The following is a 72,089-nucleotide window of genomic DNA, read 5'->3' as shown; positions in this document are numbered from 1 at the left end:
GGGGAGACAGACAGCAGAACAAAACAGAGCAAAACAAAACAAGACAACATCATCAGGATAGAGTCAAGGGGATGTACACCTCATCAACAAAATAAATAGGGTAATAAATAATATATACAAATGAGCACAGTGCTGAGGGAAGGGGAAGGGGGAAGAGAAGAGGGTGGGAGGAGGGGAGGGGGAGCAAAGGGAAAGGGGAGCTCAGTCTGGGAAGGCCTCCTGGAGGAGGTGAGCTATCAGTAGGGCTCTGAAGATGTGCCAAGTACTGTTCTAAGTGCTAGGGTAGATATAAGGTAATCAGTTTGAAATGTGTCCAGGATGGGTAACTCTTGGAGATTTTTAAAGAGGAAGGTGATGTGTCCTGACGTTTCTGAAGATAGATGATCCGGGCAGCGGAGTGAAGTCAGAACTGGAGTTGGGAGAGAAAGGAGGTTGGGAGGTCAGAATGTAGCAGACCATATTTTGAGAATTTGTTTGGAATAGCATTACAAAAGAGAAATCCAGTGATTAAATTACTATATTGTCCTGTTTGATCCAAAAATGCTTAAGAAATGACCTCTCTGCCCTAATATCACCGTTTCTATCATGTTTCCATGAGGAGCAGCATGGGCACAGTAGAAAGAGAATAGGCCTGGGTGTCAGATGACCTGGAGCCTAATCCTGGCTCTGCCAGTTGCCTGCTGTGTGACCTTGGGTAAGTCACTTAAATTCTCTGGGCCTCAGTTTCCACATCTCTAACTTGTTGACTTAATAACTGTTCTTCTTCCTACTAAGACTGTGAGCCCCTGTGGGATGGGCACTGTGTACACCCTGATTAACTTATATCTACCCCAGTGCTTAGAACAGTGCTCGACACATAGTAAGCATTTAATATGACAGTAAGAATAATAATAATAATGATAATTTCTGTAAAAGCACTAGAAACCCAAGTCATCACTGACTCCTTGAATTTTATTCAGCCAGGCCTAGTGCTAACGTTTACTTTATGTCTTCTCCTGGAGTAAATGTTATTACTTGAATAATTATTAATACTTTAATAGCAATCGTTGGTCATTACCACGATTTCAACATCATCATCAAATGCATTTTAAATATCAATTTGAATGTGTCACAGGATTAACTGTCATACAACAAAATTTAAATAGATGTGTTCCTTGCCTCCTGGGAGCTTACATTATTAATTAGCAAGGCAAAGTAGTCACAAACCTACGGCCATATTTATGTCTAGTTTTAAATTCCTCCTCCTGCAATTTAAACTCATTTCCTCCTCTACATTTTTAAATAGAGTTGGAGACAAAATGATCACTATCATGCACATGATTTCTTTTTCTTTAAATTGCAACTCCTAATCATGGGGTTTGCAGCCCTCCATTAAGGGACTGTCTTCTCTCTTTCTACTTACTACACCCCAGTTACACTATGTTCCAGAAACATTCTCCCCAGATTGCCACCTCTTCTCTCTTCCTTCATTCAAATAGCTTCCTAGATCTGTCTTTCTCCTTCACCTTCTCTACCTCCTCCACCTTCTTCACCTCTTTTTCCTCTTCCTTCTCCTCCTTCTCTTCCTCCTCCTTCTTCTTCTCCTCACAGATTTGCAGTCGGTAAAAGCTTTTGGCATTGATAGTGGTGTCCCCAGACCCTACCCCCTGCTCCAGTCAGACAAACCTATTTATCATTCCCTGTTCACAGTTGCTCGTGGGTCTTCATTCATTCATTCATCCATTCAATCATATTTATTGACTAAAGTACAGCTGGGGTTTGGAGTCAGTGAACCACAGTGTCGAAAGAAACGGTTGTGCACCCAGGCGTGAGCTGACACACTTAACATCAGAAACCCTGATGAAGCAGCATGGCTCATGGAAAGAGCACGGGCTGGGGAGTCAGAGATCATGGGTTCAAATATTAGTTCTGCCGCTTGTCAGCTGTGTGACTTCGGGCAAGTCACTTAACTTCTCTGGGCCTCAGTTATTTCATCTGTAAAATGGGGATTAAGGCTATGAGCCCCACATGGGACAACATGATCAGCTTCTATCCTCCCCAGCACTTAGAACAGTGCTTTGCACATAATAAGCGCTTAACAAATGCCAACATCATCATTATTATTATTATTATTAATAAAGCATGGGTTTTTGCAAAAACACATTATAGGAACACTGGGGCTTCTGGCATTTGTTGAGGGAAACTGCAAACCATTTTTTTCTACAGCCTTCCTTCCCAGAGCCACGAGTATGCTTTTCACTTTGGACATTAAAGTGTGACTGAGGACATCATCTCTATTAGCAAACACAGCCCAAGGCTACTATTCTTCAAGCATCATCTTAGCTACCATTCCGCTACTCATTTTATAGGCCTTGTTCACATATTTGAGTTTGAGATTGTCTCTGTTACATCTTGTACCCTCTCCTGTTCCTCCCCAATATAGTTTAACTGTTGGAGTTCCTCAAGGGTCAGTTCTTGGCCCTCTTCTGTTCTCCATTTACACTCACTCCCTCGGTGAACTCATCCGCTCTCACGGCTTTGACTACCATCTCTACGCAGATGACACGCAGATCTACATCTCCGCCCCTGTCCTCTCCCCCTCCCTTCAGGCTCGCATCTCCTCCTGCCTCCGGGACGTCTCCACCTGGATGTCGGCCCGCCACCTAAAACTCAACATGAGCAAGACTGAGCTTCTCATCTTCCCTCCCAAGCCCGGTCCACTCCCAGACTTCTCCATCACCGTGGATGGCACGACCATCCTTCCCGTCCCGCAGGCCCGCAATCTCGGTGTCATCCTTGACTCGTCCCTCTCGTTCACCCCACACATCCTATCCGTTACCGAGACCGGCCGGTTTCACCTCTACAATATCGCCAAGATCCGCCCTTTCCTCTCCACCCAAACGGCTACCTTACTATTACGGGCTCTCGTTATATCCCGGCTAGACTACTGTGTCAGCCTTCTCTCTGACCTCCCTTCCTCCTCTCTCGCCCCGCTCCGGTCTATTCTTCACTCCGCTGCCCGGCTCATCTTCCTGCAGAAACGATCTGGGCATGTCACTCCCCTTCTTAAACAACTCCAGTGGTTGCCTATCGACCTCCGCTCCAAACAAAAACTCCTCACTCTAGGCTTCGAGGCTCTCCATCACCTTGCCCCTTCCTACCTCTCCTCCCTTCTCTCTTTCTACCGCCCACCCCGCACGCTCCGCTCCTCTGCCGCCCACCTCCTCGCCGTCCCTCGGTCTCGCCTATCCCGCCGTCGACCCCTGGGTCACGTCCTCCCGCGGTCCTGGAACGCCCTCCCTCCTCACCTCCGCCAAACTGATTCTCTTTCCCTCTTCAAAACCTTACTTAAAAATCACCTCCTCCAAGAGGCCTTCCCAGACTGAGCTCCTCTTCCCCCTCTACTCCCTCTGCCATCCCCCCTTTACCTCTCCGCAGCTAAAGCCTCATTTTCCCCTTTTCCCTCTGCTCCTCCACCTCTTCCTTCCCATCCCCACAGCACTGTACCCGTCCGCTCAACTGTATATATTTTCGTTACCCTATTTATTTTGTTAATGAATTGTACATCGCCTTGATTCTATTTAGTTGCCATTGTTTTTATGAGATGTTCTTCCCCTTGACGCTGTTTAGTGCCATTGTTCTTGTCTGTCCGTCTCCCCCGATTAGACTGTAAGCCCGTCAAACGGCAGGGACTGTCTCTATCTGTTGCCGACTTGTTCATCCCAAGCGCTTAGTACAGTGCTCTGCACATAGTAAGCGCTCAATAAATACTATTGAATGAATAGTCTATGTCCATTGCTCTTCCACAAGGCTCTTGGAAAGATACGATTGCAGCTGTGCACCCAGAGATGCTATTTAAAACCCAGTATGCCCATGTCCCCAGCCACCATCATCCTTCCCCTTCCACCACACCCCCACACACACACACTCCTGGGTTGCCACATTCCCTCAAGGACATGGTACATTCCAGATGCAGCCCATAAAACTATTCTCTCCTTCAGCACAGAGGAAACACTTTTAAATCCTCTCCTGCCACCCTCAGTCTTCCCAGAGTGTTCAAACAGTTCTTTCCCTCCATTAGAACTGTTAATAAACATCCAAAGAGCTAAAAATCTAATATGGCAGTCTGATTCCAATTTTCCTTCTTTCAAATTGTTTTAACACTATTTTCCTGTCTTGTTTCCTCATAGACATTAATATGAATCCAAATGAAAAGCATATTACATGGAAAAAGTATCAAGAGTTGGATTATACCTCAATTTAGTAATGATGTTTAGTGTATTTCTGGTGAGCCCCAGATAGTGTGTTTTATTAAGTTGTATTCACAGTAGAGGATACTCCACCTGGAAAAATCTTTGGATACACATCTAATGACGTTCAGCTTCAATTTGCTTGAATACATGGCCTCCCTTGATCAACACGTTACACTAATTTAGGGAGTAAAAATTCATCATCAACATCATCTTCACTAAGGATTTGTTGAGAATAGTGCTAGGGATACCCTTTACAAAATTAATATAACCCCTCAAGAATGGTGGCTGTTTAAACTTGGGTGGCAAGATGGACAAACAATAGCGGTATAAATACTGCATATATGTGCAGTAAATACATACATATATGCAGTAAATTCTAAGCCTCTTGAGGGAACGATTGTGTCTACCAACCCTATTGTTCTCATCCAAGTGCTTTCTATGGTGCTCTCCCCATAGTAAGTGTTCAATAAATGCTATTGATTTATTGGTTGTTTGATTGGGGCTGTGCTTTATATTTCTGTTGTACTCTCCCAAGGGTTCAGTAGGGTGCTCTGAAAATAGTAACTGCTCAATAAATAATACTGATTGGTTATTTACTGGTTATCATATAACTGTGGATTGCGAGAAGCCATGTTTTTAATTTCTGTTATATGCTCCTAAGAATTCAGTCAATAGTAGATGCTCAATAAATACTACTAATTAATTGTGTTGGGGGAGGAGGGATTCCCAGACTGCTCTGTCCAGTTGGAGAATGAGTGGGGTTAATTAGGGTAAGTGTCCCAGGTAAGGTGGGCTTTGAGCTGCAATTAAAGGAGAGATTATAATGATAGTAGGAGTAGTAACTGTGGTATTTATTAAGCACTTACTATGTGCCAATCACTGTACTTACTGCTGGGGTGGATACAAGCAAATTGGGTTGGACACAGTCCCTCTCCCTCCCTCTCCCATGTGGGGCTTACAATCTCAATCCCCATTTTACCAGTGAGATAACTGAGGCACAGAGAAGTGAAGTGACTGGCCCAAAGTCACACAGCAGACAAATGGTGGATGCGGGATTAGAACCCGTGATCTTCTGACTATCCACTACACCAGCGGCATGGCAAGGAGGAACACGAAGGCTGTTCTTTGTCAACTGTGTTATAGCGTACTCTCCTAAGCACTTGGTACAGTGCTCTTCCCACAGTAAGTGCTCAATAAATACCATTGATTGAATGATTGATCGATTGAATAACTTGGGCCAAGGCTCAGAGGCAGGGCTGGGTACAGGAGCTGTAAAAAGAAAGGTCAACTGGAACAAAACCTTTAGTCTTGGAGATGACAGAGGAGAGCAGATAGCACACTGATCATAAAGTAGAACTCTAAAGTTCATAATGGGGACTCTGGATTTGGTCCAGAGGTTCAAACTCCGGCAAAACTTGATGCACCGAACAAGTTTTGGGAATGTCATTTGAATAATCACTATGTGATTAGCATGCCCAGGAAGTAAAAACCTTGCAGACTGGGGGAAAAATGTTAACGCTGAAATGTTTTTAAACCTATTTGCAAAACTGGTTTGAAGTTCAAGCAAGAGAGTCAGGGAGGGGGAGGGGAGAGAGAAAGAGAGAATGAAAGAGAGAGAGAGACTAGTACCCCTATAGAAAAAAGGCAAATAGTCAATCACACCCACCTCTTGTGTAAAAATGCAGGACAAGCAGCAGAGTTGAGGATAAAACAGCGCAACTATTTGCTGATTTAATTAATAATCACATATTGTGCCTACCTCTAAGTGAAATTTTCAGGGCAGACCTACTGTAGGTTTTATAAACTGAGGGTGTATATTGTCCCATCTTATTGTGGTGCATGTTTTCCTTTAGATTTAATGTAATTACTTTCCTGCTTTTGACATGGCAACTGAACCCTATACTGTAGACTGAATAATGATGATGGTTTTTCTTAAGCACTTAATTTGTGCCAGGCACAGTACTAAGCTCTGGAGTAGTTACAAGCAAATCGCATTGGATTTAGTCCCCGTCCCATGTGGGGTTCACAGTCTCAATCCCCATTTTAGAAATGAGGTGACTGAGGCCAGAGAAGTGAAGTGACTTGCCCAAGGTCACACAGCAGTCAAGTGGTGGAGACGGGATTGAAACCTATGACCTTCTGACTCTGAGGCCCGGTCTCTTTCTACTTTGTCATGCTGTGATTTCTTCATCCCAGTCTCCCCTGGTCTTCCCAGCTTCTCTCAGCCTGATAGCAGGGGGGTGGGTGCCTCTCCCAGAGATCAGATTCCTGAATCCTACCAAACCCTGTTGTCCCAGCTGACTCTCTGCTCTCTTTCTTCCCCAGTAACCAGGCTCCAGAGTCTCTGCTGCCATCCCCTCCTCCATCAGGGCTCGGCCCCTGTTTGATCACTGGGTCCCCAGGACCTCCAATCTCCAGGCCCAGCTGGTGACTTCCCTGCTTCCTTCCGTCTTTCCCTGCTGCCTCTCCTCACTTTCCCCAGATGAGCCACAGGCTCCCTCTATTCCCTGTGTGTTGAGCTGGGACAATATCAGAACACCTGGAGTGCACTGATTTAAAAAAAAAAATGGGAGGTTGGCAGGAAAAAAGTGAGAGAGTCTGGAGAGAGAGGAAAACTGCTCAGAACAGACCAGCGGGAGAGAAGGAGGAGAAGGGAAATGATATCCCAGCAGAGATTGGACATAATATTGGATAGGGCTTTTAGTTCCAAGATTCCTTCAGCAATTAATATTTCTCCGGGTTTTATGTAGTGTGGTTGTTCAGAAGTGGGGATACCCCTCAGCTATGTCTCATTTTAGCCAAGTGGCAGGTAGAGCAAGACTCATACTCAATATCTACCAGAGACTATGAGGGAGTTATAAAGCGGCAGAAGCCTCTCACAGTCCATAACTTTCATCTCACAACTCTTACTGTATCACAGACAGATTTACATAACATAGCAAAGAGGATCCTAATGACTGCTGAATAACCAAACCATTCCCCATCTTGTTTTTAATTCAGTGGAAACAGGGAATAGATTAAGTTAAACCTTGACACTGCACAGCTAGGTCACTAGAGCGAAAGTTAAAGTTACAGAATGGAAAAGATGTTTTGGTTGCTTTTTTAATGGTATTTGTTAAAAGCTTACTATGTGCCAGGCAGATAGTAGGCATACTGGGGTAGACACAAACCAATCAGGTTGGACATAGTCTATATATGTCCCTCATGGGACTCTTAATCTTAATCCCCATTTTTCACATGAAGTAACTGAGGCATAGAGAAGTTAAATGACCTGCCTAAATTCACACAGCCAACAAGTGGTGAAACCGGGATTAAAACTCAGGTCCTTCTGATTCTGTGCCAATGCTCTATCCACTAGGCTAAGATGCTTCGGAGTCATACCCTGAAATATTTTGGATTAATATCAAGGACAGCCACCTCATGATTCTTCCAAGCATTTTATTGGTACTGTTGAAGACAGAACACTAGGCTGACAGAGACAATAGTCTAGTTCACTGATGGCCCTGCTTATGTTCTTATGATCTTCAGACTGGTATTACTCACCATTATTCCCCATTATTGTGTGCTCCCCAATTCTATCTTCCCATCATAAACAAATGGATATAATTATCAACTTTTCAGGATAAACTTTCTGCTTGCAGTAGACTGAAACTAATATTTGAAATGGCTATTTCCTCATTCTTAGGAGAAGTTTACAAGAAACTAGACTTCATTTGAAATTACAGAACTTTACACAAAAGGTCAAGAAACTTGAGAGTAATGACCTGAAAATGCTGTATGTTGTTGCCTCCACACCTCCTAGGGTTAGTGAAGTGGTTAGGGAACATTTTTTTCCAGGAGTTCAAAGGGTTCCACCCAATCTCAGAAAAGAAAACAATCTTTCATTATAGGCTTGGAGAAGGGGAGGTTGGGAGAGGAGGGGGTGTCAGCTTGTCTTGGCCTTGTTATTTGTTAAAAGGCAGGTCTTTAAATCTTCTTGTAGATAAATTGAAAACAAACTCAAAAACCCTGATTTTTACTTTCATTTCTTGATTAATCAGTGGTACTTACTGAGCACTTAACTGTGGGCAAATAATAATAATGTTGGTATTTGTTAAGCGCTTACTATGTGAGAAGCACTGTTCTAAGCACTGGGATAGATACAAGGTAATGAGGTTGTCCCACGTGGGGCTCACAGTCTTCATCCCCATTTTACAGATGAGGTAACTGAGGCCCAGAGAAGTGAAGTGAATTGCCCAAGGTCACATAGCAGACAAGTGGCGGAGCCGGGATTAGAACCCACAACCTCTGACTCCCAAATCTGGGCTTTTTCCACTAAGCCATGTTGCTTCTCTATGAGAAGCAGCATGGCTCAGTGGAAAGAGCCCGGGCTTGGGAGTCAGAGGTCATGAGTTCGAATCCTGACTCTGCCACTTGCCAGCTGTGTGACTGTGGGCAAGTCACTTCACTTCTCTGTGCCTCCGTTCCCTCATCTGTAAAATGGGGATTAAAACTGTGAGCCCCACGTGGGACAACCTGATCACCTTGTATCCCTCAGAGCTTAGAACAGTGCTTTGCACATAGTAAGCGCTTAACAAATACCACCATTTATTCTCAAGCGCTGTACTAAATGTCTGGGAGAGTAGATTGCAACAGAGTTGGTACACACATTCCCTGCCAACCAGGATCTTACATTCCAGAGGGGGAGACAGACATTAAAATGAAGTAGGGATATGTACATAAATGCTACGGAACTTAAGGTGGGGTGAATATCAATTACTTAAAGGGTTGAAAAGCAGTGTGGCTTAGTGGAAGGAGCATGGGGTTGAGAGTCAGAGATAGTGGGTTCTAATCCCGGCTCTGGCATTTATCAGCTGTGTGACTTTGGGTAAGTCACTTAACTTCTCTGTGCCTCAGTTACCTCATCGGCAAAATGGGGATTAAGAATGTGAGTCCCACATGGGACAATTTGATTACCTTGTATCTACCCCAGTGCTTAGAACAGTGCTTGGCACATAGTAACTGCTTAACAAATACCATCATTATTATTATTATCCAAGTGCATAGGTGACGCAGAAGGGAGAGGGAGTAGGGGAGGTGAGGGCTTAGGAAGGCCTCATAAAAGAAATGTGATTTTAGGATAAATTTGAAGGTGGGGAGGGTGGTGGCCTGTCCAATATGAAGGGGGAGAGGGTTAATTATACTGTAAGCATCAATTTATGGGGTACGGCTAAGGAGGAAGAGCTGGAATTTTTCATCTCTCATTCCGAAAACAATTTTGATTCAACTGGGACATGTTCCAGACACATGCCATCTGGATCATTCACACTCCCAAAACATTCTTTGGGGCTAAATTATCTGGATATTTTAGGTATGTGGGGTTTTTGTCCGCAAATATACAGATAATTCAGGTCAAAGTGTATATTGGACTGCTGATTTGGGTCTTTCTAGATCATTTTTGTTCTAATGAATTGAATAAGGATGTCATAGAATCTATTTGCTAAAAAGAATGTACAGAAATTATTTACATAAAATTTCTCCCCAACGAGTGGTCACCTAAACATTATTTCACTGATTCTCTTCCTCCTGGTCTAGATTCCATGTTTTACCACAGTGCCTATCCCTGAAGTAATGACAATCAGTAATTTTTAGAGAGTGCTTACTCTGTGCTAAGCACTGTATGAAGCTCTTAGGAGAGTAAAGTTCTTATTAAAATGATAATAAACAATTATAATACTAGTTATATGCTGTACTAAGAGCTGGGATATTACCAAGATTATCAAATTGGACACAGTCCCTGTCCCACATGGGGTTCACAGTCTAAATAGTAGGAAGTAGGATTTAATCCCCATTTAACAGTTAAGAAAACTGAGGCACAGAAAAATTAAGTGACTGATCCAAGGCCACACAGCAGACAGATGACAGACCTGGGATCGGAACTCAGGTCCTCTGACTCCCAGGCCCATGCTATTTCCATTAGGCCACACTGCTTATCTGCTACTAAGCATGATCCCTGTCCTCAAGGAGTTCACATTCTAACTTAAGGTATATAAAATGGGGACATTTTTAAATTAACAGAGGCTTTCTGCAACACATTAATCAGCTCAGAAAAAAATTCAAAATATTGGTGGTTACAGTGATATTGCCATCCAAAAGACTTTTCAGAAGCACACAAAGACTTTATCCTAAAATATCAATAGCTGATGATTAGACATACTATGCTCTTCTTACAAACTCCTTAAGTAAAGAAAAAATTGAGATCTTAAAAGAGCTGGACAGTATTGTAATAGCTTCAATTAAGGATCAGTTTAAAATGGAGAGGGAATTTCATCTCCGTATATGGGATAATAGCAGGCATTAGAAATGACTGTCACCTTCTGGAAAATGCGTTGTGACACCCTTTTAAAAACTTGATACAAAGCCCTACCAGTAGTTCCAAAAGTGATCTGCATAATGACTTCCTCCAGGGTTTCCAAATCTTTGGACCTGTTAGAGTATACTCCTTTCCCTAAGGAAATACTAGAGAGAGAGGACAAAGAAGCCTTCTGAATTTGAAGTGCAAACATTTCTTCCTTCTTGCTGACATCATGAATAATGGTCATTAGTCTCTAACAAGTCATAAATGGCTGAGTGATATGTCCAGGAACCCCAGCTTTTACAGCTCACTGTGGGCAGGGAAGGTGTCTACAAACTCTGTTATATAGTACTCTCCCAAGTGCTTAGTACAGTGCTCTGCACACAGCAAGCACTCAGTAAATATGTTTTTTTTAAACGGTTCATTTGTTAAGCACTTATTACGTGCCAGGCACAGTACTAAGCGCTGGGCTAGACACAAGCTACTAAGTTAGACACGGTCTATGTTCCACAAGAGGCTCACAGTCTTAATCCCCATTTTAAAGATGAGGTGACTGAGGCACAGAGAGGTGAAATGACTTGCCCAAGATCACACATCAGACAATAGGAGAAACCAGGATCAGAACCCAGTTCCTTCTGTCTCCCAGGCTCATGCTCTTTCCATTAAGCCCTGCTGTTTCACAAATGACTGACTGATTGATTTAATACATTTCCCATTTAAAATATGAGGACACCGGAACTTTGTCACAACATTACAAACCATCTGCTGTGGCACATCATCAGGATGTGGAAGTGGATGGGAAACTACTGGAGATCTTTGAGGAGTTGGGAGATGTGGACTGAATTTTTTTTGGAAAAATGACCTAGGCAACAGAGTGAAGTAAGAACTGGAGTGGGGAAATACAGGAGACAGGGAGGTCAGCAAGAAGGCTGATGCGGTGGTCAAGGCAGGAAATGAGGAGTGCTTGGATCAGCATGGTAGCATTTTGGATGGAGAGAAAAGGGCAGACTTTAGAGATGGTATCAAGGTAGAACCATCAGGATTTGGTGACAGAGTGAATACGTGGGTTGAATGAGTGGTTACAGACACGTGAGAAAGACGAGGTGGTAGTGTCATCTACAGAAATGAAAAAAGACATGGGAAAGAGAGGGTTTGGATAGGAAAATGAGGAGTTCTCTTTCGGACCTGTCATGTTTGAGGTGTTGGTGGGACATTCAAGTAGAGATGTCCTGAAAGCAGAGGGAAATACAAGACTGTAGAGAAGGAGAGAGGTCAGGGATGGAGAGGTAGATTTGATAATCATCCACATAGAGATGATAGTTGAAGTTGTGGGAGAGAATGAGTTTTCCAAGGAAGTGGGTGTAGATGGAGAATAAAAGGGTTCTCAGAACCAAGCCTTGAGGAAACTGCGAAAGAGACTGAGAAAGGAGCCAGCCAGAGAGTAGGAGACAAGATAGCCTCAGTGAAAGGTTAGGTAACATTTCAAGAAGTGGGTGGTCACAGGGTCGAAGGCAGCTGAGAGGTTCCTACACCTACCAAGATCAGGCTGCATTTTCACGTCAGTATTCTCAAGCTCCTCGGCCTTTGGTGTTCAGTTCTGTAATTCCAATTGGATGAAATCTGCTTTCCCATAAATTTCCCCGATGAATGAGGAAACAGGCATTTCAAATATTAGTGTTGGTCTACTGCACCCAGAGGGTTTATAGTGAAAAGTCTTCATTTCTAAGAACCCATGTGAAGGATTTCAGGTGGATTATCAGAGTAGTGTGATATTCATTCAGTCATACTTACTGAGTGCTTACTGTATGCAGAGCGGTATACGAAGAGCTTGGAAGAGTACAATACAACAATACATCTAGGGCAGGGGAGAAAGACATTAATATAAATAAATTACAGATATGTACATGAGTGCTGTGGGGTTGGGAGAGGGGAAGAACAAAGGGAACAAGTCAGGGTGATGCAGAAGGGAATGGGAGAAGAGGAAGAGGGGTGCTAAGTCAGGGAAGGCCTCTTGGAGGAGATGTGCCTTCAATAAGGTCTTGAAGGTGGGGGAGAGTAATTGTCAGATTTGAGGAGAGAGGGAGTTCCGGGACAGAGGCAGGATGTGGTCGAGGGGTTGGTGGTGAGATAGGCGGGATCGAGGCACAGTGAGAAGGTTAGCATGAGGGGAGCGAAGTGTGAGGGTTGGATTGTAGTAGGAAAGAAGTGAGGTGAAATAGGAGAGGGCAAGGTGATTGAGTGCTTTAAAGCCAATGGTGAGGAGTTTTTGTTTGATGCAGAGATAGATGGGCAACCACTTAAAACACTATACTGAACTTCACCTTCCAGATGAGCCAACTATTTTAATAATAATAATAACTGTGTCCTTTGTAAGCTCTTTCTATGTGCCAGTCCTTGTACCACTCAGGGCTCACAGCCTAAGAAGGTAGAGCAGATATTAACTCCCCAATTTACAGATGAAGAAACTGAAGCACATCAGGAAACATGTCTGCTAATTTGGTTGTATTGGACTCTCTCACGTGCTTAGTATAATGCTTTGTACATTAGTAAGTGCTCAATAAGTACCACTGAGTGATTAATTGATTGATGTGTCCAAGATCACACAACAGGCAAGTGGTAGGGTCGGGATTAGAAACCAGGCCTGTGCTCTTTCCACTAGGCTATGCTGCTTTGCAATTTTCAGAATTTTTGCTGCAGCTATCCCACAAGGTACCCAAGGTGATGAGAAATCTATCCCACAGCTACCTCTACTGCAGCAAATAATCCCCTTCTTGTAGGTTTTTCACCCACCCTTCCACCCTGACACCAAATGGGGTGTGGGTCAGATTTTAGGTCTGTGACAGAGATTTGCTAATTTTCCATTAAATGGAAATTGCAGCAATATTGAAAGCTGCCAGGTAGGTCGGGCTGTCCTTTGGGAGGCTGGCAGGTGGAGTGTGACATCACGGCGACAGAGAAGCAGCATAGCTCAGTGGAAAGAGCGCGGGCTTGGGAGTCAGAGGTCATGGGTTCGAATTCCGGCTCTGCCACTTGTCAGCTGTGTGACTGTGGGCAAGTCACTTCACTTCTCTATGCCTCAGTTACCTCATCTGTAAAATGGGGATTAAGGCTGTGAGCCTCAAGTGGGACAACCTGATTACCCTGTATCTACCCCAGTGCTTAGAACAGTGCTCTGCACATAGAAAGTACTTAAGAAATACCAATATTATCATTATTATTAAGTTCCAGGGCAATGTCCACCACTACTGAGTGACAGCCAAATCCAAACTTCCATCTGGCCATTGAACATTTTTCTGTCTCTGCACATAGTAAGCACTTAAGAAATACCAACATTATCATTATTATTAAGTTCCAGGGCAATGTCCACCACTACTGAGTGACAGCCAAATCCAAACTTTCATCTAGCCATTGAACGTTTTTCTGTTTGCCACTGGAATTTGAAAAGAGATCTGTTTGATGATGCTAGTGAAACTACTCTGGAAGTCAGATTGGAATTCTGCAATCCATTTGTTTCATTTACTGCATGTCAAGGACAGTTCTAAGCACTGGGGTAGATACGAGTTTATCAGTTTGGATATAGTCCCTGTCTGACACGAGACTCACAATCTAAATTGGAGGAAGACGGGGTTAATCTTCATTTTACTGGTGAGGTGACCGAGGCACAGAGAAGCCAAGGCCACACAGCAAGCAATTTGCAGAGCTGGGATTAGAACCCAGGTCCTGCTATTTCTACTAGTCCACTCAGCTTCTCTTTAGCCCAAGTGCACATAAAAAAGCTCCTATCATGATCCTACTGTGGCTGTATAATTGTATTCTCTATGCCTCAATTGAAAAAAACACCATACCATTGGTCAGGCTGGACAGATCAGCTGCTCTTGTTTCCCAGCACTCCGCTGCTATGCTCCATTCTGCCTCACTTTCTCCCCAACACCATCTGTGGAAGATAGAAGCAGTGGGAGTCTGTAAAATGCCAAACCTACTGATTAAATACCAATAGAATCACAACGATTCTTGATGATGTCTCTCCCGAGAAGAAAATACCTAAATAGCGATACAGATTGAATAACCCCGGCTCTGCCACCTGTCTTCTGTGTGACTTTGGGCAAGACACTTCACTTCTCTGGGCCTCAGTTACCTCATCTGTAAAAAGGGGGTTAAGACTGTGAGCCCCATGTAGGACAGGGACTTAGTCCAACCCGATTTGCCTTTAGTACAGTGCCTGACACACAGTAAATGCTTAACAAATACCACAATTATTATTATTACTACTACTACTAATAATAATAAATCTGCTTTGGTGGGGTAAGGGAACAGCAGGACAGGAATTTTGCAGTTCTATTCTCTTTCACACTGTTGTCTCTCCACACCTCCCTTCCTCACCTATTTAAAGGCAAACTCTTTCTGTTTGTTTTAGATCTGCAGGTTCTTTTCTTCCCCAAAACCCACTTTACTTTACGTGTCTTCCTGCAAGTCTGTCCTCCCTTCCCTAACCTCATACTAACATCTCTTCCCCAACAGGACAGAACCAGGAAAGGCATTTAAGTCTGAAGACTAATGGGTTACTCCATTTAACAAGTCTGTCTACTAGGGAAATGGGGGCTTGTTATGATGGTACCCACCATTCCAGCTTCCCAAATGGAAAAAGAGGCAAGGAGAACAATAAGGAGAGAGATTCCTCTTCTTTTCTCCCTTACCCTGTCCTTTTCCCTCTATCCCTTTGATTATTATTTCATAATTATATCTCCTCAAGGAAGTAAGCTGTCTTAAAATTACTTTAATGTGTGTCAAATTGCCATGATTTTTTAAATGGTACTGGTTAAGCACTACTATGTGCCAGGCACTATACTAAGCACTGGAGTAGCTACAAGATTATTAGATTGGACATAGACCCACATGGGGCTCACAGTCGAAGTTAGAGGGAAGAGAACTTAACCCCCACTTTACCAGAAATTTCTTGTGGGCAGGGAAAGTGTCTACCAACTCTTTTATATTGTACTCTCCCAATCACTCAGTACAGTGTTCTACATACAGCAAGTACTAAATAAATACCATCGATGATGATATTGATGATGATTTTACAGATGAGGAAATCGAGGCACAGAGAATCTAGTGACTTTCCCGGAGTCACATGGCCGGCAAGTGGCAGAATCTGGATTAGAACCCAGGTCCTTTGACTCCAGGCTCATCCTTTTTTTTTAATAGTATTTGTTAAGTGCTTACAATGTGTCAGTCACAGTACTACATGCTGGGATAAAAAAAAAAGCTAATCAAGTTGGACTCTGTCCATATTCCACATGGGGCTCACAGTCTTAATCCCCATTTTAAGATGAAGTAACTAAGGCATAGAGAAGTTAAATGACTTGTCCAGGGTCACATAGCAAGCAGTTGTCTTAGCTGGGATTAGAACCCAGGTCCTCTGATTTCTGGGACCATGCTCTATACATTAGGCAACTGTTGCACACACTGCTGAATGCTAACAAGTTTTTGGGGTTTTTTTGGTTCTTCCACACAAAGATGTTGCAGAAAGCATATTCTCAGCATATTGAGTTCAGAGAATTTTCCAGACTATCAGAATCATACTCAGACAGCACCTTCCAGTTGTCTTGCTGTATCCTCAACAATGGACACATGGACTAGGGTGAACAAAACTAAATCTACTTTCGATCAATTATTGGGGGAAAAAAATCAAGAGCACCCCTAATTCTCAGCAGGGCACATCCACAGCATGGAGTAGTGGATAGAGTATGGGCCTGGAAGTCAGAAGGTCATGGATTCTAATCCCAGCTTCACCACTTGTCTGCTGGGTGACCTTGGGCAAGTCACTTCAGTTCTCTGGGCCTCAGTTACCCCATCTGTAAAGTGGGGATTAAGACTATGAGCCCCACGTGGGACAGAGACTCGGTCCAATACGATTGGCTTGTACACACCCCGGCACTTAGTACAGTGCCTTGCACATAGTAAGCACTTAACAAATACCATAATTATTATCATTATTATTCCTGGGGTGAAATCTTTAAGATCTTAATCCATTTCTTGGGGTAATGAAATTTCTGATTGGCCGACTGACTGATTCTTAATAGGTACCGGGTCGTCTGCTGGAATCAATCAATCAGTGGTTTTTAGTGAGTGTTTACTATATGCAGAGCACTGTACTAAGCACTTGATAGAGTACAAGAGTTAGCAGACATGTTCCCTGCCCAAAACACACATACAGTCTAAAGGATATAAGTAGAAGTGTTGCTGTTGTCATCAGCATTCACCCCAGTGAGTGTGTAAGCTCTCTGTGGGTATGGACCATGTGCTTCTTTATTCTGTACTTCCCAGGTGTCCAGTACAGTGTACTGCATTAAGTGGGGACTCATTAAATATCTTACTGCTAGTCTATTACTACTAATGCTAACCCTGCTACTTCTAGAACTCTAGCTGATGTGTAGCAAAAATCCATGGCCAATGGGCTCTTCTATGATTAAGCCACACTGCACTTCAGAGAGAGTGTGGTTATCCATGTTCATTTTGGGGAGGATCGAGCCAACAGGAGAGGATTGAAATCCTCCAATTATTTGGGGATAATCAGCTCTTCCCCCTCCAGACCTACTCGAAGATGAAGATAATGTCGTCCTATTTGAAGTCCTTTGGTTTCTCAGTGTCCCATGTCTCGAGCAAGAGTCTGAAGATGTACTGACTTTTAATTTGTGGTTTGAGGGTGAATTAGGGCTGGATTATCCAAGGGAATGGGGCTCCCAGAATGGGAAGAAGAACTGGGAAGAAATGAGAAACCCATAGAAGCAACATGGCCCAGTGGAAAGAGCATGGGCTTGGGAATCAGAGGAACTAGATTCTAATCCTAGCTCTGCTACTTGTCTGCTGTGTGACCTTGGGCAAGTGACTTCACTTCTCTGTGCCTCAGTTCCCTCTTTTGCAAAATGGAGTGAAAGACTGTGAGCCCCATGAGAGCCAGGGACTGTTCCCAACCTGATTAACTGGGATCTATTTCAGTGCTCAATGTAGTGCCTGGCACATAGTAAGCACTAAAAAATACCACAATTATTATTATTACTAACCAATATCATTTTTAAAAATAAATAGAATAAGACAAGGGTTGTGCCAGTAGGGGTTTACAGGCAGTTGTTGAAAACCAGACAGAATCATGAACTTGCAAATGAGTACGGTTCAAGAACATATTGAGTAAAAATCATATCCAGTTTAACGAAGGAGTTCAGGTGCTGAGAAAGCCGCTGTGGATGGGGTCCTGAACAGATAAGATGGGGAAGGTTTCATGTAGGAGATGGTGTTTTAGTAGGATTTTGTAATTTTACAAGGTCTCCAATTTACCAATTCCTGCCACAATTCAGGAAGAGGCAACAGGAAGTCAAGCCGTCAGGGGCAGTCATAAAGATGGGGATATTTTTAACCTTTGTTAAAAGACATAGAGGTAAAATCTGCCCTTTCCTCTCCATCCAAACTGCTACCACGTTAATCCAATCACTTATCCTATGCCATCTGTATCAGCCTCCTTGCTGACGTCCCTGTCTCCTGTCCCTCCCCACTCCCCACTCCCCACTTCTCTCTGCTGCACACATCATTTTTCTACAGATATGTTCGGGAATGTTTCACCACTCCTAAAGAAATTCCGGTGGTTGCCCATCCACCTCCACATCAAACAAAAACTTCTCACCATTGGCTTCAGAGCACTCAATCTCCTTGCCTCCTACCTCATCTAACTACTCTCCTACTACAACCAGTCCACATATTTCACTCCTAATGCTAACATTCTCACTGTACCTCTATTTTTTCTATCTCCCCACCAACCTCTCGCACATATCCTGCCTCTGGTCTGAAATGCCCTCCCTCCTCAAACCCAGCAGGCACTGTGATCTCAGCCAGGCACATCTGCAGCACAGAGTAGTGGATAGACCATGGGCCAGGGAGTCAGAAGATCATGAGTTCTAATCCCAGCTCCGCCATTTGTCTGCTGTGTGACCTTAGGCAAGTCACTTCTCTGTGTCTCAGTTACCTCATCTGTAACATCTCCTTCAAGAGGCCTTCCCTGACTAATTTTAGTCAGGGAGAAAAGGAGAAAAGGCACTCCTATCCTTTTCTCCCACTCCCTTCTGCATCACCCTGACCTGCTCCCTTTATTACTCCATCATCCCAGCCCCACAGCACTTATGTACATATCTGTAATGTATTTATTCATATTAATGTCTCTCTCTCCCTCTAGATTATTACCATGCTTTCGGCAGAGAATATGTCTGTTCATTGTTCTACTGTACTCTCCCAAGATCTTAGTACAGTGTTATACATACAGTAAGCACTAGTAAACATGAGTGATTGAAAGAATGAATGGATAAAGCCAAGAACATTGGAATGACTCACAAAATATGGAAATTAGAGCAAGCATCTCCACCCACCCTTGCTGGCAAATGGCCTTTCACCAGACAAGGAAGATGTCAGGCCTAATCAGGACGTTGGGAGGGTGAAGGCACTGAAGAGAATACTGAATAATTCCTAGTACTGCTGCCCCACAAAACTGACAGCAGATAATAAGTAGTTTTAGAAGAAGCTGTGGAGGAAAGGTTTGCCTCAGCAAGCCAGTGCCAGGATGCTGAACAGAGGTAGGTACGAGTTTCTCTTTGGGCTGTAGAGTTTGCAGATCCTTTTGCCTCAAACCTGAAAAGGACATGGGAAATATTTTCTTTTGAAATGGCCGCAAGCAAACACTCTGTAATCAACTCATACTTAAACTCAGTACTCACATCCACCCAGAGAGGGATCGGCAGGACTCTAGGAAGTTCTCGTGGCTATGGCTTGAAAGTAAGCTCACTGTGGGCAGGAAACATGCCTAACAACTCTGTTGTACTCTCCCGAGCACTTAGAATAGCGCTCTGCACACAGTAAATGCTCAATAAATAGGAATGATGGGTTGATTGATTGATTGGGAGGAAGGGCAACAAGCACACGCTCAGCCTGCCATCTTCAGTGTGACCCAACAGCACATAATACAAGGAGAAAAGAAACAGTCAAGACTCCTCCATCACTGTTACAGTTGCCAAGACTGATTCTGTCACAGGTCCCAGTCACAGACAGTTACTCTCCCCACCTTCAAAGCCTTATTGAAGGCAGAACTTTTCCAAGACCTTCCCTGACTAAGCCCTCATTTCTTTTTCTTCCACTCCCGTCTGCATCACCCTGATTTGCTCCCTTGATTTACTGTCCCTTCAGGCCCACAGCTCTTGTGGACATCTCCATAATCTATTTATTTTTATTAATGTCTGTCTCCCCATGTAGACTGAAATCTCCTTATGGGCAGGGAATGCGTCTACCAACTCTGTAAAATTATTACATTGTACTGTCCCAAATGCTCCTTACAGTGCTCTGTTCACAGTAAGTGCTCTATAAGTATGATTGATTGATTGAACCAGGACAACAGTGATGCTGGCAGAGAAAGTGGTGAAGAGGAGGAGGAATAACATGAATAGCTTTGCTTATATCCCTTGTCATGGCCCTTCCAACACGCCAGTGTTTAGTACGGTGCCTGGCACATAGTAAGTACTTTACAAATATCAAAAAAAAAACACCAAAAAAAAAACAGGACTTCAGGGAGTCTCTAACATCCTAAAGAACATTTTTCAGGTGGTTCTATGGGACCCCAGAATTATTTTAATGGTATTTATTGAGTGCTTACTGTGTGCAGACCATTGTCCTAACACTTGGGAGAGTATAAACAACAGAGTTGGTATAAACGTTCCCTGCCTATAACTTCACAGTCTATAGGAGGAGACTGACATTAAATTGTGGATATGGACATAAGGGCTGTTAAAATTGATCTACATAATGCGGTATAGCCAAAACCCATTCTGTAATGCAAGGTCTATTTAGAATCAGATATTTTATGTTGGTTCCTTCTGAGGATTTGCTGAGTTCCCTCTCTCCATTACCTTCCTCAATCAGTGTTTAAAACTTTCAGACTGTGTCTGACCTAATTATCCTGTATCTACCCCAGAGTTTAATACAGTGGTTGGCACATAGTAAGTGTTCAAAAAATATTTTATCATTATTATTGTTATTATCAATAATGATTAATGCTCAAAGCTTGGGGGCCCATATTTTTTAAAAAATAAAAGGTTGTGAAATTAACCAGGTTGCCCTCAGTGGCAATTCTGCCTCACTCCCAAACTCACTTATATTAAACATTTTTATTGTGGAAGTAATTTTAGAATCTGCTTATACTTTTCTTTCCATTTGTCTCTCTTCACCATAGGCAGTAGATGACCATGACCTTCTTGATGTATCTCAGCACCTATTTTACCTATATTATCTTCCTTTTCCAGTCTCATCTTAGTTTCTGTTTACCTTACTCATCTCCCCACTTTTTGGTTTTACCTTTAGGACAAGAGCCCCAAACCCAGAAGCTCACAACAGATTTTCTCTCTCTTTCTCTCCCAAACCCACTCTGTACCCATCCCTGCTTCCACACTGCTAAGCAGCACTGTGGGGAAGCAGAAGGGCTTAGTGGGTAACGCATGGGGTTGGGAATCCGAAGGATGCGGATTCTAATCCTTATTCCTCCGTATGTCTTTAGGCAAGTTATTTAACTTCTCTCTGCCTCAGTTACTTCATCTGTAAAAAATGGGGATGAGAGTGTGAGCCTCATGAGGGACAGGGACTTTGTCCAATCTGATTCAGCTGCATCTATTCCAGCCCTTAGAACAGTGCTTGGCATGTATTAAAGGCTTAACAAGTACCATTATTGTTATTATTATTGTTTTCCTTTCTGAGCTCAGCAACTAGATCAGCTTCCTTTCTGTTAGGGGGGTGTCAACCAGTTGGAAGCCCAGCTAAATTATCATTCTAGTGTCAAGTGATTGACATGGCAGAAAATAGCCCTGGAATTAGTTTACAATAAGGAAAAAAGATTTAGGGGAGCTATAAGTTGAGCCCCACCTAGGTAAGCTTAATATCCTTATTTATCACTGTCCATTATGCTATCAAGATTTACTCTCCCATGGGGAGGTGGAGCTGAAAATCAGTGCTTAGATATCAGTCTTGTTCCCAAGATTGCCTATATATAAAGACTGTCCTTTAGTTCACAGAGAAAACTATGGTGTGGAGAACCGGAGGAGTATTGCCTGTCTGTCTCTTTACCCCTTGGGCTCCCAGCTGTCTTGACAAAGTGAGCCTCAGAATCTCTGCCTGCTGGACCCAGGTTGGTTCATCTGTTATTACTCTTTCCCAGTATTCCCGACCTCTGATACCTCGCTTAAGGTGGTGCTCTTGGAAAATTCCTATGGGTCTGGCAGAGTGGAAAGGGCCTGGAAGTGAGAGGACCTAGGTTCTAATTCCAGCTCCACTGCTTGCCTGCTTTGAGACCTCGGATGAGTCACTTAATTCTTGTGCCTCAGTTTCCTCATCTGTAAAATGGAACCTCAATACCCATTCTCCCTGTGATTCTAGACTGAGACATACAAGGGACAGGGACTATAGGACCCAAATGTCTGATATGTGACCCTATAGTCAGTACAGTGGTTGACACATATTAAGCGCTTAACAAATACCCCAATTATTATTGCCCTAGTAGAGCACACCATGGAGCAGCCAGTTGAACCCTTCTGTGGTCTCTTCATAATAACAATAATAATAATGGTATTTAATAAGTGCTTACTATGTGCCAAACACTTTACTAAGTATGGGGTAGACACAAGTTAATCAAGTTAGACAGAGTCCCTGTCCCTCACATTCTTAATCCCCAAAATAGTAACATTAATAATAACAATAATAATAATACAATCCCCATTTTACAGATCAGGTAACTGAGGCCCAGAGAAGCAAAGTGACTTGCTCAAGGTCACACAGCAGACAAGTGGTGAAGTCAGGATTAGAACCCAGGACCTTCTGAGTCCCAGGCCCATGCTAAATCCATTAGGCCATTCGGCTTCTCTATGCAGGGACTGTCTACCAAGGAAATGGTTTTGCTTGTTAAACCTCTTCTCTGCAGAGCAGTGGGCTATGTTTAGGACCCTGTTGTTTTATTTGGACTGTAAGCTCTTCTGGGCAGGGGACCTCTCTACTAACTCTGTTGTATTGTACTCTCTCAAGTCCTTAGTACAATGCTTTGCACAAAGTAAGCTCTCAATAAATACCATTAATTGATCAATTGATTGATACCCACTCTGTTGTATTGTACTATCCCAAGACCTTAATTCAATGCTCTGCGTATAGTAAATGCTCAGTAAATACCATTGATTAATCGATTGATACCAACTCTGTTGCATCGTACTCTCCCATGTGCTTAGTACAGTACCCTCCTCAAAGTAAACAATCAATATATACCATAGTTGATGATGATGAACATTGAAATCAATTGCCCTAATACTGAGTTATAACATTTCAAAGATCACTAGTGGAGTTACAAACCGCTACTAGTAATAGTATTTATTAAGCGCTTACTATGCCATAACTGCTACTAGTTGAAGAAAGTGATTCAAGCCACTGTTAATTTAGCATCAGATAATTACAGATCTCTTTATCATAGATAATGGCAGAGCCCAGAGTGTGTTACCACAGAGTGTCTTTTGGCTGAATAGGATGTGAAAGTAATACATGAAAATTAAATTAGACGTAGGTACTAATTTTTAAAAAAGTATTCCTAATCTCAGTAGATATTTAGTCAATCACCTACTATGTGCTGAACACTTGCCCTCCAGTAACTCTTCTATTTAGACAAGACTTATCAAGTGTCTTGAGAGAACCCCCATCGAGACTCTATTAAATGCCGATCACTATTCTCTGGAGACCCCCAGAGAAAAAAATATCCAAGGGAGAGAGATCAGGAACCGTCCTGGTGAAAGAGCCCAGGATGGAACACCAACAGCTCTCCTGAAGAAAACTGAAATAAGGGAGCAACCAGACCAGCTGAAGATTTCCATTACAATTCAGATCCACACCCTGCCTTCAAGGTCTGCTTTCTAGGAATTACTCCATCCAGAATGCACTGATAAATAATAAAAAAGAAAACCAGATCAATAAAGCTCGCTTGACTTTCTGAAGTTTAGCAGACAGATCCTGTAGCAGAGAGAAGCAGTGTAGCTCAGTGGAAAGAGCCCAGGCTTGGGAGTCAGAGGTCATGGGTTTGAATCCCACCTCTGCCACTTGTCAGCTGTGTGACTGTGGGCAAGTCACTTCACTGCTCTGTGCCTCAGTTACCTCATCTGTAAAATGAAGATTAACTGTGAGCCTCATGTGGGACAACCTGATTACCCTGTATCTACCCCAGCGCTTAACAAATACCAACATTATTATTATTATATCGTACCAAGCATCTGAGCAGGTGGCAGAGCTCCAGGACAAGCTTTAAGCTCATTTTGGACAGGAAATGTGTCTGTATATTGGGATATTGTACTCTCCCAAGTGCTCAGTACAGTGCTCTGCACACAATAAGTGCTCAGTAAATCCGATCAACTGACTAATTAACTGACTGGAGTAATGGGGACCAGTACTCCTTATGATTATAAGGCTGGGATCCATCTCATGAGTCTGAGCTGACTTCTTGAATGGCTTCACCAGCACCACCTAAGGACCAGACTTAATGACAGTCGTAAATAGCAAATCAGGCTCACCAACAAGTTGTACCGGCACTGGTGTAGATGCAAGTTAATCAGGTTGGACACAGTCCCTGTACCACTTGCGTTCACAGTCTAAGTAGTCCCTAAACAAAGGATTTACTTCCAAGAGAGCGGCCGACAGGGGTTGTATTTTGTAAAGGAAAGGTATCGTACTTGATTTTGCTCCCATTTTTAGTTGTTTTTGATTTAATCTGATGCATTTTGGTTGCTTTTCTTCCCCATGCCCAAGAATTTATGAAGAGAAACATAAACTCTTTCAGGCCACCCAGGGACCATCTGATGCATTACTTGCTATCTAAGAATGATTTAGGCTATGGAAGACAAGATGACTCTTTAATTTCTAAACACATCAATCAGTTAATCAATGGTATTTATTCATTCATTCAATCGTATTTATTGAGCACTTCCTATGTGCAGAGCACTGTTCTAAGCGCTTGTGAGAGTACTATATAACAGAATTAAAAGGCACATTCCCTACTGTGAATAGATTCCCTGTCTCTACTCTGAGGCATTGGAAGACTTAGTTTGCATATGGGATGTCAGCTTTCCAAAATGAAGTTTAAGGCTCAATACAGACACTGAAACATGCTTTTTCATTATTGTTTGATTCATGTGAATGTGCTTAACTCATAGAAGGCATTGATATTTTTAAATAATTAATGTAGGGCAGGAATCATCAGTTTTTTTCTACAGTAGAAATATTACTTCTCCAATGCCCTGGCTTTCTGCTCTGATTTTGGAATGCATCCCTTGCAGACATGAATGAGAGAGTAATTTATAAATAATAATTCATTTCTCAAATTACTGTTTTTTCCCTGACATTTCTTTGCTTTTCCACTTCTTCTGAAGTACATCCCTGATTCTGAAAACAACAACAAAAAAAGATTTTCCCCCTGGTGGTGACAATAAGTGAGGTTCTGGTTGATTTGTTAGACAACTAGAAATAAGTTGAAACAAAAAAAGTACTGATTTTTTAGGACATATGAATTCTAGATTTTATTATGTACTATCTCCACCGTACACAAAGAAATGGTATTAAAATAAATGGAATGCCTTGAAAAGGCCAGAGGTGCCATAAGAGAATTGGGCAAAAAAATTGGACTCAATTGTCTCCCCGGTGATGACAGGTTGGTGATGATTGTGGCATATATTAAGCACTTAATAGGTGTCAAGCACTGTACCGAGCACTAGGATAGTTACAATTTACTCAGATTGGACACAGTTCTAGTCCCCCATGGGACTCACAGTCAAGTAGGAGGGAAACAGTTATTGCACCCCGATTTTGCAGATGAGAAAACTGAGACCTAGAAAAATGATGTGACTTGCTCGGGGTCATAGAGCAGGCAAGCAGTGGAGCCGTGATTAGAACCCACGTCCTCTGACTCTTGGGACTATGCTCTTTCTACTGCACCATTCTGCTAATTCAAATCAATCAATGGTATTTATTGAACACTTACTGTATGCAGAACACCATACTAGGCGTTTGGGAGAGTACAGTGCTACAGAGCTGCTAGACATGTTTTGTTACATCACATTTGACAATAAATGTATTCTCACCTGAGAGGCAAACTATGCTCCTTTCCTTCTTGCTCCTCTTTTCCTTCCCTCCCTCTCCTTTCAGAACCCTAAAGGTAAAGGAATGAAAAGAGTGAGTCTCTCTTTTTTCTTCTTCTTCTTCTTCAAAAGATACATCTCTCTGGTCTGATAGCTTTTCTCAGTGAAAGAACTGCATTGAGGTGCCCAGTGCAGTCTCACCCTGCCTCACAGTGGTCCTGGGGGAAGACTACTGGTGGTGTCAAATTGGAAAGTGTTACCAGGAGACCTTATAATCATAATAATAATAATGTTGGTATTTGTTAAGTGCTTACTATGTGCAGAGCACTGTTCTAAGTGCTGGGGTAGATACAGGGTAATCAGGTTGTGCTCCGTGGGGCTCACAGTCTTCATCCCCATTTTACAGATGAGGGAACTGAGGCCCAGAGAAGTGAAGTGAGTTGCCCACAGTCACACAGCTGCCAAGTGGCAGAGGTGGGATTCGAACCCATGACCTCCGACTCCCAAGCCTGGGCTCTTTCCACTGAGCTACGATGCTTCTCTATGAGAAGTAGCATGGTATAGTCAATAGAGCGCAGGCCTGGGAGTCAGAAGGCCATGGGTTCCAATCCCAACTCTGCCTCTTGTCTGCTGTGTGACCTAGCTCAAGTCGTTTTACTTCTCTGGATCTCAGTTACCTCATCTGTAAAATGGGGGTTGAGATAGGGACTGTGCCCAACCCCATTTGCTTCTATCCATCCCAGCACTTAGTATAGTGCCTGGCACCTAGCAAGTGCTTAACAAATACCATAATTATTACTGTTATTATCATTATTATTAAATTCAAAAGATAAAAAGTGTCAAAGGAAAGGAAGCAAGTCTGACACTGAACTTGGGGCACACAACGCCCTCTAGTGGTCTGAGAGAGGTCATGTACCTTCCCAGGCATCTACCCAAGAAGGGACTTGGGCAGGAGGGAAGTAATAATAATAATAATGTTGGCATTTGTTAAGTGCTTACTATGTGCAAAGCACTGTTCTAAGCGCTGGGGAAGATACAAGGTGATCAGGTTGTCCCATGTAGGAGCCAGCCCCCCTCCTGTTTTGTGTAGTAGAAGGAAGAGGGTTTAATGATCCCCCAACAAACATATGCAAAGGTCAGGGGTCACTATCTCCTTGGTTTCCAGTCAGTCGCTGTCCTGGGAAAGAGTCAGCTCTCAACTGTCAATCTAAAAGAATAAGAGAACTCACCCTCAGCTCTCTAGAAACTCTCTCCAAAGCACCAGGAAACTCTGGAAATATTCCATTCATTCAATAGTATTTATTGAGCGCTTACTATGTGCAGAACACTGTACTAAGCGCTTGGAATGTACAAATCGGTAACAGATAGAGGCAGTCCCTGCCCTTTGAAGGGCTTACAGTCTAATCGAGCAAATAGTATTCATCAGTGGCATATGTAATAATAATATATTTATACAGTAGTATATTAATAATAATATATTTATATAATAGTATATTGATGTGAATATCTAGGGTATTTAGGGTTTTGACATTGATGCTGGGACATTTGGTACATGTGGGTTCATTTTTACTATCTAGAGAGCTTTAACTCTGATTTTCCTTTCTAGGAAGGGGTATCCAAAACCTTTTTTAAAAAAGAAAAAGAATGGAAATATTACAAAATGTCAGAGTTGTTGACGAAAATAAATTCTTCAGTCTAGGTCAAAGCCTTCACCAGGAACTATTTGCATGACTCCGTGTTATTCACACACAACTAAATTCAACCCTGGGTCATTTTCATGCGCCTCCTATTAACACCAACAGAAATTGCGTGCGAGGATTTGAGGGCAGAATTTAGTTGAATGTGTTTAATAACTGAAGGGTGTTGCTACGATACTTCCTGCAGAGCCCCATGATTAACGCTTATTTATGGAAATTAGAGCATTAATGTTTTCTTGTTTCAAAAGAAGAAATAAACTTCAATGCTGTATTTCATATCTGAATCGGAAGTGATCCTTTGCATTTGCTTGGCTCATTTTGTATTCAGTCTCCCAGCTCCAGCCCAAACTTCACTCTGCTGCTTTGATTATTTTCTAAATGCCAAACTGCTCACATCTACTCCTGAAAAACCTCCAAAGGTTGCCCATTACTCTCTGCATCAAACAGAAACTCCTAACCATTGGTGTTAAAGTACTCAATCCGCACTCTCTCTCTCTCACCCTCCCTCCCTCTTACCTTTTCTGTCTCTCTCTTTCCCTCTCTCTCCTTTATTTATCCACTCCCTTCTCAACTACCATATCCCCTCATGCTCTTTGATCTTCTCAGGCTAATACACTGTCTGTTGCTAATACACTGTCTGTACCTCATTCTTTTCTCACTCACTTCTTGTTCATGCCTCCCCCGCAAGACTGGAGCTCTCTGTCCAAAATACTATGGCTCTCCCTATTTTCGAAGTGGCCCTGAGATCGTATTTCCTCTAGGAGGTCCCTTGTATCCATCAACTGTTGCCTGCCTCTCGCCTCCCATAGTAATAATAATAATAATAATGGCATTTGTTAAGTGCTTACTATGTGCGAAGCACTGTTCCAAGCACTGGGGGGATACAAGGTGATCAGGTTGTCCCACGTGGGGCTCACAATCTTCATCTCCATTTTACAGATGAGGTAACTGAGGCACAGAGAAGTTAAGTGACTTGCCCAAAGTCACACAGCTGACAAGCGGCGGAGCTGGGATTTGAACCCATGACCTCTGACTCCCCAGCCTGTGCTCTTTCCACTGAGCCATGCTGGTACCGAGACTACCTTTAGTTATTAAAACCTCTATGTATATAAAATAATCTGTTTTATGTAAGCTATACATATATACTATAAAACCAATTTTTCCCCTATCTGGAACTTATTTGTTTCCTCTCCTATATTGGGAACTCCCAAAGGGTAGAGACTCTGTCCTCTAACTCTATTATACTCACAGTACTCACAAGCACTTAGTTCAGTAGTCCAAGCACAATAAAGGCTCCATAAGTACTATTGATGATGAGGAGGAGAAGGAGGATTAATATACATGCTTGAGTTAAGCAGATAAAAAAGTTTTCTAACTTTGTGCTAAAAAATAGTGTTGTTGTTGATTTTTATTATATAATAATAAAAAAGTGATGATAATTATGGTATTCATTAAGTGCTTACTGTGTGTCAGGCCCTGTACTAAGTGCTAGGATGGATACAAGCAAATCGAGCTGATAGAGTTCCCGTCCGATGGAGGGCTCACAGTCTCATTCCCGAGTTTACAGAAGAGGTAACTGAAGCCCAGGAAACTACAGTGATTTGTCCAAGGTCACACAGCAGACATGGTGGGGGCAGGATTAGAACCCATGACCTTCTGACTCCCAGGGCCATACTCTATCCAGTACACCTTGCTGCTTCTTGAAAGAGTGATTGATATGAAAGTCCTGTTTTTCCCACTAGATCTTTCTTCAGTTGAACTTGCTTTTGTCTCTTTTTTAGCTTGAAGAATATTCCATAGTTTAAACTTGATTATATTGAGTCATGTGGAAGATCAAGAACATTATATAGGCTGTTTTTGAAAATGTAGATGGGAAAAGCTTTGCTATTATACACAACTTACTGTCAAAGTCTGCTATGCAAGATACATACATGCTTTGCCTCTGGCCAATTTTCTGTTTTGAATAAGATTACATAATCCATCTGATTGCCGTGTTGCTCAGTACAAGTTTTGTAAGGTGCAATGGATTGCATTCCCTTTTGAACTCGAAAACACCCAATGAGTTTGAAAAGTGGAGCGGGATGATTTCAGATGCAATTAACAGGGATTACCATAGATGAACTTTTAAACTCGCTTTGAAAAAAACAGCCGTGTCTTGTCATGTGATTTTCCATTTGGTTGCCTCTTCATGTAATATCTTCATTTTCAAAGTTTAGTTAATTGAGACGATCCTGTCTTTTGGCATACATACTGTAAACTCATTGTGGGCAGGAAATACATCTACCAACTCTGTTGAACTGTACTCTCCCAAGCACTTAATACAGCACTCGGCACACAATAAGCACTCAATAAATAGGACTTATTGATATATAAGGTTATGCAAATATGTCAATTTTGTTTTTCTTGTTTTTGGCCACTCCTGGTTGATGTGGGCATTGATGGACAGTCAAACTGCCTCAAAGTATCTATTCCTTGCATCCATGGTTTCATTTATTGGTGCTTTTTACTAATGAGCCCAAGGAAGGAGCAGACATTCCACCATCCTGGGGCCCCACGACCTCCCACCTGAATACATTAGGTCAAGCAGGGCATGCAGGGCAGAGAAGCAGCATGGCCTAGTGAATAGAGCATGGACCTAGGAGTCAGAAAGACCTGGGTTCTAATCCCAGCTCCACCACTTGTCTGCTGTGTGACCTTGGGAAAATCATTTCACTTCTCTGTAACTCAGTTACCTCATCTGGAAAATGGGGATTAAGACTGTGAGCCCCATGTGGACAGGGATTATCTTGTACCTACCTCACTTCTTAGAAGAGTGGCTGGCACATAGAGCTTAACAAATACCATTAACAACAACAACAGCTCACAACTCACGAATTATAACACCGTGATGTCATATGCAACATTTGGGGGAAATGTTTAAAAGCTTAAACATTTGCTTGTTTAAGCACCCCAGGCATTCTGCCCCACTAATAAATAGATCTTCTGAATCCAGGCAATCAGTCAGTGGTATTTATTGAGCATTTACTGTGCACAGAGTACTGTACTAAGCATTTGGAAGAGCACAATACAATAGATACGATAGACACGATTCCTTACAGCCTAGAGTGAGACACAGACATTGAAAATTAGTTACAGATAAAATTGTGACATTCCTGGAGGTTTTCAGCTCTAAATCCCACTTAATAGAGCCCTTGGAGCCCTTGGAGAGTAGTAGAAGGAGAATTGACTGAATGCCTCTAAGTCAAGGGTAAGTAGTTTCTGTTTACTATAGAAGTGGATGAGCAACTAATGGAGGTTTTTGAGGCGGGAAGATGTGAGTTGAGCAGTTTTTTTTCAGAAAAATGATCGAAGACACAAAGCATGGACTGGAGAGGGAAAAGACAGGAGGCAGGGAGCTCAGAGAGAAGGCTGATGTAGTAGTCAAGGTGGGAAATGATTGATGTCTGGATCAATGTGGTAAAAGTTTTGGTAGGGAGGAAGGGGTGGATTCTAGAGATGTTGTGAAGGAGGAATAGACAGGATCTGGTGACAGATGGAGGTTGAAAAAGAGCGATGAGTTGGAGATAATTCCAAGATTATGGAATCTTGCAACAGGAAGGATGGTGGTTTTGTCTACAGTGATGGAAAAGTCTGGGAGAGGTCAGAGGTTGGGTGGGAAGATGGGGACTTATGTTTTGGACATGTTAGGTTTGAGCATCATTTTTGAGCCGGGACCAGCAGCCACTATCTTTGGAAGGTCGTGGGTGACCATTTTCGGAAGATCTCACTCACTGCCTTCCTGAAGCAACAGTTTTTTTGGGTTTTGGTTTTGTTTTTTTTTTTGCTCCAATTAACTCCATCATGAAGTAGTATAACTGTCCTTCAGCTCAATGGGACAGCATCCAAAAGCATTAGTGACTTTTTGTTCCTGAGAAGTACTTGAATAAAAAGCTCCCTCATATAATCAGTTGATTTACAAAACAAATTCAGATTATCGTAGATATTATTATTATATTATTATGTTACCTTTGTATGGAACCTTTGATCAAGCAGAGCATTTGGGAAATAGTGCAATATAAACTAATCTGGGTTTTGTAGTGGAATTACTGAATATTTTCTTTTAAAACTAATAGGTTTTTGGAAATATTTTTGCAGTCTGGGATTTTGTGCTACATCCATTTTCTTTTGCCTTCTTCACAGCCTTGGGATTTTGATTTTCTGTGTCTACCTTAAAATGTTAAGATCCAGATGCCAACGATAGCTCCAGTCAGTGGGGATGAAGCATTTGAGGAATGAAGGAAATGCCTCTTGCTCTGAAAATGATGGGTTGAAAGTTGCTAAAAAATGCTAATTCTCTTCTCTTTCATAAAGTATTGGAGGAAGCTGAAGCATCTCCTTGCTATATAATCCACATTTTTTCAGGACCATAAATGCAAAGGTGTTGGTTGTTGATTATCAGCTTAATGATACGTTCCCTACATTCTTTCTCGTACTTTAGTTTATGCCCTAGATGTTTTGAGGTGTGCTTGGCATGCTAAATAACACGTGTCCAAAGCACTCTGACAGAAGCACAGGGGATCTAAATAAATAGTCCAGGTTCACTAGGAAACTAGGAAAAAAACTGTACTAGCAAACAAAAACTTGTCTTAAAAATAGCACTCTGAAGAATTAGATTCAACACTCTGGCAACCTAAATTTTTCACTCCCTTCTCTTTCTCTTCTTCTTATCAAAAATAAAGGCTAGAAGAAAAGTCCGCACCCAGCAAAGAGCAGCTAGACAAAGGGCTTGAGGAAGTATCAAGAAGTGAGAAACACTGAAAAAAGCAAAGAGAGTGTGGGAGGAGGGGGAAGAGATTTATTGATTGAGGGAGACAGAAAGATGACAGAAATTCAGGGAAAAGAGAAAGGAAAATGCCTGGCCTTGTTTCTGCTCCTTCTTCCACATTTGCTCTCCCAAGCAATTTCCCTTCCTCTAGAAACTATTTAGGAAGATGGAAAAGAAGAATGTGATTTCCTTCCACAGTAGGGAATGGGGGCTTTGCTAATGCCCTTTGAGCCCGATAGGGAAGAATCTTTCTGAATAATTCAAATCATTGTCTTAAAAAACCTGGGGAGAACAAACTTAGAAATATCAGGTTTTTTGTTTTGTTTTGTTTTTTTGCTGCAGCTCAGAATGTCAGTTTTCTCACAGTGATAGCCTTTAGGACATTGGGATATTAGCTTTGAACCAGAGTGGCTCAAACCACAACAGTGGGGAAGGAAGGAAGGAAGGAAGTCAGTAACTCTTCCCCCCAACCAGAAAAAGTAGTCATATAACTATTACTGATTTTGATTGGCTTACTTCAGTTTTTTTCATTCTCTCTTTCTCTCTCCCTTTCTCCTCCCCACCCTTTCACTCCATTTAAATTGTCAGCCATGGAGAGCTATGTCTGAATATATGTTCATGGGTTCTTCCAAGGACATTGTAAATGTTTAATAAATGCTTTTATTACCTGATTGTTCATATTCAAACTACAAATCTAATCAACCAGCAGAAAAACATGTGAAATTACCAAGCATGGCCCCTTGAAACATGCTGCTTTGAGCTCTAAAGGAAAACACAGCTCAAACTTAGAGCTGACATCCTGCTAATAATAATAATAATGCACTATGTGCCAAGCACTATCTTAAACACTCCATAGATACAGTACAAACAAATCAGAAACAGTCCTTATCCCACATGACCCCCTTAAAAACCCATGTATTCATATTCCAAAATGCAATCTCAAATCTGATTTTTGAATGGTACCCACACCCCCTCAAGAGGACGGATTTGTTTAGAGCCATCTCACAACTCGTAGGAGTCCATGTCCCTATCTGACACAATATTTTCCAGATGCACAGAATTCCGGGTACTTATTCTTTATTTCTTCCACAACCTTTTGTAAAGTTTTTCAAGAGAGATATCATTTACATTCTTGTCTCTCATCCACACCCTATTTCAAGTCAGCTATAGCCAAATCAATTTTTTTTATCTTTATCGACTAATAATTGCAAGGCACATTTTTTTCTGAAAATACCCTCCCCTGTGTCAAGAAATCAGACACAGCTCCTGCGATCATTGAAGATTTACTTGAACATCAGTTCTGGAGAAGTGATTTGCCCAATGTTTCAAAAAGGCAATGTATGGATTGACTCCAGCTGTGTCTTTGAACTTAAATATAAGTAAACTATCAACACCCATTGATTAAAAGTGCTGAAATAAATAGCCATATGAGCTGCAAGATTTTACAAGACCTGCCCCTCTGTCCTTTGAAATGATTAAACATGCTGCTCAAGGAGTATTGAAATTCTGTATTAAGGAGAGTTAGCCTAATGTAAACTTCAAACAGAAATCAAGGGAATGTCTCAGTGAAAAGAGCACATACCACTCCTGACAAAAGAATGCAGGTAGGGGTGACATCGGGTTCCTGGCTGAATCTCCTTGACTACCGCCCAGTCCTGCAAGTATTGGGCACCTCCTCCAAGACCTCACGACCTCCTCCTCCTCTTCCTCCACTACCGGCCCACTGTCTGGTTCTTCCTCTGGGTTCCTCTTTTCTTCCCTTTCACTCCCTGAAATCCATCCCGCCAAAACCAGCCATAGAAAGCAGAAGCCTTAGTTGGGTTGGGGGGATGATAGAAAAAAATGTCTTTTGTCTTCACCCCTTTTTTTACCCTTAGGCAGCCTAAGAAAATGGATCTAAGGAGGAGATGGTTGAGGGTGAATTCCCACGGGAGTGTTGATAAAAATAATTATGCATTTGTTAAGCACTTACTATGTGCTTTGAAATGTACCCAAGGTATGTACCCCTGAGAACAGGGGTAGATACAAGTTTATCAGGCTGGACACAGTCCCTGTCCCACATAGCAGTCACAATCTCAGTCACCACTTCACAGATGAGGGAACTGAGGCCCAGAAAAGTTGATTGACTTGCCCAAGGTCACACAATAGACAAGTGGTGGAGTTGGCATCAGAACCCAGGTCCTCTGACTCCCAACCACATGCTCTATCCACTAGGCCACCCTTCTTCCCATAGCCATCCATCATCCAGCCCCTTGCTTGCAGGGTTTCATACCCTCACAAAAAAAGGTGGGGTGGAAAGCTGTCATCAGCATGGAAGGTGATCAATCTAGGCTCTTATTGCCTTCTGGCTTTGATTCCGAACTCATTTTTCCAGGTGAGGGAGGAAAAGTGCTGAGATTTAGTCAAAGAGAGCAGGACCAAAGCCAGGACTGGCTGTGTTCATAGTGTAGATTACAGATTGCTGAATCACAGAGCCAACTGAGTTGTTTAATCCCTGCCACCCGGCAGGAAAGCTAAACTAGTCAGGACAGGAGGTAGTTTATCCCAGTCTTAACTTCAGTCCCAGAGATCATTTGGTGACCTTTCCAGGGTTGAACAAGTCATAATCAGGCAGTTCTTTCTTAGAGCTAACTCAAATCCCTCCTGTTTTGATGTAAACACAGTGGGTTTTTTTAGTTCTAGCCTCTAAGCAAGAAGAGAGCAGCCTAGCAGGCCACTCTATGAATAATTTCTCAACTACTTTGAAAATTATTGTCATTCATAATCTTTTTTAGCCTAAATAGAATCACTCCTGCTCCCCCTCCCCACCCAACCTTTACTCACAGATACTATTTTCTACCTTTTTAACCATTCACATTACCATTTTCTTTATCCACTCTAATTTCTCTGCATTTTCACTAAAATGTGGAGACTAAATCTGAGAAGCATTTTTTAATGAGACTCCAAGTACAAGCTAGAGGAGAAAAGAGTTAATTCCCGTGTAGTGTTCCTGTTAATGCATCTCAGCTTCAACAGGACTGTATCAGTGACTCGTATTCAGCTTGAGGTCCACTATGACCCCAGGATCTTTTTCAACTGTATCAATAGCCTTGGGATTGATTGGATGTTTGTCTCTTCCCTTCTTCCAAAAACAAGATTTTAGTCTACCCAGTGCTTGCGACTCCTTGATTTACAGCACCTCTGGAAGTGAGTTAATTCTTTCAGATTCCCAAAGCATTACTCCTACAAATGACTAAATGACTTCCCATCCCCAAAGAAGCTAATGAGCCCCCCGGCCCCACCAGCACCACCACCACCAAGCACCTAAGTTATTATTAGGGAATCTCTTGGACATTGCAAAGATTTGGGCTTTTAACATGCTTTATAACTGCTAAGCTTAATGTGCCTAATAGGAGTCTAATAGTTCTTTCATTTTCATTTTTTCCTAAATAGAATGAAGTGATCCTGAGCCCATAAAGACCAAACCATCCCCCTGTGGTTGTCCAGGGTCCTGAAATGAGCATTTCACTCAGCCCAAATCCGCCCAAGACTGTCAGGTGGTAAAGTTGTATCGATAAGGTGATATGAATTTCTTTCTGGCAAAAAAAAGCAATGCAGGGCAGTTTTACCTGTGCTTCCTTCAGAAAATGAAAAAGTGTAACAAAAAATGGGTGTTTTTCCAAGTTCACTAGCAGCATGGCTAGTATGGCTAGAGAAGCAGTGTGGCTCAGTGGAGAGAGCATGGGCTTGGGAGTCAAAGGTCGTGAGTTCTAATACTGGCTTTGCCACATGTTCATCCCAAGCGCTTAGTACAGTGCTCTGCACATAGTAAGCGCTCAATAAATACTATTGAATGAATGAATGAATATCAGCTGTGTGACTTTGGGCAAATCACTTAACTTCTCTATGCCTCAGTTACCTCATCTGTAAAATAATGATTAAGACTGTGAGCCCCATGTGGGACAACCTGATTACCTTGTATTTCCCTCAGCGCTTAGAACAGTGTTTGGCTCATAGTAAGCGCTTAACAAATGCCATCATTATTATCATTATTATTATTAGTATGGCTAAGTGGAAAGATCACAGACCTGGGTTAGAATCCCAGCTCTGCCATTTGCCTGCTATGTGATCTTGGGCAAGTCATTTAACTTCTCTGTGCCTCAGTTTCTTCAACCATAAAATGGGGAGTCGATGCCTGTTCTCTTTCCTAGTTAGACTGTGAGCTCGATGTGGGACAGGGATTGTATGCATTTTGATTAAGTTGTATCTACCCCAGCACTTAGAACAGTACTTGACACGAAGTAAATACATAACAATTATCTTTTTAAAAAAATTATTATCATTATTACTTGGACAGACATTACTTTCTGTTAAGCATTAAGGTCTAGCACATATAGTGTCATCAATCTTTGAGTAAATCATCTTTTTCTGCTTTTCCTCAATACCAACATACATTAGATACTCACTGTCAATCAATGTCATAAATGAGCTCCTGCTGAGTGTTTAGCACCATAATAAAAACCTGCAAGAGTATGTCGAAGTAATAGATTCATTCCCCTCCCCCAAGGAGTTTAGAATCTCATAGGGAAGTCAGAGGGCCTGGGCTCTAATACTGGCTCTGCCACATACCTGCTGTATGTGACATTGGGCAAGTCACTTAACTTCTCTGTGCCCCACTTTTTTCATCCATAAATGCGGAGTCGACATGTTCTCCCTCCAAGTTATACTGTGAGCTCCATCTAGTGTCTCTCCCAGCACTTAGCACAGTGCTTGGCACATTTTAAGCCCTCAACAAATACCACAACTATTATTTAAAATGATGTATAAATAATGGAAGCAGGAGAAGGTACAGCCAAAAGTAACACCAACCTATCGGGATGAAATAGTTGAATCAATTATTTGAATATACACAAAAACATCAAAATAAATATTCAATGAAAATATATTTCTATAATTAAATACTGAGGATAGGAATGCAATCCACAAATTTTAAGGGTGCTGTCAGGTAGACATGGCTTGTGATATTAGGAATTAATCTGAGAAGATTTCCCAGAGGAACCTTTAGCATTTATGTCCTTGTCTTGCTGGGCAAGGGACATGTTTGCTCACTTATATATCTTCCACGGACCATGTACCTGCAGGCCTTTTATTAATAATAACAATAATAGTACTTGTTAAACACTTATGTGTCAAACACTGTTCTAAATGCTAGGGTAGAAACAAGTTAAGCAGGTTGGACATAGTCCCTCTTCCATATGGGGCTCACATTCTTAATGCCCATTTTACAGACGAGGTATCTGAGACCCAGAGAAATGAAGTGACTTGCCCAAGTTTGCACAGCTGTGACTGAGGGTAGGTCAGGGGATCCCCACTGGGCTGTGTCATCAGAGGTCACACTCCTTAAATGAGATTGCTGAAGGGTGGGAGGTGATCAGAAGTTCCCCTGAGTCCCCTAGGAGAGAGTTAGTTCCAGGCCCTGGGAGCAACGTAAGCAAAGGGTTGGAGGTGGGCGAGATCAGAACAGGGCAGAGACAGAGTTTGGGAACAGGGGAGTAGGGGGTGGGAAGAAACAATATGCAAGGTGGTGAGAGAAGCTGGTGAAACCTTGAAGTCAGTGGTAAGGAGTTCTTGCTCAATACAAAAAAGTGATGCAATCACTGAAAGCTTTGGAGAGATGGCAGGGTCTCCAGAGACGCCTTACCTCCATCCTGAAATTCCCTCCCTCTCCATATCCACCAGACCACCACTCTCCCACCTTCAAAGTCTTATGAGGTCACATTTCCTCCAAGAGGCCTTCCTTGATTAAGCCCTTTTTTCCAATTCCCTTGATCTTCTGCGTCATCCATGCACTTGAATCTATAACGTTTGGGCTTTTAATATTCAGTCCCCCTTCATCTCCATAGAACTTATGTATATATCTATGAATTATATATATTTATGATTATCTTCTTCCATTCTTTGTTCATTACCAGCAATTGTGACACTCCAGGAGGGTATTTTTATCAACAAAGATCGACTCAATTGTACAGCATTTCTAGTTTCCCTCCTCCGTCCCAGAGATTCTCCTAATATTCTCATATATCAAACGACTCTTGTAGCTTTGACACCTTCCTGATCTAAATCCTCTCCTTGGGATCAGAGGGCCTCGAGTCCATCCAGTGCTGTTTCCCCTTGGCCAAGGCATTTCCTGGTTCTCCCAGGTCTACTACTCTTTGGCCTGACTTGTGGCAGCAGTAATCGGAGCAGCATTTATGGAGGGCTGTGAGTAGAGCCCTGTACGTCTCTGCTCCTCTAGCTCTCCCTTAGGGGGCACAGCATTTCAAGGTTCCACCTGGTCATGGAAGTGCTGGGTTATTCCCAGAGGAAATTGGCTGATGAAGAGTTATATCAGCCTTTCTAGCGCTTTTGTAATTCTTTGAAAGCATCTCCACCAGCATCCTCCTCCTCCCCTCCCCTAGCTGTGGGACTGTTTCAGCCCATTGATTTCTAATTCTTCCTATCAGTGAATATCATTTGTACCTCTACCCCTCATTTTCCTCTCCTCTCTTAAAGCTCTCTTTGAATGGCTTCTTTCCTTTCTCTTGACACATTGAGAGCACTTCAGTGCATTTTCTTTGAACTTTTATCATTGTCTGTGACCTATTTACTTTTCCAAAACTGCTTCATTTTGTCATTTTCCAGTTATTTTCTTGAAATAATCTAGCTCCACCTGTCAAGTAGCATATTATCTAATGCTGAGCAGTATCTAGGTTTTTCTTCCACAAAAGAGAGTAAAACGATCCCATGGCAGGTTTACAGATAAAAGATGAGTTTGTGTTATAACTCATCCAAGATCTAATGAGTCTGGTTTTCCCCTCTCTGATTCAGGTGGTTTAAGAACGATTGTCATCTCAAGTGCCATTTATTGAGAGCCATCCCTCCAATTCTCTCCTGTGTTCTCTGCTCCAACCAAACTTGGGGAGGGAAAAAGAAGAAGGATGAAGAAGGAAGAGAGAAGGAGCTGCCCACTGTCTTAGTTATAAGGTGATCTTAGGTGGGCAGGGGTTTCAAGTGGAAGAGGCCAGAGACTGATGAAGGAGAAGGGGAAGAGGAAGTACTCCTCCACCGCCTGTTTTCTCATGTCACCTTAACCCCCTGGAGTGGCAATGGCTACTGAGACCTGCCCAGTTTGGGCCAGTTAGATTGGGACCACAAAAAGCTGCCACTGCCAGGTGTGGGCATATGAGGAGAGCAACCCCTGCTCTGAAACTGGACCCTGGGTTTCCTGCAGCTCACCCACACCAACACCACCTCCAACTCATGCTCTTCCTACACTAAGTGAAGTAGGGGTGGAAGGGAAGGATGCTTCCCCCGAGCTCACTTACTAGAGCAGGAGAGTGTGAATAAGTGTTAGTTGGTGGGTAGGCAGCCTCTCAGATTTCATCTTTATCCCTGCTGCCTTTTAGAACTGATTTCTAGCCATTTTCCTCTCTGTGGGGCCTTCTTTTCCTTGTTCTATCTTGCCTCTTGCCTTTGTTATCACTTCAGAAGAAAGCATAACAGTTAGGTCCAGAAAAACAATGTGGGGCTCTGTGGTGGCGCCTTCCCTAGAAAAGGGACGGGTCTCCTGCAAACTGTGGATGGCCTCATTTCACATGCAGAAAGAAACTTCAGATTTAAGGGGTTTTGCAACACAAACCTTTTCAAGTGATGCGTGAGCACCATCTGCTGGGATGTTAGCTTGGTTTCACAATCCTCATCTGCAGTCACATTAACGATATTTAGTATAAAATTGCAGTGGACTAGGGGAAATAGCTCCCTTTTCATCTGGACGAGAAGCACTATCCACTTAATGAATACCACCCATCTGGCTACGTATCGCATTCTAGTGGACTCAATTTTTAATGCATTTTCAATATTTTCCTTTTTCTTAGACTTTTCCTGTGAGATTGACTAAAGGGATCAATTTTGGAAATATAAACACAAAAACAAATAAAATTATTTATATAGACATTGACTTATGAAACCAATGAGATGCTTATAAAATTGCCTTCCATAAAATGTATGTCCAGTCAGTGAGAGCCACAATTTTGCTAACACTGCATCACTTCTGGATTTATTCGATGGATGAGAATTTGATTGTATTCAATGAAACGATTAGGGCAGTGAGATCTTTGAAAAGACCATAGGTCTGGTAGTCGAAAGACATAGGTTCTCTAGTCCCAGATCTGATAATAATGATGATAATAATAGGTATTTGTTAATTGCTAACTTTATACCAAGCACTTCACTAAATGCTGGAATAGATACAAGATAATCTGGTCAGACACAGGCAATGCCCTACAGGGCTCACAGTTGAATGGGAGGGAGAATGAGTAGTGAATCCCCATTTTAACAGATGAGGAAATGGAGGACCAGAGAAGCAAAGTGACTTGTCCAAGGTCACTCAGTAGGCAAGTGGAGGGACCAAAATTAGAACCCAGGTCTTTTGACTCCCGGGCCCATGTTTTTTCCACTGGATCTCGCTGGTTACCTTGGGCAAGTCAATTAATCATTTAATCTCTCTGGGCCTCAGTTTTCTCATCAGTAAAATGGGGATGATATAAAGTTCCATATGGGACAGGAACTCTGTCCACATCATCTGTGTCCATATGGGTTGTGTCCAATCATTACTTTCCATCTATTTCAGTGCTTAGAACATAGTAAGTGCTTAATAAATTCCATTATTATTACATTCTCAATTCCTTATTTTTTAAATTGAAATCACCTCAACTTGAGAACTCACATAAAGCAAGATTAGCATGACATACAATGCTAATGCAATGCATTTATTGAAAACAATAAATGAACAAAATAAACAACTATGCTCAGAAAAATCTGTACATTTTTGCCATGTGTGCCTACCTTAGCCCAGTGCTTTAACACTTGAAAAGTATGTCATTGGTGTATAGCCAAATGTTAGGGAAACTAATTTCTTTCTACATAGTTTTTTAAAGTAACGAGCTACTATGTTTTTGCAAATTTGCTGTAGGGATTTTAAAGTAAAAGGTGAACAAAGAGAAAGGTAAGAAAGAGAAAAATAATACAAATATAAATGCATAAAGAATTGGCACCTCCGTAACATTGTCTCCGTCACCATGCCTTAGTCCATCAACTGCTGTCTTGTCCATTGCCAGTAGCAGAGAATCATAGAAATAATTCTACTGGTCATTCTTTAAAAACTTACACTCGTTAGGAAGGCTCACTACCAATCTGCAGTGTGAAATTTAATTTGTGTCATAAATCACTGTTTTTCATTCTTTAATCACTAAAAGTAAACTCTCCTTTTTCCAAATTTCTGCTTATGCCAACCTCAAGCCTGATTCCTCCAGAAAAAAAAGTATAAGTAATTTATATCTTCCCTATATACTTTTGATTTCCTGGCTCCACTTGCCAAAGAAACATACACATTTGCAGTGCCTTCCCTGGTTAAATTTTCCTAGAGTTCCAGCTGTGAGTTGTACAAATGCCTGCTCCCTGCTCTCCTGCCTATCTGCTTTCCTCTCCTATCCCAGAAGAAAGTTGAGCCCCTTTTTCAGTATTTGATAATACTCAGAACTCTGCGAGTTATGGTATCTACTCAGTGGAATTCTAACCCAAGCTTGAAATAAGGTATAGAAGAGCACAGAAAACATCAAGCGAGCAGGCTACCTGAAAATACCCATTTCTTAATAGTATTGCTTCTTGAAAAGGTTTGTGGATGAATCTCTGCCTACAAAGAACTTGGATTTGAGACCCATGCTGTATGTTACCAAGAGAAGTCTCTCTGAATATCAAAGGAAAGAATAATCATCTTTCTAGAGGAGTTGAGTCTAGTCTTACTGAGAATCATGAGGTGGATCCAGTTTCATGCTTCTCCATACATGGACAAAAATCACTGCGGTATTTGTTGAGCACTTATTATGTGCCAAGTACCATGCCAAGCTTTGTGATAGATGCGATATAATCAGATCAGACACCATCCCTGTCCCATATGGGTTGCACAATATGGGGTAGGAGACAGAGAGATCAGGTATTTAATCTCCATTTTGCAGATGGGGAAAATGAGGCACAGCAAAGTTAACAGTAATAATAACAACTATGCTATTTGTTAAGCACTTACTATGTGCCAAGCACTGTTCTAAGCACTGAAGTAGATACCAGGTAGTCATCTTGTCCCAAGTGGGGCTCACAGTCTTAATCCCCATTTTACAGATGAGCTAACTGAGGCACAGAGAAGTGAAGTGACTTGCCCAAGGTTACACAGCAGAAAAGTGGAGGAGCTGGGATTAGAACCCACGTCCTCTGATTCCTCAACCTGTGCTCTTGCCACTAGGCCATGCTGCTTCTCTAAGTGACTTGTCCCAGGTTCCACAGCAGGTGTGTGGCAAAATTAGGACTGGAACTCAGATATCCTGAATCCTTCCTCCATGGTCTTTAGAGACCTCTGCTCATTATCAGTCAACCTAAGGGATTGATCAATCAATCAATCAGTCAATCAATGACTTGAGCACCTATCATTTGCAGAGCATGATACTAATGTCGTCATCCCCTTGATTCTATTTATCATCCCCTTGATTCTATTTATTACTATTGTTCTTGTCTGTCCGTCTCCCCCAATTAGACTGTAAGCCCGTCAAAGGGCAGGGACTGTCTCTATCTGTTACCGATTTGTACATTCCATGCGCTTAGTACAGTGCTCTGCACATAATAAGCGCTCAATAAATACTATTGAATGAATGAATGAATCCTCCCAGAGCCCTAACTGTGAGCTCAGAAATGGGGTGCAGACTGGGCAGGGTTCAGGTAGAGCCTGGGGAACTCGGGCGGAGGGGGGCCTTGGGAGGCCTGGGGGATTTGGTTGTGGGGCTGATCCTCCTACAGGGCTCTTCACACCATGAGCACTTACTCAATCAATTCATTGGTTGATTGGGGCAGGGATATGGGCCTTAGGGAGATGGGGCGGGGGAGCAGTTCTTTGGTCCACTGGTTCATCCCTCCCCCCAACTCCCACCTTCTACTCCCCTCTCTGACCCTGGGATGACCAGCCCTCGCTGAATGCCCCCAAATCTGATCCTGATCCTCACCTCCCCGCACCCTCCGGTCCTAATAATAATAGCAATTATGGTATTTGTGCCAGGCATTGGTCTAAGCGCTGGGGTAGATACAAGCTAATCAGATTAGACACAGTCCCTGTCCCAAATGGGGCTCACAGCCTTAACCCCCATTTTACAGATGAGGTAACTGAGGTACCGAGAAGTTAAGCAACTTACCCTACCCACCCCTTGCCTCACTTAGCTCTCCCTCTCTCCCCCAACCCTTGCCTCGCTTAGTGCTGCCTCTCACCCTACCCCAGTTTTACTGAGCACTTTCTGTCTCTCATCCCACCCAGACCCCAGTCTCATTTATTCTATCTGTAATGTATTTATTCATTAATCTGTTTATATTAATGTCTTTCCTCCTCAGGACTGTGAGCTTGTTTTAGGCAGGGAATATGTCGGTTGTTGTATTGTGTTCTCCTAAGCTCTTTGCCCACAGTAAGTGATCAATAAATGTGACTAACTGAATGAATGAATCTGGAGGATGGGAATGGAATAAAAAGATATATGTTCCCTGCCTTTATAGATATATATATGGGATCCAGGCCCCAAATTACTTACAGTTAGGAAAACAAAAAGAGAGAGTGGAAAGATGGATATTTGAATACGTGAAATACATAGTTACTTAAAGAGTAGAGTATGCAAATCAATTTGTATAAAAGTGCTACAGATAGCTGTGAGTACATCTGAGCTGATAGGGTGCTTCATTGGGAGGAATTTGAATATAAATGTTCTTTGAGTGACTACAAGAGGTGTAGAAGCCCTACAGAGCCTTCTAATAATAATAATAATGATATTTGTTAAGCCCTTCTATGTGCCAGGCACTATACTAAGCACTGGGATGGATACAAGCAAATCGTGTTAGACACAGTCCCTGTCCGTCATGGGGCTCACAGTCTTTAATCTCCAATTTACAGATGAGCTCACTGAGGCACAGAGAAATGAAGTCACTTGCCCAAGGTCAGATAGGAGACAAGCGGCAGAGCCAGGATTATAACCCAGATCCTCTGACTCCCTAGCCTGTGCCCTATCCACTAGACCACACTGCTTCTGCTCCGATCCTCTGTCCAAGGATACCCAACTTTCTTTTCTTTTTCAGTCTCTCTCTCTCCGCCTCTCTCTTAACTTGGCTCCTCTGGCTGTTAGAAACCCTCAGTGGTTCTGGGGGGAATTCTACACTGAATAGCTTGTAAAATTAGCCATTGTGCAAGCCCGCACATCTGGAGAAAGTGCTTGTAACAAGGGATGAGGAGATCTGAGCCTGCATAACTAACATGCCAATTAGTTCCAACTGCTTGGCAGCTCCCTCCACTTCCTCCAGCCACGACTTGCACTTGAAGAATACAGATGAAGTTGTGAAGTTGTCTCTCCGTTCATTTAAGGAATGTTGTTTTTGACGCAAAACTAATCTCAGCTAAACCAAGACATTTAGAGAGCATAGATGAATCCTTCGGAGTCAAATTTACCAGTGTATATTTATATTTTTGTTTCATTTGGTCTAGGAACTGCTAACCAATACAGAAATGTCATGCCTCTATATTTCCTTACTCCAAAACTGAAAATCTCTATTTCTTGAATTTAATGCATAACTGAGGTATTTATTAAACTCTTACTGTGGCCAAGCATTGTACTAAGTGCTGGGGTAGATACAAGATAATCAGGTTGGACACAGTCCATGTTCCATGTGGGGTTTAAAGTCTAAGAAGAAGGGAAAACATGTATTTAATCCTGAGGAGATGGAGGCACAGAGAACATTAGTGACTTGCCCACAGCAGGCAAGTGGCAGAGCCAGGATTAAAACTCAGGTCCCCTGACTCCCAGATCTGTGTTCTTTTCACTATACCATATTGAATGCCCTATTTCCCAAAGATATGTAGGTTTATGAAATGGCTACTGATTGTTTGACATGCTTTCTTTCTGGATGTTGACAAAATCAAAAATACTTCCATTGGTCAGGCAACAAATTCTGTTTTTTGGGTTTTTTTCAGGTGTTAATGTAACTACTGATAGCTAAGCCACCAAAAATGTCAAATTTGAGGTTGGTGTTGGACCACTTTTACAGGGATTATTAAATTAACTCAATACTAAATTGATTCAGTTTGAAATTGGTTTTTTGTTGTTTTTTTTTTTTTGCTTTTTCACCTTGGAAGCTCTCTCCCCAAGATACCCTTGCAAATGTGTTGCATTGAATTTATTAGAGCTCCAGTATTATCAAGACTTTTTTTTTTGATTAAATCTAAAACTATCCTTTAGGTAACCACACAGATCTAATGTAAATATGATGGAGTCTGGCCTTGACAGAGATTACTTCTCTCTGAAGAAACTAGGATAGATAACCCATATGTTTGGGCTGCTATAGCAGAGTTCTTCCCCTTCCAAACAGGGAAATGAACTAGGAACCCCAAAGGGCTTGCATAGCCCTCAAATTTTTATCTGCGGCTGATCTCAGGAAAATAAGCCTCTGTGAGGTCTTGATCATGTAAGAAATTTGATTTTTTTTAAATGGTATTTGTTAAGTACTTCCTATGTGCCAGGCACTGTACAAGCACTGGGGTAGATCCAATATACTTAGGTTGGACACAGTCCACATCCCATGTGGGGGGTTACAGTCTTAATCCCCATTTTACAGGTGGAGGAACTGAGACATACAGCTAGCCCAAGGACACATGGTGGAGCCAGGATTAGAACTCAGGGCCTTTCAATCGTATTCATTGAGCACTAACTGTGTGCATAGCACTGTACTAAGTACTTGGAATGTACAATTCGGCCTTCTGGCTGCCATGCCCATGCTCTATCCACCAGGCCGTGCTGCTTCTCAAGACACCTCCAGAAGTTTGAGATTCTCAGGGAGACGGGGGGTGTACACACACACACACACACACACACACACACACACACCCCTTTTCATCTCCTGGATTTTTGCTAACACATGGAGGGTCAAATAACTGGTTTTGGAGCTGTCTGTGAGAGGGATGGAGGAAGGGTGGCATGTGATTTTAGGTGCAGGAGAAACTGCTGGCAGCAGAAAACTGGCAAGCAGAATGTTGCCAAGTGTGTGTGTCCTTACAAAGGCTGTGAATTTTGTGAGAGTTCAAGCCTCTGGACCACTTGCCATGGCTACCCCATGGAAGACTTGCCCCTGCCAATCCGTACAATGGCTTCTAACCTCCCTTCCTGACTCACTCATAGATTTCATCAAAAGTTCTGTAGATAGAAGGGAGATGTGCAAATCAAAAATGGATCACCCTGTACAATATCTTCTTTTAAACGCCAAGGGAACACAATCATAGAAATGCCTTTGACTTACCTGATAGTGATTTTAAAATAAATGGTTGCTTTTCTGCCTAAATAGTATCAATTCCACAGTCCAAAAGGTATTGCACATCTTCAAAAGTGAAGTAGAGGGCAATATTGAGTTGCCCCTAAGATAGAGAAGCACCGTGGCCTAGGGACAAGAGCATGGGCTTGGGAGTCTGAGGATGTGGGTTCTAATCCTGGCTCCGCCACTTGTCAGTTGTGTGACTTTGGGAAAGTCACTTAACTTCTCTGTGCCTCAGTTTCCTCATCTGTAAAATGGGTATTAAGACTATGAGCCCCATGTGGAACAACCTGATTACTTTCTGTCTTCCTCAGTGCTTAGAACAGTCCTTGGCACACAATTAGCACTTAAATACTATCATTATTATTATTATTATTAACTTCTCTCAGCCTCAGTTCCCTCATCTGTAAAATAGGGATTAAGACTGTGAGCCCCACGTGGGACAACCTGCTTCCCGTGTATCTACCCCTGTGCTTAGAACAGTGCTTAGCACTTAGTAAGCACTTAACAAATACCATCATCATTATTATTATTATTATTAAGGCAGATTAATTGCCTGATCCTCGTTGAATCTAGGGATCTTCTTAAACTCATTTTGTTTCTTGAAGAAAAGCTGGGCCAGGATGTGATCAGCTGTAGCGTGGAAGTAATCATCCATGTCGAGCGTTTGAAGCTGCAGAAGAAATGCACAGAGAAACATATAAGATTATTCAATCATCCTCTAAACTGTAAGCTCATTATGGGAAAGGAACTTGCCTATCTCTTCTGCTGCATATACTCTCCCAAGCGCTTTGAACAGGGCTCTGCCCTCAGTATGCACTCAATTAATACTACTGATGGATTAGACTCTATTGGACACTCCCAAGCACTCAATACAGTGCTCTGCGCAAGAAAGAGTTAGCTCTTGGAGTGCAAGGATCATGCCTATTAACTCCATTGTAGTCTACTAAACTCTTAGTACAATGCTCTGTCCAGTAGAGTGTAACCTCCTTGAGGTCAAGGCTGGTCCTCTAAGTCTAGTGTGCTCTCCCCAGCACTCAGTATAGTGTTCTGGACAGAGCGAACCCTCGATCGATATGACTTTTCCATTGACTGATGATTCTGTTTGAATACGATGAATCTGAAGGTTTCGAAAAACCCACAGATTGTATTCTTGGCACAGTCTGAGCGGGATTGTGGGTGCAGGGCACCTCTGCTTCTTGCAGCCCCCAGTATTGATGGTCCCAGAAACGTTGAACACGCAGGTACGACCTTCAAGTCTCAGTGTAGTTAGAGGGTGGCACATTCAGGGAGAGTCATGTTGAGCCTCACCCTGATCCGAGGGAAAAGAAAGTCGGGGGGTCTGGGATCATCCACTACAACACTTTCTGGAAACAGGTTCTGGTGGATTGGCCATCCGGTTCCCTGCCCGAGTGAGAAACCAATCAGGCCACTCCCCGACACAGTCAGAGGCTCATCAGGCCTTTCACTGCGCCCTTTGGGACATCTGTGAGTGGCTTGGCCTAGAGGAAAGAGTCCGGGCCTGAGGGTCAGAGGACCTGAGTACTAGACCTGGCTCCGTTACTTGCCTGCTGTGGGACCTTGGAAAGTCACTTGACTTCTCTGGGGCTCGTTTCCTCAACTGTAAAATGAAGATTCAATTTCTGTTCTCCCGTCTACTTAGACTGTGAGCCCCCATGTGGGACAGGGACTGTGTCCAACCTGATTAACTTATGTCTACCCCAGTACTTAGGACAGTGTTTTTGTCACATACTAAGTGCTTAAGAAATTCCACAGATATCATTACAAACTTCTTCAGGGCAAGTACCTTGTCTTCAACTTTCACTGTTAATAACTGTGGTATTTGTTAAGGGCCTGATATGAAGATAGCACTGTGGGAGATATGAGATAATCAAATAGGACAGTTCCTGTCCCACATGGGGCTTACAGTTTAAGTATGAGGGAGTAGAATTTAACCCCCATTTTACATATGAGATTTGTTGTCCAAGGCAGGGTGGAAAACAAGGATTTAATCCTCCTTTCTACAGATGAAGAAACTGAGTCAAAGAGAAGTTAACTGGCTTAATCACGATTAAGCAAGCAAGTGACAGAGGTAGGATTAGAATCTGCCTCTCCTGCTTTCCAGCCTGTACTCTTCCCACTAGGCAACACTCCTTTATTTTTCTTTTGTATGGTATTTGTTAAGCAAATTGAGACCCCTGCTTCCCTCCCAAGTTGTGAGTTCAGTGTTCTGAACTCAAAAGTGCTCAGTAAATACCATATGTAAATATGTCTAAAACTGAACTAATTCATCTTCCCTCTGAAACTTTTCCATCTCTGTTGATGACACCACCATCCTCCTAGTCCCAGAAGCCTGTATCCTTGGATTCATCCTTGACTTCTTATTATCTTTTAACTTTCACAGTCAAGCCACTGCAAAATTCTGCCAGGTCTCCTGACCCAAGAATTCCAGCTTCTGCCCATTCCCCTCCACCTGGACTGCTCTCACCTCCGTGTTAGCTCTGGTCATTTTGCAATTTTCTCGCTGGTCTCCTGACCTCCAACCTCTCCCCATTCCAACCAATACTCTACGCTACTGCCGCCCAGATCATCTTCCTGAAGATGGCTCATCTCCATCATCCAATCCATCCAATGGCATCCCATTTCCCTCAGCATCCAGAGAACACTTCCCATTTGGCCCCAAAGCTCTCCACCAACTCTCCCTTTTTCCTTTATCAACCCCCTCTTCTTCTCTTTCTCCAGCTCACTCTCTTCATTCCTTCCCAGCCAACCTCTATTAGAGAAGCAGCGTGGCGCAGTGGAAAGAGCACGGGCTTTGGAGTCAGAGCTCATGAGTTCAAATCCCAGCTCTGCCACTTGTCAGCTGTGTGACTGTGGGCAAGTCACTTAACTTCTCTGTGCCTCAGTTCCCTCATCTGTAAAATGGGGATTAAGACTGTGAGCCCCACGTGGGACAACCTGATTCCCCTGTGTTTACCCCAGCGCTTAGAACAGTGCTCTGCACATAGTAAGCGCTTAACAAATACCAACATTATTATTATTGTCCCAAGCATTTAGTCCATTGTTCTACACTCACTAAGCTCTCTAGAAATACAATTGGCATGGATGAGTGAGTGAAAATGACAGTGTTACTATGGTTCAAGTGATTGTAAAAGCAGCACAGAGCTCCAGAGCGGAGGCAGCCTGGCATGCCATCTTCTGGCAAGATGAAATGTGACCTAGTGGAAGGAACACAGGCCTGGGAGTCAGAGGACCTGGATTCTAATCCCCAGTCAAGTCATTCATATTTATTAAGTGCTTCCAGTACACAGGGCACAATACTAAGTGCTTGGGAGAGTACAATATAACAATAATAATAATACTTGTTAAATGCTTACTATATGCCAAGTACTGTCCTAAGCGCTGGAGAAGATACAAGTTAATCAAATTGGACTTAGTCCCTATCCCACATGGAGCTCACTGTCTAAATAAAAGGGAGTAGGACTTAATTCCCATTATGCAGATGAGATAACTGTGCCCAATATCATATAGCAGACAAGTGGCAGAGCGGGCATTAGAACCCAGGTCCTCTGACTCCCAGGCCTATGCTCTTTCCACTAGGTCATGCTGCTTCTCTGACACACTTGTCTGCTTTGTGACCTTGGGTGAGTTACTTGACTTCTGTGTCCATCCTAATCAGCTTGTATCTACCCCTAGGTTGGTACTGTGCCTGGTGCATAAGCAAACACTTAACAAATACTATTTAAAATTAAAAAAACCTCATGGATTTCCAGCATTTATAGTCGATCAAGGAAATGTATTCAGTTGTAAAGTTGTTCACAAAATATGAAACCTTTTGGGGAATTTTTATTCCCTCTCAATGCAGTCACCCAGAATTCTCACCTGGTTACCAGTGCTGAAAGCAAGAATGAGAAGCAAGTCCTCAACGCACGTGCTCTTCAGGTAATGCTGGGTTCCAACAGGGAAAAACACAACATCTCCAATGCCAATGTTAAAATCTGTGGTGCCTTTGGTGCCAATAATTCCCACCTGGAAAAGAGTTGGAGTAAATTCTTTGCACAGGCTTGGTGGTAATTGTTCTCAAATCTTACAAGTGAAGGGTCCATGCACCTCACAATACAACAGAATGGGTAGAGTGGATAAACACATTCCCTGCTCACAAGGAGCTTACAATCTATTACTCTTACTGAGGGCCCCTCTTTGCTTGGCATAGCGCTAAACACCCAGGAGGCAGTTAGTAAATGCTAATGATGAATGGATGAATGAACGAGTTTAAATGATGAGTAAATAGAGTATTGCAGCAGATGTATTGCAAAAGAGACACAAAATATTTTTTATCCTGAATAGGTAGTTCACCACTTCCAATTTTCATGTTATTGTGAGTGGTGCTCACATTTCTAAATTTAGACCCTGTTTCAGCTTCAGATTCAACCATACAACACTAGTTTCCTTCAGAGCACTACCTCAGAGAACACAGGCGGTGGAGGAGAGGCATACGGGAATGACAAGGAAGTGAGGAAACAATTTTAAACACCAGGTGTGTGGGGAAGAAGGCGGGGGGGTGGTGTGAGAGGCAGGAGTAGGGGGAAGAGTTACCTAATCACCAGGCAAAGTGACTAGGGAGAGTCAACGTGCCCCTTTGACGTCTTACTTCATGATGTCAAAGTTGGCTAGCATATTTATTCATTCATTCATTCAATATAATTTATTGAGCACTTACTGTGTGCAGAGCACTGTGCCAAGTGCTTGGAAAGTACAGTTTGGCAATAGATAGAGACAATCCCTACCAAACAACCGGCTCACAGTCTACAAGGGGGGAGACAGACAACAAAACAAAGCAAGTAGACAGGCATCAATAGCAACATACCATGGAACCTCTCCGATTCAAAATAAATACTTTAATGAGGCTATAGTATTCATCTATGATGGACTGAACACACAATTCTGGATAATTTTGGCCATAATAAGGTATCTGACCTTGGTTCAGAAACCAGTCCCCCCATCTTATGAGAAACTTGGGTCTGACAGACAACAATTTGATTTAAGAAAGAAGTTTTCAGGAACAAATTGTTTAGAAAGTCCAAGAACAGCCAGTATAATATAAAATTCTAAAAACCAAGTAGCTATTCCAAGACTCAGCACCAAGTTAATACAAGTCATTATCCTAAATGCATTCTCTTTCTTTCTTGGTGCTCGTATCTTCTCGCTCTATTTCACCAACTTGGGAGTTTACTGGCTAAATGTGGCTTCATCCCTGCTCCGTACTATGTCTGGCTCATCAATGGCCCTGGCTAAAGGGTAGTAGTAACAGCTGAGCTGGAGGTGGACACCTCCCCTTTATCAGCGAGGTCCTTAAGAGAAAGGGTGGCCAGAGACACAGTAAGTGATCCAGAAATCCTGCTAGAATGTGGAAGTGGAGGAGGAAGGAGGGAAGAGGAGGAGGAAAAGTGGAGACAGTATCAGAGTCTCTCCCTTTTAGAGCAGGACTTCAGGGAAGAGCCCCAGGGGGAGGTGAGGGATAGAGCAGGAGGGGGGAGTAGAGAAAAGGGGTCACATAGAGGATCTAGGGATGGTATACACTCAATAAATACGATGGAATGAATGAATGAATGGCATATCTGGCTCTCGCAGGGAAAGGAGGGTTGATCCTGCAGAGCCTTGGTTCTCAGGAATGACATGATTTATTGTTGTATTGTACTTTCCCAAGTGCTTAGTACAGTGCTCTGCATACAGTAAGCGCTCACTAAATGCAATTGAATGAATGAATGCCCTGCAAACAGTGAGCACTCAATAATATAATTGAATGAATGTGGTAAAGTGGGAGTCATTGATTCATTGATTCATTCAATCATATTTATTGAGTAGTTACTGGGTGCAAAGCACTGTACTAAGCACTTGAGAAAGTACAATACAACAATAAACTGACACATTCCCTGCCCACATTGAGCTTACAGTCTAGAGGAAGAAGACAGATGTCAATAAAAATAAATAAATTACAGATATGTACATAAATGCTGTGGGGCTGGAAGCGGGGAAGAACAAAGGGAACAAGTCAGGATGATGCAGAAGGAAGTGGGAGAAGAGGAAAGAGGGGTGGGGGGCCTGGCCTGGGAAGGCCTCTTGTAGGAGATGTGTCTTCAGTAAGCTTTGAGGGGGGGAGGATTTGAGGAGGGAGGGCTTTCCGGGCCAGAGGTAAGATATCGGCCAGGGGTCAGAGGCAAGACAGATGAGACCGAGGCACAGTTTAGTTAGGAATTGTTGGCCAAACTGTGAGACCGCCAAAGACTAAGCTGTGAGCTGTTAGCTTCTTGTGGGCAGGGAATGTGTCTGTTTATTGTGGTTTTGTACTCCCCCAAGCACTTACTACAGTGCTCTGCACCCAGTAAATGCTCAAAAAAGATGATTGACTGACTGACTGTCCCAGCCTCCTGATCTGCTGTACCCAAAGGCAGGCCCTCACCTCTAAGAAGGAAAAGCCAGAAACTTGTTGATAATGTGATTCTAAGAAATTACCTGTCCACATCCACTGATGACATAGCCCAGTTCGTTGGCATTGAAATGAAAGTGAGGCTGGCGTAACCCATTGCTGTAAATTCTGAGGGTTCCAAGGGTTAGAGTGTTCTCATGCTGGAAACAAAGAAATGAAATCATTGAGGCCCCTGACAGTTCATGCCCAGGGAGGATACAAGTTTCACTGTTACCCAGCACTTACAGTTCAGAGGTCCTAATGCCCACCCCAAAAAGCAAAGCCCAGTGACCTGATTCAGAGATTCGCTGAAAATTTTCTCATTGGCATTTAACCCATTTCCATTTTTCCGATACCGAGCCCACTGAATTATTCCTCCTGGAAGTCGGAATTCTCTCGAACCTGAATCAGAAGAAGAGAAGAGAACATCTGTGAAAATGATCATGTCCCAAAGGTTGATGAAGAGAAGGTGGAACCAAAGCCTGACCCTGGAGCTTCAAGGGCATAGGGGACTGTGGTAGGAGCTAGGGCAGGAGCTGGACCTGGTGGGCATCTGGCTTGGAATAGAATAGAATAAACAGGGGTTAATTTTTTTAATGGTATTTGTTAAGTGTTTACTATGTGCCAGCACTGTTCTAAGAACTGGGATAGTACAAGCTAATCAGGTTGGACAAAGTCCACCTGGGGTTCACAATCTGAATCTGCATTTTACAGATGAGAAAACTGAGACCCAGAGAAGTGAAGGGACTTTCCCAAGGCCACACAGCAAGCAGAAGAGTGGTGGAGACAGAATTAGATCCTAGGTCCTTCTGACTCCCAGGCCCATGCCGTATCCACTAGGCTTCTCAATGACAAACAGCTCTAATCTGCTGGTGAAAAGCTGCACCATTCTCCCAGAGTGCTTCACCACATACATTTCACTTGGGCCTGACACCCTCAACCACTTGAACCCCCTGAGATACAACTACATTCAGAAACAAGGTGAAGAATGACAGAATTGTAAAGAATACCCAACCCCTACTCACCAACCTACTTCTCCCACAGTGGTAGCTAAAATCTGGGCTTCACACTAGTTAAAAATATGGTTTGGGAAGTTATCACCTCATTAGTTTTCACCCTCTAGATAGTGAGCTCCCTGTAGGCAGGAAAACTATTTACCCACTCTTGTATTGTATGCTCCCAAGCACTTAGTACAGTGCTCTGCACATGATAAGCACTAAGTAAATATCCATGGATTTGTGAGGGCTTAGGAAGGAGGCAGGTGGGACAGAGGTTCCAAGAGGGATTCAGGCTAGTGGTAATGGCTATTAGAGAAGATCCTGCCTCTTTTCTAGCTCTCCCGCTCTTGCAGAATACTGTCAGGACTGACAAACATTAGTTGTGTCTTTACAGACAAAGGGAAGTGAAGTGCTGCAGAAATTTTTAAGATAGGATTTTTTTTTTTTGATGGTTTGTTAAGTGCTTACTATGTGCCTGGTATACTAAGAATTGGGGTAAGTACAAGATAATAAGGTTGAAGACAGTCCATGTCCCACATGGCTCTCACAGCTTTAATCCCCATTTTACAGATGAGGTAACTGAAGCACAGAGAAGTTAAGTGACTTCCCCAAGACAAGTGATGGAGCTGGGATTAGAACTCAGCCTCTGACTCCCAAGCCCGTGCTCTTTCCACTGAGTCATGTTGCTTATCTCTCAGAGGGTTGGTAGACTCATTTCCTGCCCACAACATGCTTACAGTCTAGAGGGGGAGACACATTAATATAAATAAATTACAGATGTGTACATAAGTGCTGTGGGGGTGAAGGAGGGCTGAATAAAAGGTTTAAATCCTAGTGCAAAGGTGATGCAGAAGGGAGTGGAAGAAGAGGAAATGAGGGCCTAGGCAGGGAAAGGCCTCTTGGTGGAACTATGCCTTCAATAAGGCTTTGAAGGTGGGGAGAGTGATTGTCAGATATGAAGAAGGAGGGTGTTCCAGGCCAGAGGCAGGACGGGGGCAAGAGCTTGGAAGCGAGATAGATGAGACAGAAATACAGTACATTGGCATTAGAGGAGAGAAGTGTGCAACCTAGGTTGTAGTTGGAAATCAAGGAGGTAAGATAAGAGGGGATAAGGTGATTGAGTACTTTAAAGCAAATGGTAAGGAGTTTCTGTTGATGCAGACACAGATAAGCAACCACTGGATGTTCTTGATGAGTGGGGAAACATGGACTGAACATTTTTTAGAAAAATGATCTGGACAGCAGAGTGAAGTATGGACTGGAATGGGGAGAGACAGGAGGCAGGAGGTTGGCAAGGAGGCTGATGCAGTGATCAAGGCAGAATAGAATAAGTGCTTGGACTGATGTGGTAGCAGTTTGAGTGAAGAAGGAAGGGTGGATTTTAGTGATGCTGTGAAGATTGAACCAATAGGATTTGGTGTCAGACTGAATATGTGGGTTGAATGAGATGAGATGAGAAGGATAATGCCAAGGTTATGGGATTGTGAGAAAGAGAATGCTGGTGTTGCCTAAAATGACAGGAAAATCAGGGGGAGGGAATGGTTTTGGTGGGAAGCTAAGGAGTTCTGTTTTGGACATGTTAATATGGGATAATTTGGGGCATTACCCTCGATCATCTCATTCAACCCACAACCAAATCCTGTCAGTTCTGCCTTCATAACAACACTAAAATCCATCCTCTCCCCTCCACACAAACTGCTAACAGTGCTTGTCCAAGTGCTTATCCTGTCCTGCCTTGACTACTGCACCAGCCTCCTCACTGATCTCCCTGCCTTTTGTCTCTCCCCACTCCAGTCCATACTTCACTCCGCTGCCCAGTTCATTTTTCTACAAAACCATTCAGTCCAAAAACTCTCCATTCCTCAAGAACCTCTAGTGGTTTCCCATCCACCTCTTAAAGCACTCGATCAGCTCACCTCCTATCTTGTCTTAACGTACAATGTCGAGTCATTTCCGACCCATAGCGATACCATGGACGCATCTCTCCTAGAACACACCATCTGCAATCGTTCTGGTAATATATCCAGTGAGTTTTCTTGGTAAAAAATATGGAAGCAGTTTACCTTTGCCTCCTTCTACCCTGGTACCTTACCTTGCTGATTTCTTACTACAACCTAGCCCACACACTTCCTTCTTCTAAAATCAGCCTCCTCAGTCTATCTCCATCTTGTGTATCTCAATCTTATTCATCTCACTACTGACCCCTTTCCCACATCCTGCCTCTGGCCTAGAATTCCTTCCCCCTTCATATCCGACAGACCGCCACTCTTCCCACCTTCAAAGCCTTGGGAAGCAGCATGGCTTAGTGGCAAGAGCACAGGCTTGGGAGTCAGGGGCCCCAGATTCTAATCCCGGCTCCACCATTTGTCTGCTGAGTGACCTTGGGCAAGCCACTGAACTTCTCTCTGACTGTGATTAAGTGTAAGACTGTGATTACCCTGTATCTATACCAGAACTTAGAACAGTGGTTGACATAGAGTAAGCATATAACAAATACCAATATTATTATTATTATTACTAAAATCGCATCTCCAAGAGGCCTTCCCCAACCTAACCCCTCATTTTTTCTACTCTCTCTCCCTTCTGTGTTTCTTATGAACTTGAAGCTGTATTCTTTGAACACTTGATATTCACCCAACATTCAGCCCCACAGCACTTATGTACATATCCATAATTTTTTTTTCAGATTATTGTCTGTCTTCCCCTCTAGATGGTAAACTTGTACTAGGTAGAGAACCTGCCTATCAATATGAATAGTGTATTGTATTGTTGTATTGTACTCTCCCAAGTCCTTAGTACAGTGCTCTGCACACAGGAAAATGCACAATAAATATCACTGATTTATAAGTAGACATGGAACAAAAATATAAATGAATCAGTCAACTAGATAGAATGTGTGTTATTCCATTCTCCATGAGTGGGTTTCTCTTTCGTCCTCTCCACGGGGATATTTGTTTCTTACCTTTAAGATCGTAAAAGTACTGCCAGACGAGACTGTCTGGAGACTGTATGAAGGTAGCGTTCATGACTAGCTCTGCCAGATTTGGTGGAAGGTTCACAGCCTGATCCACTTCTTGTTTCTTGAATGTTCTAATGAAATTAACTCCACCTTGAGGCTAAACACATAAGAAAACACAAAATATTGACTGTTTACTTTCCCTCTTTGAGATACAAAAGATGTAAAAACCTAAATAAATCTTGCACTTTTCAAAAAACTTCCCAACTCTCAGGAAGCCTCTGGAAATTTAGTCTAGGCTTGTGATCCCAAAAATCTGCACTGCTTTCACCCACTTATACCTGCTAATATCCTTCCAGCCCCACTTTCTTATGGTATTTGTTAAGCACTTACTATATACCATTCACTATACTAAGTGCTGGGAGAGATACAAGCTAATTAGGTTGGATATAGTGCCTGTCCCACTTGGGTCTCATAGCCTAAGTCCCCATTTTACAGATGAAGTAACTGAGGCGCAGAGAAGTGAATTGGCTTGCCCAAGGTCATACAGCAGACAAGTGGCGGGGTCAGCGTTAGAACCCAGATCCTTCTGACACCCAGGGCCATGCTCTATCCATTAGGTCATACTGCTTCTCACACTTGTTTTCACCCCTCCCCAGATAATGACAGCTTTCATTCTGCCAGCTGTGCCAGCAGAGCTCCATGGAAATCATCATCATCATCATCATCATCAATGGTATGTATTGAGCAATTACAGTGTGAAAAACACAGTTTTAAGCACTTGGGAGAGAACAATATAACAGAGTTGGTAGGCAAGAGCCCTGCCCACAATGAACCTAGGGTCTGGAGAATCAACAAAAAGGAATGTGAAGTATATTCAATGGGTTTTAAATCTGTTACTTGACTTGCCTTAGTGTTTTAGCCCGGTTTCCTTTAGGACCATCCTGATTTCTTTTTATTAGGCCTTATTAAGGTCAAATCTCCTCCAAGAAGCCGCCCCTAATAAAGCCCTCTTTTCCCCCACTCCCTCTCCATTTTCTGTTGTCTGCTCTTGGATCTGTTCCCTTCGACCACTTGTTTTCATTTCATCCTCAGCCCCACAGCACTTATGACCATAGTCATAATTTATTTAATTATACAACTGTATTTCTCCCACTCTAGATTCCTAAGGTCATTGTGGGCAGGTAACGTGTCCACCAACTCTGTTGTATTGTACTCTCCCGAGCATTTAATGCAGTGCTCTGAACACAGTAAGCACTCAATAAATACCATTGATTGATTCATTAATTGATTCTTTTAGGCTCCAGTGCTTCTTCTCAATCCTGACAGGATGAAGAACTTTACACTGTGATTTGTTCACAGCCGGGATACGGACCTTAAGGGATCTGGAAGCTATGTCCTCTGGTGTGGAGAAAAACACGTCATCCACATCCAGGGTCTGCAGTTCATCATGCGTGGTAAAGAAGAGCAAGAATAAGCAGTCGTCCTTTCCAACGTTCTTTAACCAGTGCAGTGTATTTCTGGGGAAGAAGATGACCTGGCCAGCAGTGACGTTGTATGTGGTGGCTGTGCTGCCTCCTTCATCGACCACACCGATCCAGGCGGAACCCTGAGGCGGAAAACAAAAGAGGCCAACCGGATCGGGTCATCATCAGAAAGGCCAGAGGCAGGACGTGGGAGAGTGGTCGGCAGTGAGACAGATGAGATCGAGGTACAATGAAAAGGTTGGCATTAGAGGAGCAAAGTGCTGGCTGGGTTGTAGTAGATTAGATGCACGCATATTCATTGCTATTCATTGTTCATGTCTGTGAATAACATCCATCTCCACACTCTCTCGGTTACTCTTTAATGCAAGAAAATCTTTACAACATGAAAACCAAAGAGTTCAAGATTTAGGACTCATGACTATCCCTCCCCAGGAGCCTCAAGGGACCTTTAGGAAACTAATTCAATCGTCCAGTGGCCAAATCCACTGGACTGGACGTGATGCCGCAGGTCAGAACAGCATATTTTAGCTGTTGCTTCAAGGGCCCCTGATCCTGCTTTAGTAACACTCCTTGAGAAGTGAATTAGCACTAACGGCAATGGTTCACACAGCTCAAAATGCCGGAAGTGATTTGAAAAGGAAAGGTTCTGGCTGAAGTCTGTGAAATAAAGAACCAAGAGCTGCGGTGCTTAAATGCATCACAAAATCTCAGGTGTTGCCCTGGATTTTGGGAAAGTAGGTTTCTCCGCAACCGAAACAATACCCTGCAGCTACGTAAGAGGGTGGTTGGCAGTGGAAGGAAGGCAAACAGTCTATACCTGTAAGAGATAGCCATGCTCGTTGGCATTGAAGTGCCAGTGCGGGGCCCGGAGCCCGTTGCTTTTGATTCTCAAGGTCCCAAAAGTCATGTGAGACTGCTGGCGGTTGAGGCTGTTCCCGAAGGTTTTCTCTTCTACACTGGAGTAGTCGCCGGCATTGTTCCTGAATCGGGCCCACTGGATAGCCCCGCCTGGAAAGCTGAACACCTGGAATGCCGTCCACATTATCGGTCAGCAACAGGAAAGCTGTAAGGCTTCACTTATACTGAGCAGAAGGCCTGCCTGATCTAATGCTATAATATAATTATTACTATTATAGCATTAGTTAAGCACTTACTGTGTGCCAAGTACTGTACAAAGCACTGGGATAGATACAAGAAAGTCAGGTCCCAACTGGGGTTCACAGTCTAACTAGAAGGGAGAACAGCAAGGCCCAGTAGAGAGATCACAGGCCTGGGAGTCAGGAAGGCCCTGGCTTCTAATTTCGGTTCCTCCACTTGTCTGCTGTGCGAACTTGGGAAGATCACTTCACTTCTCTGGGCCTCTGTTACCTCATCTGTAAAATGGGGATTAAGATCGTGAGTCCCATTTGGACATGGACTGTGCCCAAACTGATTAGCTTGCATCTACCCCAGCTCTTAGTACAGATTGGCACATAGTAAGTGTGTAACAAATACTATTAAAAAATCCCAAACAAATATTAATCCCATTTTTACAGATGAGAGAGAACTGAGGTCCAGAGAAGTGAATAGACTTGTCCAAGGTCACATAGCAGACAAGTGGCAAAGCCAGGATTAGAACCAATGTCCTTCTGACTCCCAGGTCCATGCTCTCTCCAGTATGTACTGAGTGCTTACTGAGTGCAGAACACTATACTAAGCCTCCAAGGGGGTAATGAGCTGTATGGTTAGCAGTTTTAGCAACCACCCAGCCCAGCCACCGTTCCCCTCTGGGCCCCTTTGAGGGAAAACTTGGGTCTGCCCAGACAGGCTCATCCTCTCTCACTCTTGCCACTAGGTAGCCAGGGAAGAGGCTGCCATCTGGCCTCCGATCATCTTCCACTCCAGCCAGTGGTCTTAACTGGGAAGCGAGGGAAGCAGTATGGCCTTTGGGAAGCAGCATGGTCTAGTGGCAAGATCATGTGCTTGGGAGTCAGAGGACGTGGATTCTAATCCTGGCTCCGCCAATTGTCTGTTGTGTGACCTTGGGCAAGTCATTTCAATTCTCTACCTCAGTTACCTCATCTGTAAAATGGGGATTAAGACTGGGGAGTCCCATGTGGGACAGGGACTGTGTTCAACCTGATTATCTTGTATCTGTCCCAGTGCTTAGAACAGTGTTTGGCACATAGTAAAGACAACAAATACCACTATTATTATATTAATAATAATAATATTGAGACATTGGAAGCAGTTCCTTTCATCATGAGAAAAGAAGCACCTCATCTCATTTTTCAGACTCTACAGAGTTCAGACGTCTTACTTCACAACCCACACAGTTCTCACCTTAGATTTATGAAGATGATTGAGAAACTGAAATTTTAGGTCGACCCTGACTTTGTCTGAAGGAGCCATCGGCATTCCCTGAGGGCTCGATTCACCCTTTGGAGACATACTTATTCCCGGGTTGGTGTTGCTATTATAGACCAAAGACAGAATCAGCACTCCTATTGCTGTGGTGACAATGCAGGCCAAGAGACACACCAAGAAGAGGGTCAATAGAGACCACTGCGTCTTCGTTTCCTGTGAGAAATCGGAAAGGAATTATTTTCTATTCTTGACCCATTTTGAAAATGAGTTTCCTTCCTCATTGTTGGCTTTTCCTGCCTTTCATGGAGCAAAGCTTTCAAAACGACCTGGTGAAGCTTCTGTTGACTCTGATCAGAATGAAATTGTATCATTGCTTCGAAAATGTGCTAATCTGTTTGCCTTGAGCAACAAAACAATCACTTAGCCAATGCCCAAAAAACGGATTTCCAACAGATTTCATAATTAAACAATAAAAAATAGATCAACTGAGTCCATGGGTTGGGGGGCATCAGTTAATGGACTCAATCAATTGATGATATTTATTGAGCACTTTCTATGTGCAGAGTACTATAGTAAGCACTTGGGAGAGTACAATCAATTAATCAGTGGCATTTATTGAGCACTCACTAGGTACAGAGCACTGTACTAAGCGCTTGGAAGAGAGCATAATACAAGAGAATTAGCACATCCATTCCCTGCCCGTAACAAACAGCATAACAGTGCTAGCAGACAGTCTCCCTGCCCATAACGAGTTTATAGTCTAGAGGATCTGGAAGTCTGGATATTTGAACCAAATTGGTCAGTTCAACCAATCAATCAACAGTATTTAATGAGTGCTTACTGTGTGCAGAGCCCCATACTTAAAGCTTAGAGAATACAGTATAACAGAGCTGGTCTCTGTGATCTCAGACAAAGAAACTCAATTTAGCTAATCTGAGCTTTTTCCATTATCATTATTATCTAAGCAAACTCCATTTTGGGTAAAAAGTCATACAGAAAACAGATGTTCAACCACTGGCTTTTTACTATATTTTAGTCTCTGGAAAGAACTGATTTTTCACATTCACTTTTGAAGTAAAAGTAATTGTGGCAAAAATGTTCATGTGAGTCAATGACCTCCTTAATTGACAGGGAAAAGCCAGGGATCACCTATCTTGATATTCCATAAGATGTTTTTACCTACCTCAGGCCCGTGCCCATAGAAAGATAACAACATAAAACTGGGAAGCGGTATAGACTAGCTGAGAGTTAGGGACTGGGAGCCAGAAGACTTGATATCCCAACCCGGATTTTCCACTTTATTCTTTTTTTTAGTGATCTTTGTTAAGAGCTTACCATGTGCCAGTTGTGTCATACAAAAGACAAGTGGCAGGATTAGAACCCAGGTTCTTCTAACTCCTAGGCAAGTGTTCTATCCACTTGGCCATGCTGTTTCTCTGCTGCATGAACTTGGGTAAGCCACTTGACTTCTCTGAGCCTCAGTTTCTGGGGCTGTAAAATGGGGATCCAATATCTGTTCTCCCTCCCTCTTAGACTGTGAGCCTCATGTGAGATAGGCTCTGTGCCCAACATGATTATCTTATATCGCTCCCAGCACTTAGTACAGTGCTTAACAAATACCATTATTATTATTATTACCGCTAATAATTATCCCTTTGAAGTTTTCTGTAAAACATTTACCACGCTGCGGATTTGGGCCTTGACACAGTTCAAACTTCATTTTAAACACCATTTTAAACCCAGTTTGAGTCAGTTCCCTCCGACTCTATTTCCACTTCCATTTTCTAAATTTTAAACTGGCCACTGAAGAGCTCCTGGTTAAAAATGAGGTTTATAGGAGTGTGTGATTCCCCAGATATTCGTGGGTTGAAAACTGCACAATTCCCCCATCCTTTCATTCCATGCGATGTATACACTACAGCCCAGCAGTACTGAAATCTGATTTCAAATTGCAAAAGACTTGAAGTGGTTATAGTTCATCACTCATATTTCATTAGATAATACAATAACTGATCTAATTTTAACAGCTCTTGAAGCAAGATAAGATTTCATTCCAAGGATTTTCTGAGTGGTAACAAGGTTTGGACTCTGTTATCTGGACTGAAAGGCTGTTTTGAGCCCAGCTTCTCAATGCAGTAGCTATTACATATTGATAGGAAGCTGGTTTATTGCTTTTCTCATCTTATTTCTGAAAAGACGTTCATGAGTCAGAAACTTAGCAGAAAGGTATTAAAAAGCAGGAAACAAAGAAAATACATGCACACCTGTAAGGTTTTAGTATTTGCCTAAGATACCCATATTAAAAGAAATGAACAGAGAGAAAAAAAATCAGAGAGGAAAAAGAGGCAGAAAGAGAAGGAGGAAAGAAAAGAGAGATGGGGATGAGAGGATAAAGGGGGTAGGGGAAAAAAACAGAGGGATGAGGGGCCCAGAGCAGAGTGATGAAAATGATCCAAAACTCCCATCACTTTGAAAGAAACAGTTTAGCTACAGTGATGAAGACAGTAACTGCAGTGGCTGCTTCTGCCCGATAATAATTAATCATTATGGTATTTGTTAAGCGCTTATTACGTGCCCGGCACCATACTAAGCACTGAAGTAGATACCAGCAAATTGGTTTGGACACAGTCCCTGTCCCACATGGGGCTCACAGTCTCAATCCCCAATTTACAGATGAGCTACCTGAGGCACAAAGAAGTAAAGCAACTTGCCCAAGATCATATGGCAGACCAGTGATGGATCAGGATTAGAACCCATGACCTTCTGACTCCCAGGCCTGTGCTCTATCACTACACCATGCTGCTTCTTATGGCAACCGCTTTGACACCTGCACCCGACTTCTATTACTTGTTGCAATTAATTCATTCATTCTGTGTATTTATTGAGCACTTACTGTGTGCAGAGCACTGTACTAAGCACTTTTTACTGTCCCATTCTTCCCTTGTCCAGACCCAATTTTCTGAGCAAAGTGAAGCCTTTTCTCACCTTCCTTCTCCTCTCATATGCTGATTCCGGGGACTTCAACATTCATTTGGACTTTCCTGACAATTGCCCAGGGGCCCATTTCTCCCAGCATTGTAGTATTTGTCTCCCCTGCTGGATTTTCAGCTCCATGTCTACTAATTCTAGTGTATTCTCCTAAGCGCTTAGTACAGTGTTCTGGACAGAGTATGTACTCAATACATACCATTGATAATTTTGAACCTATATCTTCAAGCTTTAACATGTGACTCCTTGTCTTGGTATCCACTAGATAGTAAGATCCTTGAAGGCAGTAATCTTGTGAACTTTATTTTAGTCTCCCAAGCACATAGTACAGTGCTTTGCACACAAGTACTCAAAGATCACCACTGATTGATTGAAATGAGTATTCAATAAATGCTACTGATAGAATGACTGCAAGCTCCTTGTGGCAAGGAAACATGTCTATCAACTCTGCTGTGTTGTTTTCTCCCAAGCACTTAATACAGTGTTCTGCACACAGTAAGCACTCAGTAAATATCATTTATTCATTGCAATAAATATTCAATAAATGTCATCGATTGGATTAATTAATTGTGAGATTTGGTGGACAACAATTCTGTGTTCCCCTTATCTACACACTCCATGATTTGGAGAGTGTCAGTCAGATCGGAGATGCAGTGAGGCCTAGTGGAGAGATGATGGGCCTGGGAGTCAGAAAGAGCTGGGTTCTAATCCTTACTGCCAATTGCTTGCTGTGGATCCCTGGGCAAGTGACTTAACTTCTCTGTGCCTCATTTTCTCAACTGTAAAATGTGGATACCTGTTCTCCCTCCTATTTAGGCTATGAGTTCCATGCAGGAAGGGGACTGTGTCTGACCTAATATGTACCTACCCCAGTTCTTAGAACTGTATTTAACACATAATAACCACTCAACGGATGCCATAAAAACCCAACATGTCCCTTTCACCCTTTCTCTCATCACATTGAAAAGTTTTAAATCTCTTCAGTCCATCTTCAAGCAAAAGCTTCTCCATATGGGCACTTATCCTGGTTGCCCTTCTCCATAACTTCTGCTTTACATAAGATGTGGCAACCAGAACTGCATGCAATATTCCAGAGGCTTTGGCAATACCCATAACATCACCATTTCATGAGGTGGAGCTCATAAGGAGAATGGAAGATAGCGGTTACCCAAGCAGCCTCTGAATGGTAAAGTGATAGGGGGCACATGCAAGCAGAAGAGCAATCAATCAATCAATCAATCAATCAATCAGTCATATTTATTGAGCACTTACTATGTGCAGACCACTGTACTAAGTGCTTGGCAGAGTACAATAGAACGGAATTAGGATACACAGTCTGTGCCCGTAAGGAGTTTACAGTCTAGAGGGTAAAACAGACATTAATATGATTAAATAAGTAATTTATAACGTATCATTTAAAGATATGTACACACGTGCTGTGGAGTTGGGGATGGTGAAAAAGGGCACAATAAATGATTTAAAGACAATTCGATTTGAGACACTATTGTTTGAGAGACCAGACAGTGGGGCAGTGATCACAAGAAGGATTGCTCTTTGTGAGCCAAGGCTTGGCAAAGACTGGGTTATCATGAGGCCAACTGGAAAGCAGAAAGAGTCGTTGTATGGGAGAAACCAATCTGAGCAGCAATCTCTATGGGCACCTTATTTGAAAAGAAGTCCATTCAGCCACAAAACTCATTCATGGCTAAAGAGCTTAACCACTTTAGAAACAAAGGACCACTGGGATGAGAGGCAGTGTGGTCTTGTGGATTGAGCACGGATTTAGGAAGTCACTTATCTTCTCTGTGCTTCAGTTTCTTCTTCTGTAAAATGAGGATTAAACCTTTGTTCTCCCTCCCCCTTTTGACAGTGATCTCCATGTGGGACAGGGACTGTGTCTGATATGATTATATTATATCTACCCCAGCTCTTGGCACATGGAGTAGCACACAGTAAGAGCTTAAGAAATACTATATTAGGTGTGTGTACAGTGGTAAAGTGTATTGTTTTGCTTTCTCTCCCCTTTCTGTTGATGTCCAATATTCAGTTGGCTTTTTCAGCTCCTGTCACATCTTAAAGCAATATTTCAAACAGCATAACACATACTTATTTTTAAATGTCTATGCCTAAACGGGAAGCTGTTTAAAGCTGCACACCCTTCGTTAAAGTCGACAAAAAAATTCAGTGACTTCTGATAAGTCAGGAAATAATAAGTACTTTTTTACAAATGGGGGATGGCAAGTTTTGATAGATTGATCAATCATATTATTGAGTGCTTACCATGGACAGGGCACTGTACTAAATGCTTGGGAGAGTCTAACAGAGTTGGTAGACACAATCCCTGTCCACACTGAGTTTACAGTCTAGAGGAGACAGACATTAAAATAAATTAATAGATTATGGATATGTACATAAGCTGTGGAGCTGAGGGACTGATGTTAATGATGTGTACCGATTATTCAGATTTACCCCCCTGTGTTTTGAGGTAAATTGCATGACCTAGTGGATAGAGTATGGGCCTGCGAGTCAGAAGGACCTGGATTCTGGTCCCAGCTCCACCACCTGTCTGCTATGTGACCTTGAGAAAGTCACTTTACCATTCAGTACAGTGCTTTGCACACAGTAAGCACTCTGTAAGTACAATTGAATGAACTTCACTTCTCTTTGCCTCATCTGCAAAATGGGGATTAAGACTGGGAGTCTCATGTGGGACATGGACTGTGTCCAACCTGATTACCTTGTATCTACCCCAACAATTAGAATAGTGTCTGGCACATAGTAAGCACTTAACACACACTATAAAAATTAAAGACAAAAACGATTTTCCCCAGTCAAAGAATTGGGGAATCATTGTGGGTGTGATCATTAACCGGATCAGCCTCTTCCAGGCCCAACAAGGTAGAGATTAGCAGTCCACCTTATTCATTCATTCATTCATTCATTCAGTCAGTCAGTCAGTCAGTCAGTCAGTCAATCCTATTTATTAAGCACTTACTGTGTGCAGAATACTGTACTAAGTTCTTGAGAAAGTACAACACAAAAATAAACTGTGACATTCTCTGCCCTCAGTGAGCTCACCGTCTAGGAGGTGGGTGGTGCGGGGGAGATAGACAACAATACAAATAAATAAAATTACAGACATATACATAATTGCTGTGGGGCTGGGAGTGGGGGGAAGAGTAGAGGGAGCAAATCATAGTGACACAAAATGGAGTTGGAGATGAGGAAAAGTGGGACTTAGTCAGAGAAGCCCTCTTGGAGGAGATTTGCCTTTAATAAGGCTTTGAAGTGAGGGAGAATTATTGTCAGGTTTGAGGAGGGGGAGCGTACCAGGCCAGAGGTAAGGCATGTGCCAGGAGTTGGCAAGATCAAGGCTCAGTGATGAGGTTAGCACCTGAGGAGAGAAGTATTCGGGCTGGGTTGTAGAAGGAGAGAAGTGAGGTGGAGGTAGGAGGGGACAAGGTGATGGAGTGCTTTAAAGCCAATGGTGAGGAGTTTGTTTGATACGGGTTTGGATGGGCAACCACCGGAGACACTTCAGGAGAGGAGGTGACGTGTTCTGAATGTTACTGAACTACAGAAGAAGAGTAAAGATTAAAGCAGTATCCTATTTCCCACTTCCAAATCTCCCCGCCCCCATAAAAGCTTACCTGCCCAGATACAACTGACTCCCTCCCAAGAGGTGTGGCGTTTTGGGACAGGGTTTCTTGCATTTCAAAAGCTGAGTTTTCCATTGGAAAAAGAGGCAATCCAGTGCCAGAAAAAAATAAAAGGCTTGAGGTGTGGAACTAAACTCAGAGAAGCCCTCAGAAGGGAATGCTAACCTCAGAGGACCTAGAGATTTTATAAAGCAGCCAGATGAGGAAACAAAAGATAAGGAAATGACTCTCTCTTTCAAGGCAACAGCTGGAGTGTTATAACTTTGGAAGAATTGGCAAATGAGAAGGCAGTAAGCAGGAAAGGCTTCTTTCTCAAATCCACATTGAAATGAACCAATTCCTTGGCCCCTTTCAAATAGACACAAACTCAATTAGAATGAAGCAAGTGATAGAGGCTATTTAAAGAAGACTACATCAGTAGGTTCTGCTGAGGAAGGGCTGAGAGTGTTGAGTTAGGTATTCAGATCAGTATCACAATCATAAATATTTATTAAGCATCCGTCTAACACAGTGCTCTGCTGGGTGCCATACTGAGCAAATGAGGCACCTTCCTTGCCCTCTAGGGTCTATAATCACACAATGTTGCAACACAGAAACATTTACATTTTTTGTAATGAGACTGGGCAACTTTTCATAAGGCACCTGAGCCCTTTTCTCCTGAGAATGACTCACCTTCTCCCACTTCCTCACAACCGCAGGAAAAGAGGGATCAGACTCCCCTTGACTCCTAATATTGCTTTCTCACCATCTCCCTTCGTCCTCATCTTTCATTCATTCATTCGTTCGTATTTACTGAGCACTTAATTGTGTCCAGAGAACAGTACTAAGCGCTTGGGAAAGTACAATACAGCAATAAACAGAGACATTACCTGCCCACACTGAGTTTATAGTCTAGAGGGGAGGAGACAGAGATCAGTACCAATAAATAAAATGACAGATTTGTATCGAAGTGCTGTGGGGCTGGGACGGGGGAAGAGCAAAAGGAGCAAGTCAGGGAGACGCAAATGGGAATGGGAGATGAGGAAAAGTGGGGCTTAGACTGGGAAGGCCTCTTGGAGGAGATGTGCCACCAATAAGACTTTGAAGTGGGGGAGAGTGGTTGTCTGTCGGATATGAGGAGGGAAGGTGTTCCACGCCAAAGGCAGAACTTGGGCTAGAGGTTGAAATGGCAAGACAGGTGAGGTGGAGGCACAGTGAAAAGGTTGGCACTAGTGGAGTGAAGTATGCTGGCTGGAATATAGGAGGAGAGAAGAGAGGTGAGATAGGAGGAATCAAGGTGATGGAGTGCTTTAAAGCCAATGGTGAGGAGTTTTTGTTTGATACAGAGGTAGATGAGCAGCCACTGGAGTGTTTTGAGGAGGGGGGTGATGTGTCCTGAGTGTTTCTGTAGAAAAATGATCCGGGCAGCAGAGTGAAGTATGGACTGGAGTGGGGAGAGGCAGAAGGTTGCGAGGTCAGAATGTAACAGACCATATTCTAATAATACGTTTGGAATATCATTACAACAGAGAAATCCAGTGATGAAATTTGAAGTCCAGAGCCGTGAGTAGTTGAGGGCCCCAGGAGAGCAGGGAGTCACTTGCCTGGGAGGTAAGGGAGGGTCCAGGAAAGAAGGGCAGGTAGTTCAGGACTGAGGTCATGAGTCCAGGCTAGAATCTCCCTGTCTCCCCTCAGGGACAGCAGAGCTTAGAAGAGCTAGCCTCCTCACTGGAGGGAGAAGCGAGATAGAGAAGTTGCTCTGCTTTAGCACGCTCCATCTTCCATGAAATGCACCTAGAGCTGTCTTTTTTGCATACTGATTTTCACTGAATTTGATTTATATAGTTTAGGCAGTTGAGTTCTCATTAAATGGGCCTTTTTTCACAGCTTAAAGTCATTTTCTCTTAGCTCAGCTATGAACTATGAAAATTTAATTCTGGCAGTGAATTTTCTTGAAAAACTTTCAAGGAATCTAATAAATAAAGGTGTGAACCTCGTCCATATTAAGGAAGACCCGAGTGGATAACTCAAGGTGAACCATAATAAACCAACAGGACTGCAATGAAATCTGAAGCAGGGTGCGTGTATATCCCAATTTATTGCCATTCATTTTAATTGTAGAGGATACCTGATTCGTATTCTCACCAACCTGTCCACCTGCTTTGGCTAGAATTTCCTTTCTTCATTATTTGATCTCATCTTGATATATTTGTACTACTGTCTGTCAAAAAAAGGGAACATAGCCCACTGGAAAGGGCGCACAAACCCGGGAATCAGAGGACCTTGTGCTCTAATCCCAGCACTGCCATTTGTCTGCTTTGTGGCCTCGGGTAACTCAATTTCTCTGCGCCTCAGTTTCTTCATCTATAAAATGGGGATTTAAAACCTGTTCTCACTCCCCCTTAGCCTTTGATCCCCATTTGGGACAGGAACTGTGCTGATTGGAGTAATTTCAATCTACCCCAACTCTTAATACAGTGCCTGGCACATAGGAAGCAGCTAACAAATACCAAAATTATATTTTTACAGTGCTTCAGATGTGTAGAATTTACTTGGTGACTTAGGGCTGTGAATACTTTTGAGATGGATACAGACAATGGATGAATTTCCATTATTTAAGGTCTCTGATTCCATTACATATTAATGCTTCTCCATCCATACTGACTGTCTTACCCATTGCCCACACCAGCAGTTTCAGATTTAACTCCCTCCTCAAACCTTTTGTCCTCCAGACAATCTCTTGGCCCTTATGAACTTGCCACATATTTTCTAGATAAAACTGAAATCATTAGGCATGCTCTCCATAAAATCTTCCCTGCGCCTCTCCTCACCCAGTCTCCTCCTACCTTCTTTTAGACTCTCCCATCCTTCCAAGCAGTATCTCAAGAAGAGATCTCCCACCTCCTCTCAGAAACTACTCTCTCCATCTGCACCTCCAAACGCACCTTATCAAAACACTTGATCTCTCCCTTCTTCCCTCCCCGACAACTGTCTTCAACCACTCACTCTCCCATGGCTTCTTCCCCACAACCTACAAACCTGCCGCCTACCTATCCCTTACCCTAAAAAATCACCTCCTTGACCTCACAGCACCCTCCAGTTATCAATTAACCCATCTCCCTCCTATCATTCCTTTCCAAACTCCTCCAGTAAATTGTCTACCCCTGCTGCCTCCACTTCCTCTCCTCCAATTCTTTAACCTCCCCTTGCAACCTGGCTTCTCTCTTTCTTCACTTCACAAAAAAGGCCCTAAGGACACCAATGACCTCCTTCTTTCCAAATATGATTACCTCTACCCCATCATAATCCTCTTTTGATACTGTGGATCACTCCTTCTCCTGGAAACATTATCCAGCCTTGGCTTCACTAACACGATTCTTTCCTGATTCTCTTCCTATCTCTCTGGCTGCTCCTTCTCAGTGCCATTCTCCAACTCTTCCCTCTGCCTTCTATCTTCTAATTATGGGAGTTTTTCAAACCTCGGGTATCCTGTTAGTCTTGATCTACATCAACTCCCTTTATTTATGGTTAATAATACTTGTTAAGTACTTACAATGTGCCAGATACAGCCCTAGTCCTACATGGGGCTCACAGTTTAAGTATTGAGAGTGAAGAGGGGATTTAATCCTTATTTTTCAGATTGAGTTACACAAACGACAAGTGGCAGAGTTGGAATTAGAATCCATGGTCCTCTGATGCCTAGGACTATGTTCTTTCCACTACGATTCCCAAATCTATCTTTCTGGCTCTGACTTCTCTCTGTAGTCTTGAATTTCCTGCTGCCTTTGGTAAGGCACTTCACTTCAAATTTAACATGTTCAAAATACAACTCCTCATCTTCCCACTTAAACCCTATCTTTCCCCTGATTTTCCAATCACTGAAGACAGCACCATCATCCTCCCTGTCTCACAAGCACGTAACCATTACATTATCTTTGTCTCAATACTCATCCAACCCACATATTCAATCTGCCACCAAATCCTGTCGGTTCTATTTTCACATCATCTCTAGGATTTGTCTTTTCCTCTTCATCTAAACTACTACCATGCTGATCAATGCCCTTACATTCTGCCTTCAATCTTATGTCAGAATCCTCACTGTCCTTCCTGCCTCTTGTCTCTCCGAACTCCCCACTTCACTATGAAGCCTGGATCATTATTCTCAAAATCCACTCAATTGACATCTCCACATTCCTTAAAAAGCTTCAATCAGCTCTCGCCCTCTTACCTCAGCTCACCTTGCTGACATCTTACCTTGCACAATTCACTCCTCTAATGAAAGCCTACTCACTGCACCCCTATCTTATCTATATCACTATTGATCTGGGGCCCATGTCCTCCCTCTGGTCAAAACTCCCTCCCCCTTCATATCCAAGTGACCACCACTCTCTCCCCCTTCAAAACCCTCCAAAAATCATTTCTCCTCCAAGAGGCCTTCCCTAAGTCATCATTTCCCTTACTAGACCTCCCTTTTGTGTCACTTATGTACTTGGATCTGTTCCCCTTAAGTACCTGCTTTTCACCCCACTTTCAGCCCCACAGCTCATATGTACATAACCCTTTACTCTCCCAT

General features: G+C 42.8%; 1 protein-coding gene across 1 annotated transcript; it reads right to left on the bottom strand.

Moving 5' to 3' along the window:
• Positions 1-47,154: 47,154 nt before the first annotated feature.
• LOC115333224 (uncharacterized) lies at positions 47,155-67,617 on the bottom strand. Its single transcript, NM_001371807.1, has 9 exons — positions 67,529-67,617; positions 60,867-61,103; positions 59,362-59,568; positions 58,433-58,666; positions 57,064-57,217; positions 53,396-53,505; positions 53,151-53,264; positions 50,520-50,666; positions 47,155-47,310 (listed from the first exon to the last, which is right to left on the bottom strand). Exons 1-9 carry the CDS (start codon positions 67,610-67,612, stop codon positions 47,176-47,178), a joined length of 1,422 nt encoding a protein of 473 aa, NP_001358736.1. The 5' UTR covers positions 67,613-67,617; the 3' UTR covers positions 47,155-47,175.
• Between the last annotated feature and the right edge of the window lie 4,472 nt (positions 67,618-72,089).

The sequence above is a fragment of the Ornithorhynchus anatinus genome, chromosome 3 (genome assembly GCF_004115215.2).
Source record: "Ornithorhynchus anatinus isolate Pmale09 chromosome 3, mOrnAna1.pri.v4, whole genome shotgun sequence".
In the NCBI taxonomy this organism is placed as follows: Eukaryota; Metazoa; Chordata; class Mammalia; order Monotremata; family Ornithorhynchidae; genus Ornithorhynchus; species Ornithorhynchus anatinus.
The sequence above is the reverse complement of the archived record's forward strand: the minus strand, read 5'-3'. Positions and strand labels throughout refer to the sequence as shown.

Excerpts from the sequence above, each read along its gene's own strand:
- LOC115333224 (NM_001371807.1), bottom strand. The coding sequence starts at position 67,612 with ATGGAAAACTCAGCTTTTGAAATGCAAGAAACCCTGTCCCAAAACGCC. Across the intron at positions 57,218-58,432 it reads TAGCTTCCAGATCCCTTAAG|CCTCAAGGTGGAGTTAATTT; the intron begins GTCCGTATCCCG and ends TTATGTGTTTAG. Across the intron at positions 53,265-53,395 it reads TCAGCGAATCTCTGAATCAG|CATGAGAACACTCTAACCCT; the intron begins GTCACTGGGCTT and ends CTTTGTTTCCAG.